The sequence below is a fragment of the Telopea speciosissima genome, chromosome 6 (assembly GCF_018873765.1).
Source record: "Telopea speciosissima isolate NSW1024214 ecotype Mountain lineage chromosome 6, Tspe_v1, whole genome shotgun sequence".
Taxonomy (NCBI): domain Eukaryota; kingdom Viridiplantae; phylum Streptophyta; class Magnoliopsida; order Proteales; family Proteaceae; genus Telopea; species Telopea speciosissima.
The window spans coordinates 36,086,268-36,147,215 of record NC_057921.1 but is presented as its reverse complement, the minus strand read 5'-3'; the positions used below and the strand labels follow the sequence as shown (position 1 = coordinate 36,147,215).

General features: G+C 39.9%; 2 protein-coding genes across 2 annotated transcripts; both read right to left on the bottom strand.

The window, feature by feature from the left end:
• Positions 1–6,039: 6,039 nt before the first annotated feature.
• LOC122665207 (coiled-coil domain-containing protein 130) lies at positions 6,040–21,347 on the bottom strand. Its single transcript, XM_043861296.1, has 7 exons — positions 21,223–21,347; positions 20,237–20,299; positions 20,008–20,087; positions 17,087–17,195; positions 6,928–7,087; positions 6,691–6,854; positions 6,040–6,594 (listed from the first exon to the last, which is right to left on the bottom strand). The coding sequence occupies exons 1-7, from the start codon at positions 21,223–21,225 to the stop codon at positions 6,286–6,288; spliced, it is 888 nt and encodes a 295-aa protein (XP_043717231.1). The 5' UTR covers positions 21,226–21,347; the 3' UTR covers positions 6,040–6,285.
• Positions 21,348–56,869: 35,522 nt separating this feature from the next.
• On the bottom strand, positions 56,870–58,266 carry LOC122665684. Its single transcript, XM_043861835.1, has 2 exons — positions 57,900–58,266; positions 56,870–56,976 (listed from the first exon to the last, which is right to left on the bottom strand). The coding sequence occupies exons 1-2, from the start codon at positions 58,264–58,266 to the stop codon at positions 56,870–56,872; spliced, it is 474 nt and encodes a 157-aa protein (XP_043717770.1).
• Positions 58,267–60,948: the final 2,682 nt, after the last annotated feature.

Below are 60,948 nucleotides of genomic sequence, written 5' to 3'. Positions count from 1 at the left end.
ACATAAATGGGAGTAATAATTAATGGGGGAGGATTGGGGTTCATTCAAATGCCGTGATGGGGGTGTGATGTCCATATCCGCTAACTATCGAGATACATTGTTGAGGACCACAAGAGGGTTCGCTGGAGCATTACACATGATTACTTTGTTTTTTATAGATCAAATGAAATAAAAAGTGAGAATAAAAACAAAGAAAAACCAAATTAAAGAAGCCTTGTCCAAGAGTAGGGAGCCATGCAAAGAGATAACGAGATCAATTAGAGATGGAGCAGATAAATGTTGGGTTCTCAATCCAAGAGGACCCGAAGCCCACACATGCTTAGTCCATTCACAAGACAAAAAGCGGTGCCAGATGGACTCAACATTAGAGCCACGGAGAGCACATTGAGGCTCAATAGCCATCCATTTGGAAAGGGTGCCTCGAATAGGGATCCCTGCATGTAAAACACACCAAAAAATGATTTTAAACCGTAGATGAATTAATAATTTTCAAAAAAATTTCCACCATCTGAAAAATGTACAGTTGGGTGGATTGGAGGGGGTGAGGAATTGGGCAACTTTCTTGGTTGAGAAGCTCCCATTCCTAGAAAGGTTGCACCACCACGAGTCTTCATTGTGTGAAATATTAATTCTAAGAATTGCATGCACAGAAGAGGGTTGAAAACAAGCACTCAACTGTATAAGGGGTGAGGAATTGGGCAGCCTTTACAGTTAAGTTTAAACCGTTGAGTGTAGTTAAACATTTGAAAATGACTATATTATCTTTTTATAATGTATTTTTACCCTTTTAACCTTATGTTATAAAATCCAAACCAAAAGTAAAAAATGACATAACCTATGCGAAAGGACCATAAGACCCTTAAAAATTAGCAAATGACAAGATTGTCTTCGTCTTCAAGCTCTAGCGTGGAACGGTCCATTTTCTCTGCCATTGTCGGCTGCGCACTCTAGTGGCCATTTGGCATTCCGACTTCGGCAAACAGAGAACTCTGTCCGGTGATTCAAATTCTGGCAACTTTTGCTGGAAAAAATTAGTGGAAACACCCCTATTTAACCCGAGCGCACCGCCCCACCACAACCTCCGACCATCTCTGTGCAGCCTAATGGACCCATCGACCACCCACCACTTTACCCCCATCATACTCTCCATTGTGCACCCCAACCCCCACCACTGCGCGCTGCAACCTCCGACCACCCCTGGCTCGAGTATAGAGAGAGAGAGAGAGAGAGAGGAGAAGAACTTCAGTTTCGAACAATTTCGAGTCCTAAAAATCAAACAAAGCAAATAATCTCCCTTTTCTTTTTTTGGATGCAGATTTGTTACAAAAGAATCAGGTTCATCATGGGATTTGTTTTTCAAATAGAGAGGATAGAGTGGTGTGTTCCAAATGAAAGTGTCTCCGGACTCAAATCCTTTCCATTTTCTTGTGCCATGGTAACAACTGGTGATGTATGAATAGATTCATGAATCTGAATTATAAAAACTGTTTGGTTCAAATTGGTGCTGAACGGATTTGGGTTCATGAATCTACATGATTGTACTTTTTTTTATGTAAATGTGCATCATTTTTGGGTCCACGTGTATATGCGGATCCATATTTGATTCAACAAAATGTAAACCTAGTATAAATACCATTTCGTTTTGTGAATTTACTTTGATCCCCAAACTATCGGGCAGAAGAACCACAACCTTCGACTCTCGACTGTTCGTCCATGCGAAGGGAAGAGAACGGTGGAACCTGCAACTACGAACTGTTCGTCTCAAAGGTAAGATCACGACTAACCAGACCTCTCTCTCTCTCTCTCTCTCTTTATCTCTCTATGTCTCTCTCTCTCTCTCTCTGTGTCGCTCTCGTTATCGCTCTCCATCTCTGTATCTCTCTCTCTCTCTCTCTGTCTATCTATTGCTCAGTATCTCTCTCTCTCTCTCGCCTTCTCTATCTTTGATTATGTATGCTTAGGGTTTAACCCTAGCAGGTTCTGAGTTTCGAATGTTAAAATTGCAGGTCAGATCTGGGTTTTCCACAGAGAGATAAAAATTTTACCTACCTGATTCAAAAACATAACCATAAAGTAAAAGAAATATCGTGGGAACTGAGAAGCATCTCTCTTTCTCTCTGAACTGTATAGAATAGATTGATGGAGACTCGGTATCGAGTATATGGAGAATTAGAGAAGTAGCAAGCAAGATTTTCAAGAGTCATTCGCCACAGCCATTAAAATTTTATTTTTTACAGACTTCTGATCGTCTTTGTCGCGAGCAACACTAAAAGTGCCGTTTAACAAGCGACCATTGAAACCTGAATAGCATTTACGATAGTTCGATGCTTTCTTTTTGCTTCTCTATTGTGGATTGGGGGTCCCTTCGTTCATTTTGTGTTTTCTAATTCCGGTTTTGGTTCTTAGGGCTTTGGTCAAAAGTAATTTGAGTTTGTTTTTGGTGGTGGTGAGGTTTTTAATTTTGGAAGAAATGGAGTTTGTTTTTGGTTGATAGCAATTAAGTCTAGTCATGATCAAACGAGTTGGAATTGTAGGGTTATTTTTTACCTCCCCTGAATCAGAGACTAAAATTGGATATGTTCTCGTGGGTTTGTTATTTTATTTGGTTCTCATTTATTTTGTTGTTTTATTCACTAATTCTCATGTTCTTTCTCTCCCCTTTGAAGCTTGGAGTTCAAGTTTCTACAGTTTCGGGTGCAGTTAAGATTTTGTGAAGGCGAAATAAGTGGCACTTAAGTTTCGGTTTTTTTTTTTTTTTTTTTTGTGTGTGGGGTCTTTGTATTGTTAATGTTTGTTTGTCACCTTGATTTGTTTATTTGCCCTACTTTGATGTGTTTATCTGATCTTCCTGTGAATTCAACCAGAAAATAGACCTAGGTTTGAAATATTTGATATTTTTTGAGCCCTTGGTATTTGGGTTAATGTCTTAAACATTATGGATTTGCATTCAGAAATATTAGTAGAAATCAAGGCTCTGTTTGGTTGCAAAGGAAATTAAAGGAAAGGGAAGGGAAGGGAAATTTTCATACTTAAAGAAGGAATTTTTGTAATCATTACACCATGTGACAATATCAATAACTCCAAATCATTCCATATTTGGTTATTAAATTCCACTTTACTTTGCATCCAATTCCCTTGGGATTAAAATGTAAAATAAATATTGCATGTGAAATGTATCTATACTATATATGGTGAGAAATTTAAGTAGTTTATACAATCACATGGGGTAACGATTATAAAAGTTTTTTTTTAAGGTTTGAAAATTTTCTCTTCCCTTCCCTTTAATTCCCCTTGCAACCTAATGGAGCCTAAAGATTTATGATGCACTCCTTTAATTTTTCGTGAAGGTGAAGCCATTAGGGGACCATATGTTTCTTGCTTCTTCTTTTTTTAATTTTTTGGCTATTGTTAATGTTTGTTTGTCAATTTGTCTTAATTTGATATGTTTATCTGATCTTTTTGTGAATTTCTATCATTGTTCAATCTGCAGTTATAATGTAGAGACATGAAAATGAAGTATCAGAAATTGAAGGTTTGAAACGATATTGAATATCATTGACTCAAGAAAGAATCCGGCTCTTGATTAATAAAGAATAAAAGAAAAACAGGCATCCGACCTTGTAGTTTGGGAATTTTATTATTTTCTTCATATGGAATCAGTCTGTTTGCAGATTCTGATTATTAGGTTCATGCTTGATGTGTTAATGGGACAATCTTGGAAAATCTGTATTTCCCATTGCTTTTTGTGAGTTTTCCTAGTTGTCCATTGTGATATCCATTTTCTTGTAAACAGAATAGGATAGTACAATATGTGTATTGTATTCTAGGCTTTCTGACTATCATTTTATGTTGAAGTATCTGACTTTGCTTTAACTCTCTGAGAATGTTTCTGGATAGGTTATGGCCCATGTGGAACCAATTGTTAGTTCAGGAAGGGATCCAATACAGAGTTGTGCAGTTCTTGGGAGTCTATGTCACACTTTTTCTGAATGGGCAGAAGTTAGAGCAGTTGCCACCAAGGCATCTGTACACTTTATTGATAAAGCATCACTTCCTAAGGATGTTGTTCTTTACACTGATGAGGATGAATGGTCCAGTTGGAAGAAAATAGGAGACAATGTGCTTCATATTGAGCTCCGCAGGTGGGCTGATGTCATGGTTATTGCACCCTTGTCAGCAAATAGTTAGAGCAGTTGCCCCGTATTCTATATTCATGTTTTAGTTACTGACCTACTTACACTACTCATGTTGAAGACTTAACAGAGTTGCTTCTTTTTTAGAATGTTGCTGCTTCATTATGCAAACATCATCAAGAAGACTGAATGGGGTCAATGTAGGCTTTCACTTAATGATCTTATTTATTCTCTTTCCAATGATGGCTGTGAGGTGAGTATTTGTGCACTCAGATGCTTTTGAAAACCCAACATTTAATGGTTCCATTCCAGTCACAATCTAGCACCGAGAATATGTTTAATTTTCTTGAGAAACTAGTTTGTAGAAGACTAGATTATGGTATGATTGTTAGATTTGAAGATCTGAAGACAAAAAAAAAAATTTAAAAAGCAGAGGATGTTGATAGTTTTCCTTATTTTTAGTGGACAACTACTTAATATAATTGGAAAACCTTCTCCCCCAAGGTTTGTTTATAGTGCAGACGCTCACTATTATCATGTTTATTGATTAGTCAAAGGTTTGTTTATCAGCAATGATCATTCAATTAAGACTAGGCCTTTGTCTTTTGCAGCTGTAAGGAGTGAAAACTAATATAATCTACAAACTAAGGTTTTGAATACTAACTGAATGTGAGAAAAAACTGGTTATTCTTGTCTACTTGACGGGTCTTTAGCTCAAATTGGTAAAGCATTTGGAACATGAGCATGTTCCAAGGGGATGGTGGTTCGAATCCACCAAGACCCAAACTCCTTTAGTTACAGAAGATTGTGACCATTTCTTATAGTATATATAGGAACTTTTTTAATTATATTTTATTCATGTAATGGATGACAATGACAATTATTGGATAGGAACTCTATTAACTGTCATTTTAATTCAAGTTTAAACATTACTTGCATGCAAATTTTTTTATAATTGTTTCATATTCTAGCCATATAATAGCCCATGTGTTGACATGATCTATCTGAACCAAACAATTTTTCATACAGATTGAAGCTGAATCCAACTGACAGACGCAGGGAAACCACACAGTTTTTCATATAGATTCAAGTTGAATCCAACTGACAGACTCAGGGTAACCAAACAGTTTTTCAAGAAGATTCAGTTAACAGATTCAGAGTAACCAAACAATTAATCTATCAAGACAATAGATCAATTGGTGCATCACCAATGGATTCCTCACCAATATCAATGCAACCACCGCTTTGTTTACGCAACCAAACACGTCCAAAGATTTTCCAGATCCAAGTACCATCTTCTTATTCTTGATCATAACCTTCAAAACACCATTTTTTCTAGGCAGTCTGATAGTTGAAAAGTTCCATCTCTTTTTCCCTCAAACTTATTCTTCTTATCCAAACAATCTGTTCCTCTTTGCTGTTCAATTAACAAGCTGCTAGTCCTGTCAAAAACAGCTTTTTTCCTCTTCTCAACCACTGTACTTATACTACCTTCGATTCCAGGTTCCCTCCGCCTACCACTTGACTCCCGAAATTTCAAACTCAAAATGCTGTGTACCAAGTGCATCACCATCAAAAGGTGACTTCCTAAGCCTTTTTGTGTCAACTATGGGATCATCAGTGTATTCAAAAACATCCACCCTACTTCTCTTGCTTCCAATTTCATCTTTAGCACATCTGTTCATAACACTTTCGGCATCATCTCTACGTTTAATTTGCAAGAAGAAGAAGAAAAAAGAAGGGGCAAATATGTCTTTTACCTTTCAAAACTAACACCTCACTAACACCATCACACATCAGGGGGAAATATGTAAATGTTGAAACTACGAGGGTGTTCTATTATTGTTTCAAACATCGGAGGGTGCATATAATTTGCTCTAAAACTTTTACTCCTAGAATCTTTTAAAAAAACAGCCATAGAATTGTAGATTCTAGATATGCACACATTTAAATTTATACATCATTCAGTCCTGCTAACATACAAAAAGAAGTGTTTCCCTGATCAAGGTCTGGACTTACACTAAGAGCATCTTCCTGAATTCCCTCGGCATTATTCAGCATATTATCCACGATCTGATATGGAACCTTCAAATTGCATCAATCGTTGCTGTAACGGTAATTACAGACCTTCCCTTCTGTTCCTTCATAGAAATCAACTCAAAGACCATGAGGATGGCTTGTACCCACCAGTCAGCAGGTTGGATGCCGCTCCAGCCTTTATTTTTCTCCTTTTAGACTCGAGTTCTAGTCGCTTCTTTAAGGACATTGAACGTAATGAGTTGGAAAAAATTGGGGCGGCATTGATTGCTGCACGCTTTTCTTTCTTATTCTTTTCAAATTTGGAGGAGAACTTAACATGTGCTGCTGCAGCCGCATCTTCTTCAGATGCTGGAAGTAGTCGTATCCCAAGGCCCATCTTCCTAGAGACTCTCTCTTCTTCGGTAACCCTTTTCTTTTGTTGCTGAATGATTTTTAAATTGAAAACAAGTCAGCTAATACAGTAAACATGGTAAAGAAGCTGTAAATAATAAAAGCAAAGATTTGTCCAGTTCCATACTCTTAGTCGAGCACGAAGGGCCTTGTTGAGCGCGTAGTCATCTGAATGCCTGGCATCAGACACCCGTTGGAGGCGCACAAGTACTGGCTCAGCTTCTTTTTTCTTTTTCAAATCCTCTTCTTGATGCTCAAGACGGTAGAATGGATCCGCAAGCTTGCCCCTTTCTAAAACATTGTTTTTCATTTAGGTAAACATATATAACAATGAAGAAGTATGTTTGTCAATTTCAGGGATTACCTTCATCTGCAGGCAGTTCAAATGTTTCTGCATCCTCAATATCAAAATCTTCTGTCTTACGCTGTGCTCCACTAATGATCACATATTCACAATTCTTCGGATCTGTTTGAATGACAATCTCATGTTTGCAGCACGCAGATTTCATGGTAAAGCTCCATATCTGAAGATGACATGCAGGCAAGAAATTTTAGATTAGTTCTATCAGGAGGACAACAGGTCGTAAACAGGATCCCAACCTAATGGGATCAACATATAGTAATAAGCATGCAGATAAATCAGAAAAAGTTGGCGTATTTTAGTAGAAATAAGCTTTGTGTTGGTTTCATACATGTTGGGCCTTTGGTCCAATGGGTTTCATTGTAATGGACCACTTTAATGAGCCTACATTATGGGTAGGAGGTAGGCATAAAGGATTTATTTTCTTAGTTCAGTTTGATTTGTTTTATTTCATTAAGTAATTATTATTCCATTGTTAGTTAAGAATCGGATGGAGTCTTGTATGAACAAAACTCTTATTCCTACATTGGATAGAGTTTTAATCATGTGGGACATTAATCCAATCTAGTTAGTCTAGTTAAGTGTCATAATTCATTATGTTTAATTGTTATTAAAGTGTTTTAGTTAGGTTGGATTAGGTCTCTATGAGTCCAAATTTGTTTTAAGCTGTTTTACTTTATTTTAGGCCAATTTTTAGTAGCAAGAGACTACCTCCAAGGTAAGCTATTGGCTGGCAGAGTTTTAGACCTAGTTTCATTCCTGTTTTGAGTTTTCTATTTAAGTATATATAAAGAGTTATGCCTGGTACAGGAATTTGATGAATAAAGTTTAGATTTTGCCTTTGGTTCTATGGTGATTTACAATACTCCCTGCTGTGGTGATTCAGTAGGCTCCCTGGTGGTGATTCCGGAAACACTTGGTAGTGATTCTAAGGTTGGGCTACTAGTTGTGATTCCAGGTCTGCGCATCAAGTGGTGATTCTTGATCATATCCCTTTTATCTTCTTTTCTTCTTCTTATCTTTTTCTAAGTACTGTTTGTTTATCAGTTAGCTAATCTGTTCAATGGTTTCAATCTTTAATTCCTTCTATTTTCTGAGTTGGTTGATAGCCTTTAATCCTGATTTGATTTTAGTTCTAGAACTCAAGTTTTCTGGTTCAATTTCTAGTTTCCTTCCTGAAGTCAAACTCTCTTAAAATTTCAGCTTTTGATATTGGATTCTAATTCTGGTTTCATATTCTGATCTCTATTATTTTGCTGGTTACTTCATTAATTTTATCTCAGTTTCAGAATCCTATTTACTGCTATACTTTCTGGATTTCGAAATTCAGGTTTTTGGTGGGCTTCCAGTTTCCTAATAGGATACTTATATATCTTAAGATCTAGCTGTTGGAATCAATCGATTCAAGTTCCAGGCTAATTCGAATTGTTTTGTTCAACTTATTCAATTTTCTTCTAATCTGGTTCTTACTCTTTTTCCCTGCAATCCTGTCACAAGCTGATCTCCCACTGGTTCAGGATTAACACTGCATTAAATAGTTGTCAGTGTTTGTAAACTTTGTAGGGACCAAAATCACTTATGTCTAATTTGGTTTGTCGCTGCATAAGACAGTGTCAATGGACCATGTGAAAAGATGTGTTGAACTGAGCAGTTTTTCACCATGGCTGAGGTCATGTTGTGTTGTCCCAGCTGCCCTAATGGGCATACCGCAAAAACTAAATCCCAACAAAACAAAAAATTTTTCTGTTTTTAAGAGAGGGGGGGGGGGGGACTCAATTCCAACGGCTATGCCCTGTGGTAACCAATGTTGAAAAACTCGTCGAAATCTTGCTATTTTTGCTATTTTTGACAAGGCTGAGACAAATCAGGAGGTGGATTATAGAATAGGCACAATTTCTATCAAAATTTCAGAGTTTCACCAAAATTTTGACCTTGTGTCTTATTATTTCGGCGATACGACTTTCGGACCTTTATAAAAGGCATTCTTCACAAATTCTGGTCAAACATGAGTATTGACTATTTTGCCTACGTGATGGAGAAAATCCATTTGTTCCTTGTATTTTTGCCATCTCACCTCTACACTGCAGGAATAAGCTGTTGAGGGTTGCCACATCACTCCAACAACATCGTTTATTGTATATTGGTGAAGATTTGGCCACATTCAACAGTTCCAAGTAATGAACTTCTTCCCAAAAATGATTTTTTTTTGCAAAAAAATACGATAAATACCCAAAATTTGATGATGACTTTATATATGTTTAGGCACCGGAGCTCGATCTTCTGCCGGTAAATATTTTTTTATTTTTTATTTTTCGATATTATGAAAATATTTAAAAATTCTAAAATAGGAAAAAATAAGGAAAAATATTTTGTTTTGGTTTGAAAACTAAAGCAAATTTATGAAAGTATTTGTAGGGTGTTTTGAAGCGCATATGAGGCTTATTATGTTGTACCATATTTGCTTTTGTTGTATTAGGCCAACATTTTTTTTTAGAAAAATAATAAATTGTTTTTAATTAAGACAAAAATATATAGGCTAGGGGAAGAATAATAAGTAGCTTACCATAAAAAAAAATAATAATAATAAGTAGCTATATAGTTGTTTTTGTGGTCTTTGTTGGTGTGCCTCAGTTAATAATGACTTATTTTCTTCATGTAACAATACTATGGTGAGATAATGGTTGCACAGGGAGGAGATGGCAATAGAGGAGACATAGCATGGAGGCATGGAGTGCCAATTGGAGGTGGCGAGAAAAACACAGTGTAATTATTATGGTACGAAGATCATGGGAGGTGGGGCCACAAGATTGAAACAACATTTGACTAGGAATGCTAAAGATGTGTCCACATGCCCTATGGTTCCTGTGGAGATTTTTAAAGCCATAGCTAAACACATGAAGGGAGGGGCTCAGAGGAAGGCAGAAAAGTAGAAGGCGAGGGCAGAACTTGAGGCAGTTCTAGTGACCCAACCAGGTCAAGGGGATGATGATGTCCCTGTGTATTTGCCTAATGATGTGCAGACAGAGGTAGAGATAGAGGCTAGGGATGTTCAGCGAGCACAGGCGAGGAGCATAGAGCCAAATTTCAGGAGTAGATGGTAGTGGTAGTGGATCTGCACAGCCACAGCCATAGCGGAGGAGGCATGCTGAGTCGCCCCTGAGGATATCACAGAGTAAGAGGGCAGCTCCATCTCTAGTACCACCAAGAGAGGAACCTATACATAGTTGTCAAGGTGGCAAGGCGACCCAAGGTGGTGGTCGGATGCTTAAGCGCTTAGGCGACAAGGCGCCCGCCTAGGCAAGTGTTATTTTTTATTTCCCCTCCTTTCTAACATTATTTAGTATGCGACAATATATACCTTATATCATCAAAATCAACATTAAGCCACATCAAGTCATCAAAAATCAACATCAAGCCACATCAAGTTATCAAAAATCAACATAGAATTAGAAGACACCAGAACTGCAGAAGCAAGCTATTGGAAGTTTGAAACAATCAAAACATACATTTGGTTTATACTGTTCCTGGAATTGGTCATTTGTCCTGGTACACCTAGTCTCACATTTGTTTTATATTGTTCTTAGAAAATATGATCTTATCTATAAGTAGTTAAACTGCTCTCCATTTAGAGAAATATTTTTGTTCTCTAAGAAGTTTGACTGGTCAAATGATTTTATTTTTACACGAGACTTTTTGTATTAGGTAGAACACAAAACCAACTTTCCAACAAATCCAAAATTGCTTAAATCTAATTTTTATTAAAGGAGTTATGGTCCGGTCAAACCTAATTTGGTGTGCGTGAATGCTGTTAAAATCGCTCTGAATGAAAATATTTTTTTAGATATCAACACAAATGAATATTTTATCGCTCTTTTGGTTTTTAGCAATGTTTTACCATATTAAGATTTATGGAATTTTTAGATTTTAGAAAAAAAACCCCAGCATTAGAGAGTTGAAAATCCAATTTTCGTCCTTGAACTGGAGTTGACTTTTTATCCTTTTAGAATTTATTTTTTAGCTAATTTTATTGGATTTAAATAGGGGGTATTTTCTTATTTATGAATAATATCTTCAGTAAATGAAATGATATTTGGCATGAATAAGGGCCGAACCGGGTTCGATACCACTAAGGCGACAGTCGGCTAGACCCCAACAAATCCACCGGGACGCCTAGGTGACGCCTTGACAACTATAACCCTATACTACAACAGGATCCCGTTTACAAGAAAAAAGGCCACAAGTAGCATAAACTAAAGCACATTGGAGTTATGCGAAGGGGAGAGTTGGGAAGGTTCTGTCTAAGTAGTTGTTATTCCACAGCATCAGAGCAAACGCCACTACAGGGCTCTAGTATCAGACTATGCTAAATATAATGACTAAGGCTAGTTCAGGGGTCAAGGGGCCCACTACAAGCAAGGTGATCAATGTGTATTTGCCCCAATGGAAACAGGAGCTTCAAAAGTATATAGGTGGCCTAAAGGGGATGTGGGAGAGCAATGGGCTGACGATCATGTGTGATGGTTGGATTGAGCCCACAAGAAAGTCCATCAACTTTATAGTTTATTGTAACGGGAGGACAATATTCCTCAAATTTGTGGATGCTTCCAAGGAGAAAAAAAGGATGCAAAGTAATTTATAGGTTGCTAAAGAATGTGGTCCAAGAGGTGGGAGTGGAGAATGTTGTCCAGGTTGTAAAAAACAACGGAAGCAACTTCAAGAAGGCCAATGAGAAGTTAATGCATAACAGTGGGTATCGACTCTTTTGGACCCCCTTCTGCAGCCCATTGCATTGACCTCCTGCTGAAGGACATGGGGAAGATAAAAGTGGTGCAGAGTGTGGATGAGAGAGCGAGACAGGTGAATACCTTTATATACAACCATGAATTTGCATTGAACCTTTTGAGGGAGAAGTGTAGTGGGTACTTAGTCAGGCCCGATGACACTAGATTCTCCACAAACTACATTGCATTGAAGAGCTTTGAGGCGAAGAAGGTCGGCCTCAGTTCTATGTTTGCATTTGAGTAGTTTGGGCGGAGGGAGTCAAGTTCCTCTGGTGGTATAGCAGCACAGTCTACCATCTGAGGAGTTTTGGCACCACCTGAATAAGGTGATGAAAGTTTTGGACCTAGTGGTCAAGGTCCTAGGTTGGTGGACTTTGCTTTCAAACTCACCATGCCACACTTGTATGTTGCTATGGACAAGATGGAGCATGTGCACAATGCAATGCCATGTAACAACAAGGCCTTCTCAAGATTATCAAGGATTGTTGAGAGCTTCAACTTATGCACCCACTACATAAAGCTAGTGAGTATTTTTTTAATGTATCTAATTCAATTTATATTTTATAATTTATAGATACATGATAATACATTAACAATATTTATACGTCAATTTTCAACATACTATTTAAACCCCAGGTACCAATATAGCCCTAGACTTAGGATGATACCGGATCTTATTTATATAAGCAGTGAAGAAAGTGGTTGCCAAGTTGGAGCCAAGTGATGTCATACAGTTTCTTTCAACTTAGAGGTGAGTTTTCTAGTTCATTACGAATATAATAAGAAGGGAAAATTACATGATTAGTCACTTTTGAGTTTCTCTTTACAAAACTATCCACTGTATCTTTCACTTAACAAAATTGTTTAACACTGAGTTTAAGTTTATAAAATTAACCACTATAGTGTCTCTACCTCCATTACCTATTTTGTTTGACAATTTTACCCTTGACCCTATTCCAATTTTCCTACCTCTCCCTTCTTTGGAACCCCATCTTGTCCCCTGCACCACCCATCACCGGCCTTCTTTCGATCACTTGCACTTGAACCTCCACCCTGCAAACCCACCTCTTATCATCGCCTAAACCTCCATCGAGGCACTGCACCCCTTTGTTTCAACCATGGAATTAACCCCCAATCCCACCACCATTGCCAAAGTGGAGAAAGCAAAATCAGAGACGCCATCACAACAACATCATCATCATCCACCGACCCAACTCTCCAAGCCTACCATCGACCACCACACTCCAAAGGCCGAGAAGAACACACTAGAAGGATGGGGCGGCTCAAATAAATGAAAACGAAAACAAAAATTTGACAGAGGAGGTAAGAAGGAACCCTACCCCAAACCATGCTCTGGTCTTCTTGGAACACCCATCCCCTGATTCCCCTCCTGCGACCATACATTAACCTCCACTGAATCCCGCCCAACCTCCCACCGCCGGCTTCCCCACCTACAACCCGTCCCCATCCCCCTTTCTTTTAGAACTCAATTTTCAACCCTTCCTCTTACCAAAAAAAAAAAAAATTTCAACCCTTCCATTTCTGACGACTATCAGTCCATCTGCCATGAGAGAATCTTTTTCTATTCCTTTCAAGAGGATTGCAGAAAAATGTAGTAGTTTTACTGTGACCCAACGCAGGTGTGAGATGCGCAGGGCAGCAATGTCGAGGGTGATGGGATGTTCAAGTGTGAGATGCGCAGGGCGGGGTGATGTACACGGCAGTGGCAGGTGTTGTTGGGGGTGGGCAGCAGCTAGAAGCCTGGAACAAATGAGGCGCAGGGGCATCCCCAATCTCCGACAATGGCTGTGAGATGCGCAAGGATAGCAGTGGGTGGCGATTGCGCGCTTGGGCTGGGGTGATGCAGGTGCAACGAGACCATGGCAGGGGTGAGGCGATGGGGCTGTGATTGAGGCTGTGGGGTGGGGTGGGGCAGGGCAGGGGCAAAGGAGGTTCCGACGGTGGCTAGTTGCAGGGTGGACAAGGAGGGGAGGTGGGGGTAAAATTGTAAAAAAAAATACTTCGTTGAGGGTGGAATACTGTAGTGGATACTTTTGTAAACCCAAACATAAAAATGTGTAATTTTGTTGAACTAAACATCAAGTGGTTAAATTTGTAGAAGGAAACCCAATATTGTCTAATCGTGTAATTTTCCCTAATAAGAATTACTCTAACTGGTATTGGTTGCAAACATTAACAATTTTCCAAATGGGTATAGATTAAAACTTTACGTGATACATTGGGAAGTTTTGGAACCCCTGCCGCATTGGCTGGTCGAGCAAATACTGATGTTGGTATGTAAATAAGTATTGTATTCTCTTACTTACATATATATTAAGACTTGTGAAATGCAAATAACATGTCTTATTGTTGTAATGCAGTTGAATGGTAGGTGTTGTATGGGGGGCCGGGGTCGATGCACAAGAATTGAGGAAGATGGCAATCAAGGTGCTATCCCAGACATGTTCCACCTCCAATTGTGAGCAAAATTGGAGTACGTTTTCGCTCATCCACTCCAAGAGGCGGATTGGGTTCCCAACGACTGGCAAACTTGGTGAATGTGCACTACAAAATGAGGCTGAAGAAGTAACAAATATGCATGAGTATGGACAATGATAGGGACCCAATCGAGCTTGCCGACATTTTTGGGGTGGAGTTAGAGGAGGATCCCTTGGTGGAGTGGGTGAGGGAGTCGGTGATGGATCAGGCTGGGGGTAGGCCTGACCCCTAGATAGCTCGTGAATGGATGCTGATTTTGAAGACTTTATGGCTTCAAAGGGTCACACACTCACAGACATGCCGATTGTACAAGCCCGCACCTAGCAAGGAATAGTTGTCAAGGCGTAGGCGACGCCTAGGCGTCCAGTCGCCTTGGTCTCCCCTTGATTTCTGGTGTCGCCTTGATTTGCGTAGGCTCCTTAGCACCTATGGTAGGGATGATGAGGACCTTGATTGGTCCCATTCCAGTGTCGTCACCATCACTCCTGGAGATGATGGCAGCAACAATGATGATGGTGGTGATGGGGGTGGTGATATATATGCTTCCCTTCAAGAGGAGGATGACCAAGTAGAGGAGATGATGACAACGACGATGATGATGGTGGTAATAGATATGCTTCCCTTCGAGAACTGGATGACTAGGTAGAGGAGATGATGACAGCGACGATGATGATGGTGGTGATGGATATGCTTCCCTTCGAGAGGAGGATGACCAGGTAGAGGAGGAACAGGAGTTGAACACGGAGCCGATTCAATTCACTGGGGAGACCCAGTTTGATTACACTACACAGGATATGGAGCACAGTGCACGTCCATCCTCCTCACGTGCAGGCTACACGAGAGGGCCTCGTCGCCAATTCCAACCACATAAGTAGGTTGATTGTATGGACATCGATAGCTTGTCTAGAACTATTTGGAGGATTGAGTATAGGGGACACCAGAGGAAGTGTTTGCCGAAGAGAGCAGCTTGTCGGAGTTCAGTGCATATGGTAGCGGCTCTGGTCATTTCATTGGTGTGGGGGAGCATACATCTTCATCCATTTCCAGTGCTTTTGAGTATGACGCTACTCACAGATTGGATCGTCATTTATGGACAACCTCTTCTCCTACCTAGCCCATCAACCGTACATGTTGGCAACACAAGTCATAACGGCTCAATGGCTAGTCCTTCCCTATACAATGACCAATACCCTCGGATAGGTTACCTCCAGTATGTGGATGAGGTCATTTACAAGTCAATTGTGGAGGACTATGAGAGTTTCTTCCAGCACTCTATGATGTGGCTACATTTGTTATACAGTCGGAAGAAAATGCATGTCAGCACCACCGGTACATGAGTGGGCTCGATCCTCCATGTCATTGTTCATGGTATTAGCCATTAGGATGGCTTGAGGGGGTCCACAATGTAGTTTGTACTCATGTATTTGCACAAAGTATTGTATTGTTGGCATAGTTGTCAAGGCGTCGCCTAGGCGCCTTTGTCATGCCTTAAATTCAGGTGTCGCCTTGGTCGCTTTGTTGGTGTCGACTGGTTTCTAACCCCCTCACTCGCCTTGGTTCGCCTAGGCGCCTTGACAACTATGATTGTTGGGACTTGGGTGTTTGTGTCGCATGTATTTTTTAAGTTTGTACTATTTTATGAATAATTAATCAATATTATGTTTCTTTTGGAATATCATTTACTGGTTTTACTTGTCTTCTAGTAATAAAGAAGAATAAAGCAATATTATAGAAGGTATAAAATAGGGTTTGGCGTATACTGCCAACCAAGGGTGCAAATCCAAACCAACACTTTGTGTGACTTTTCTTAAAATATACAGGTTTTACATATGTTTATATAGGCTAAAATAAGGTTTCCCTGAAGTATCGGAGCTTAATATGGCCGTTTGCCTGGCCAAAATGGCCAACCGAAACGTACTGGCAAAAAATGCACTGTTTTCGGCGAAACTTTGCCCATTTTGGTATATTTCGGTCTGACCAAAATGAGAGTGAAATACGAGTTTTTGAACCTTGGGGGCAACAAATAGCATACTGAATGTGATGTCTCAGTCAAAATGCATGCATGTTTTCACACAAAAATGATACAACTGATGTAATTAGGTGTGGCAAAATTTTGACCAACCAATCCCAAATTGCCAACCTGTTCTTAACCAGATTTGGACATGGATAATTTCGTTTGAAATCCAGGTTCAGAAAAGCTAGTCTCCAAAATAAAAAGCAAAGTTGGTTCCAAGTTCAACAGCCAGATACCTTGACCTGGTTTGTCCAAAATTGATCTATTAAGAAATACCAAATTGTAATGGCTCGACTTTCAGTTACATTCAAGGTTTGAAATTTTGGATTTCGACCCCATTTTGATTTCTTACGGAACAGAAATTTTGGTCCATTTTGACATTGCAATTTGGATAGTCATTTCGTTTTGATTTTGGTCAAAACAGAAAATTCGAACCATGGTTGCATCTCAAATAAGTCTTGTGTTATGTGACCACTAGGTTTTGAGTTCAAGTCCTGAAAGTAACATGTTTGTATTAATACTGCTCTTAACATAGTAAATGATAGTAGTTTCCTATGAATTATAGATGCATTAGATATGATCTTGTGGATATTCCACGATGGACCTAGCAATCCAGGTTGGAAGTGGTCAATCAGGTAATGATGCCCTCTTCTGAAATCTCAGTTGACTCTGATTCAGGTCAGACGTAGGTACAGATAAAGAATATTGTCAAACCAGTACGACCGGGACCTTGAATTGTCTGGATTTTTACCACTCATGCATATAATCCTATGAATATGCACTGGCAAGTAGCAACTAGAAAATTAGCTGTAAATTATTGGTACAATTTTGAAAGTCCATAGAACATCTTTATATGATTATATAATACCTTCGTAGAATAATAATTTCCAACTTGCTTTTTCTCCGCGTTGAATCTCACTCCTTTTGCAATCATAGAATTGCAACCACCACACCATATATTGAAAGGCATCTCGAACCTGTAACAGAATTAATCTCATTAGGAAGATTGCATCATGGCAATGGTTCATAAGCACATGAAAGTTCTGTATAGGAGCTAATTTGTTTAATAATTATTCATTACAGTGCACTATCTGTTGATAAAACCACAATTTACTACTCGTTCCTCTTAGCTCCTAGTCATATAACATTTATGTCACAGAAAAAGAAATAGCAACAGAAGTGAACTAACATCCTACATAAGAACCAAATGATGGTAATCAATGACACAATTTACAGAATAAAATGTTCACAAGGCAATTAATATCAATGCATATTGCCTTCAACATGCGTCAATACTCACTATTTGCATATAAAATCTATTTTAGTAACACAATCTTCTAACAAACCTGACGCTTAAACATCAAGCTATATGACTCTAAAATTATTTTATTTTCACTTCCAGTTCTTTGAAGATCTCCTTTGATTTCAAAATAAAAACTCAAAAATTATTCAAGATCCTCTAACCAACTGAACTGCCCTTGCAACAACAGTACGTTTGAATCATCCCATCAATACTCATTCTTCTCCGAATCCTCCAAACCACCCCAAAACCCTCATTTTCCCATCTTCCAAAATTCTTAACAACACCTTCATATAATTGGATCGAGTATTCTCCTGCCCAACTGGAATACTCGAACCAAGCTGTTTTCCCTTTACCCCATTCAAACCACAACATTCCTCCATACTGAACAACATTACCATAACCTAAATTCTGCCCAGACCAAATCAGCCAGCAAAATCCCTCCTTTTTTAGTTCAAACTCTCCACACCTGCCCCTATAGCATTCGATCCAAATCCTAACCCTAATTTCACCAAAAACCCTAATTTGACCTAGCCAATTCATCTGTTCATAACAGATCCTGGTTTACTGGCTCCTAGCATGGTTCGAGAACTCGCGAGATCTCGCCGAGTTTCTCGGTTTTTCAAAAACTCGAGTCGAGATGCCATACGCATTATAAAAATACACTTTCTCGGCGAGATCTTATCGAGATCTCGGTATCGTCTCAACCCAGCCAAATGAGACCAATTTTGAAGTTTTTTTCCTGATTTTTTACGTTATAAAAATGCAATTTCTCGCCGAGATCTCGGTATTGAGTTTGGATATGGGTTTTGACCCATTTTTTCTCCCCATTTCACCCATCTAACCCATTTTATAAACTAAGCTACATGGACAGAACTCGAAAATCTTGCTGAGTTCTGTCCATAGCTCTAAAGAAAGGGAAAACAGCCCATTTTGCTCCATTTTCTTCCTCTTTCCTTCAAATCTTGGGTGGATTGCATGGTTTCAAGTGAGATTCAAGTGCTAAATTGAAGATTCAACTCCAACAGTCCAAGAATCATCACCTATTTCAAGAATTTTCAAAGGTATTTTCTAGTTTTCCCCAAATCTATTTTTTTCAACAAAATTTGTGTAATCCTTGATAGAGTAGGTTGTTTTAGTACGACTCGTCGCCTACCAACCTATGGTCCAAAGTGAAACTCATATTTGGACTTGTTTTTTGGGAAATCTGGGCATGCCATTGTGTTTAAATGGCCTGAAATAGGCTGAATACCAAGTTTCAAACCCAAAATATGTGTAGAACCCACCGAGTTGGGGGTCCGAATCAAAAAATAAAATAAAATGCAGCAACTCGCCGAGATCTCGACTTGTCTCGGTTTTTGGCTGGGCCGAGATGCCACCGAGACCCGAGTTTTAGAACCTTGGCTCCTAGTTGGTCTCCTACCAATCTAGGACTACATTAGTAGCCCTCCACCGCCTTGGGTCGCCTTGCTGCTTTGACAACTATCCTCTATTCTACCGCCAACTACCTGCTGTTTTGGGTTGCTGCTCAACGCCAAGTACTTATCGGGAAGATGTAGTACTTGATTTCAGCAAGGAACATTGTCCTTCAACTACCCAAACAATCCCCAACAACAGGTATAGTGTTCTGAGTTTAATTTCAGGTTTATACCTCCATCATATGCTCTGTTTTTGGTCTACTTTCAGCATATAGCTGATCTTCAATTAAACCCAAACCCTTGGGCTGTTTGCTGTGAAACTTTGGGAGCATAAAGCCCTACCTAGGACCCCTACTCGTCCAGAGTTTGGGGCTCTTCTGATTTCTGGTTTGTGAGTTACTTAAGATTCTCTCTTTTCCCGTTTTCTCTATTTCAGAATTTGGGTTTTCAAAATTACTTTTAATCCAACCTTTGTTTTGCATTGGAACCTTGGGGCTTTTGTTTAAATCATTGAACTTGGGATCAGTCCCGAATTTCAAACAAATCAGTTGGGTGGATTGAATTTAATGAGTTCTACTGTTCCTGAGATCTCCGTCCGTGAAATCACTGTTACCCAAATTACTATCAAACCGCTCACCGGATCATTCCCATCTTTTGAGGGGTTCTTATCCTTCCTATTAACTATTGTTTCCTAGAGTTTGGTGTTATTCTGAGAGGTTTGAGTTTTTAGCCAATTTCCGGGTTCCATTTGAGTGGGTTTTTGTAATGGGATCCTATCTGGGAGGGTTTTAGGGTTCTTCCTACCTACCCCCTCCCCCATGAGGATTAATGTAACGACAGAGGCAGATTGCATCCCAAATTGCTATTACAAACAGGTTAGGCAAAATTCAAAAGCCCCTTTTCTATAAAATCAAACAATTATCCCCCCCCCAATCAAAACTCCCAGTCACCATCCTATTAATTGATGATAATTACTAGGGCACACTAACTGCCCTAGGGACAATACGCATTCAGAAAGTCACCTTTGAATGTACTATTTAAAAAATATAATATGACAATGCAGTCACATACCTTATGATTAAGATGCCCTGGTCTATCTTTCTTGCTCTCTCTCTTAAAGCGTGTTGACCATGAAACTTGTTCAGAGATCCCTGCATAGCAAATGCATATGAGAGCCAAGAGATTGGGGGGAAGAGGGTGGGTGGAATAGAAAAAATTTAAAAAAATGAAACCTAAGATTAAAATTGACCAGTCTGGCAATATCAAAATGGAGAATCAATGTTTAATTTTTCATACATACCTGCTTTGGTGTCCATTCTGGCGGATAGTAAAAATTGTCTGCTCTGGCAGCTGCAAGGGAAGACTGCAAAAAACAAAGCAAACTTAGCTCACAAGTAAAAAAGGCAATAATAAAAGCAAATAAAATTGCAAACACATAAAAACAACATATTGCAAGAAACACCAGTAATTTTCTAACCTAGGAATTACTCATTATGAGCGCTTCTCTGCTCAGGTAAGTTAATTCTCCCATTGATTGAAATCTTAAATGACATTGTAACAGGCTACCAGCTAAAGCCTCAATGAAACAGCTTTCTCCTACTCATTCCACCGCACTCTTGTATCTTTTCATATTATTTCTCTACCTTGGTAGGCTCTCTGTACTTGATTTGTGAGGAAGAAGGATAAAGCTAATCCTGTTTTGGGTTAAATAAAATTAACTAATAATTTTCTGCAGAATTTGCTTCAGAGAACCATCCCACTTGATCCACTATAGGTAGTACTCTTATTCTAATGAGTGGATCCCTTTCATCACCATCTTCTCCCCCCCCCCCCCCACACACACAAAAAAAAAAAAAAAAAAAAAAAACAGAAAAAAATCATTTGTAAGATATTCTAATACCCAAGTAATTATACGTGGTAAGATCATAATCATATGCACAAAAAAAAAATGGAAAAGAATACATAACACCATAATAAGAGGAAGGGGGGAGGAGAGAAAAATAATTGAAGGAAATCATATATTGATGAAACCCTAATTTGTTCTTAAAAAAAAATCTAAGAATCAGAATATCTTCATCGGCTAACAAAGAATGCAATTAGTAGAGCCAAAACATTTCAATAATCTGGACAAGATACAAAAATTAAGAATCTGTCAATTGTGATACAATAATATCCCCCAAAAATCCAAATTTCTACAGGTTGAACGACGAATTGTACTAGAAAAGGTATACGAAAGAAACTAATTCGTGAGTTTGCAACGAAACAAGAGAGAGAAAGAGATCTTACCATTTTCTGATCTTCGAAGAAGAATCTACTTGAGAGGTTACGATCTCAGAATTCTGCAAGCAAAGATGGTTGTTTTGCGTTGTGAAGAAAAGGGTCTAAAGCGTTGGCAGAATCAAAAGTGGTTTTGGAGTTCGATTATGTTCAATTGATTCGACTGAGTTTATATGGGACCGGTTAAACCGATGACCCGCCTCACCGCCATTGGCCCATTAACATAAGGGTATGTTTGATGTGAAGAAAAGAAAAGAAAACAACCAAAAAAAAAAAAAGGTAATTTACACATACCACCCCTGAGGTTTAACGAAAGTATAATTTTATCCCTCAGTTTTGGATAATTCTGCATATCCCCTGAGGTTTACACACGTAACACAGACACCCAGTCCGTCAATTTATGACTAACAACGTTAAAATTAAGAGGAAAATTGACCAAATTACCCTCATCTTCCCCAAATTATTTCCCTTATTTTTTTTCTTGAAGAACCCTAACCTACAACTGAAACCCTCTTCACCCCTTCACTACCTCTTCTCCTTCTTCTTCTAAAACCTAATCGAATTTTAGGGCAGACAACTTGGGCAGCAGTTGAAGTTCTCTGAACAATTGAGCTTGGGGTTAGGGAAAATAGCTTCGGCACCTGCGTCAACGACGACGCCAGTTTGTTCTCTGAAAACAACTAAGAAAAACTAGGGAGAAGTAGAGGAATTTGAAGTACAGAGCAATGGGAGGAACCAGAAACAGAGGAACTTGCCTACGGGGTTGCGAAGAGTTCGTAAGCATTTAGTAAAGAGCTGGTCCGCGACTTCGGCTGTAGCAGTCGTGCCGCCATTGCTGTTCTAGGCCAGCAGTAGACGAGATGATTCACTGTTGCAGCAGGAGGATGGCATCCAGGGGACCATCTTGCAATGCAAGAGATCGTTCAATGCCATTAGAGGTATAGATCTGATCCGATCTCTAATGGATTATAATCTATGATGGTTTTATTTTAATCCTATTTTAGTGATTTGCAAATGATCCAGAACTTCGTTCGTGTCTTCCTTCGCAGACTCAGAGACCTCTATGCTTTCACGGTGTGCAAGCGATCCATCTCATGAGAAGTCTATCAGTTCGTCAAGAAATTCTTCAGTTCTTTCACACAAGAAAGCAGTTAATTCATCTAGGATTTCTTCGGAAGGACTAAAAGATGCTCAAGTTCGCATATAAAGCATTCGTCTTCTGAGTTCTGAGAAGAGAAGCATGGATTAGATCTGTGAATTGGATGTTGAGTCTTTTACTGGTTTTAATTTTTGTAAAAAAAAGGAGAAATTTTATAGATCAGGAGAAAAGAAGAGTTGTGATTTTGATAATCTCAAATCAGCTTGAGGATGAAAGGAGATTAGATCTTCCGAAAGTGTTCCATAAAATAACCCAGTTAGTCTGCCCTGAAATTTGATTAGGTTTTAGAAGAAGAAGGAGAAGAGTTAGTGAAGGGGTGAAGAGGGTTTTAGTTACAGGTTAGGGTTCTTCAAGAATAAAAATTAGGCAAACAATTTGGGGAAGATGAGGGCAATTTGGTCAATTTCTCTCTTAATTTTAACGTTATTAGTCATAAACTGACGGAATGGGTGTATGCATTAACGTTTGTAAACCTCAGAGGAAACGCAGAATTATCCAAAACTGGGGGGTAAAATTATACTTTCGTTAAACCTCAGGGGTGGTATGTGTAAATTATCCAAAAAAAAATTGAATTTGAGGAGAAAGATACACACTTAATATCAATCATTACATCATTATAATTTTTGTCACGTTATGCTTTTTTCTTTTTCTTTTCTTGACATTCAAACATAGAGTAAGTGTTCTAGAATCAAACAAAATCATTTGAACCGTCCCAGACTTTAGCAAATCGTTTACTATGGACGAACCACAACACTATGAGTTGCTACGTAATATATCCTTTTTCACAAGGCAAAAGTTTTCCTTCAGCCACTTTTTAGGATTCATCGGATCATGTTCAGATTATACCAAGTTTCAGATTCACACACTCACATAGAAAGAGTAATGAAAAACAGAGACAAAACGATGTAACTTGGTTCGGCCATTGATGCCTACGTCCACGGAGATAAAACCCCAGATTTTAAGTTGCTACTGGGGGTGTGTTTATTATCCTTAAATAGGATTTGCAAGAGAGATCTAGATCAACAAGGTTACAACGATCCTGCTTCTTGCTTATCTCTAATTGATCTCCTACAAGGAATCCACAACTAGCCATATTTATCTTATCGTCACAGCTCGGAATCCTTATCGGGTTGTTACAGCCTGGTGCCTTGATCTGTACAACACTCCCCCTCCAAGTTGGAGCGAAAATATCCTCAGAGGTCAACTTGGACAACATACATTGCAATATACCCTTAGGAACAGCCTTAGTAAACATATCTGCAATTTGATCCGTACTTTGAATGTACGGGGTCTCTATGGTTTTGTCTTGAACCTTCTCATGCACAAAGTGGCACTCCACTTCTATATGTTTGGTCCTCTCATGAAAAACTGGATTGGAGGCAATGTGAGTTGCAGCTTGATTATCACAAAATAGTTTCATAGGAGTAGAGTCATATCCCAGTTCTTGTAACACATGGCGAATCCACACTAATTCACTTGTAGCAGCAGCCATTGCTCTATATTCCGCCTCGACACTTGAATGAGCAACAACATTTTGAATCTTACTTTTCCATGTGACGAGATTTCCTCCCACAAAGGTACAGAAACCAGTAGTAGATCTTCTATCTACAAGGTTTCCTGCCCAATCTGCATCAGCATACCCCACAATATCTGTATTATCATTTTTCTTCATCAAGATACCTCTTCCAGGGCAAGATTTGAGATAGCACAATATATGATTGACCAGGTTCATATGTTCCTCAGTGGGAGCATGCATGAATTGACTGGCGTAGCTGACAGCATATGTGATATCCGGTCTGGTAATGGTTAAGTATATTAACCGACCCACAAGTCTTTAAAATCTGCCAGCATCAGGTAACAAGGTAGATTCATCAATAAATTTACTATTGTACTCCATAGGAGTATTCATAGGTTTAGCACCCAACTTCCCTGTCTGATCCAAGACATATTTCCTTTGTGAAAGGAACAATCCCTTTTGAGAATTGGCAATTTCTATTCTGAGAAAATATTTCAACTTTCCCAGATCTTTGATGTCAAACTTCTGCTTTAGGTATTGCTTGAGAGTAACAATTTCATGATGGTTGTCTCCTGTGATGACAATGTCATCCATGTAAACCAAAATAATCACAACTCCTTCAGCACCTCTTTTAACAAACATCGAGGAATCAGATTCACATTTTTTGAATCCAAAACTTAAGAGAGCAATACTTAACTTGCCGTACCATGCCCTTGGAGACTGCTTTAAGCCGTATATGGCTTTGTTGAGTTTACATGCAATGCCCTCCTTATTTTCAAGTGGATGTCCAGGAGGAAGGGTCATATGCACATCTTCTTCAAGGTCTCCTTGCAAAAACGCATTTTTCACGTCCATTTGGAACAAAGGCCATTCACAGTTAAGCCATTGATATAAGAATCCTGACAGTGCTCATTTTAACTACAGGAGCAAAGGTCTCCTTGTAATCTATACCATAGGTCTGGGTGTAACCTTTGGCGACAAGTCTCGCCTTATATCTTTCAATAGAGCCATCACTATTGAATTTAATTTTGTATATCCACCGGCACCCAACAAGTCGTATGCCTTTAGGTAGAGTAACAATGTCCCAAGTATGGTTTTTAGCTAGGGCTTTCAACTCATCATCCATAGCTCTCACCTATATAGGACATTCTTTTGCTTCCGCAAAGCTGGTAGGTTCCTTGTGAGTGTCAATAGACGTTAGAAAAGCTTGAAAAGTATCTGATAAGTTCTCATAACTTACATGGGCTTGAATAGGGAAGGTCACAGTATGATAAATTTGATAATCTTTGAGTCTGGTCGAAGGCTGGATGGTGCGAATTGATCTTCGCACAGGTAATGGAGCATTTTCTTCTACAAGGGTAGTTTCTGGAATATCAAGATCATCTTGAGTATTAGTCATGGTATTATCAACATGAGTATTGCCCAGAGGTATATCAGTCACTATCGGTAATGGAAAAACCACATCAAGATCCGTATAATCAATCATTTCACTAGTCTCCCCCTGAATCTGATTCCTGCCAGGAAAATACATACGAGTTTCATCAAATTGAACATCACGAGAAATATATGTTTTCCTGGTTACTGGGTCATAACATTTATAGCCTTTCTTAATGGAAGAATAGCCCACAAAAATACACTTGCGAGCCCTAGGATCAAGTTTCTCCCCAGTTTGAGAGTGCACAAAATAGATGCTACCAAAAACACGAAGGTGAGAGATGTTAAATGACTGACCATGGAGCACCTCCATGGGAGACTTAGAATGTAACACCTTAGTAGGCAGCCGATTTATCAGATAGCAGCTGGTGAGAACTGCATCAGACCAATAATTTTTGGGCATGTTCCCGTGAAAAAGTAAAGATCGAGATACCTCCAAGAGGTGACGATTTTTGCATTCAGCCACTCCATTTGTTGGGGAGTGATGACGCAAGAGGTCTGATGGACAATTCCAAGAGTCTTAAGGTTGGCTTCAAAGGCAATATTGGTATATTCAGTCCCATTGTCAGTCCGTAACACTTTAATACGTGTAGCAAATTGAGTCTGAACCATCTGACAAAAATCATGAAAAACTTGAAAGACCTCATGCTTAGAAGTTAATAAATATAGCCAAGTAGCCCTAGACTTGTCATCTATAAAAGTAATAAAGTACTTATATCCATCCCTGGAGTCAACAGGGGCATGACCCCACACATCAGAGTGCACTAATTCAAAAATCTCAGTAGAAATATGAGTACTACTAGAAAATGTAAGTCTGTGCAATTTTGAGTAATGACAAGTTTCACAAGAGCTAGAATTATGAGATAAAGAGGGATCAATATGACGAAGCACTTAATCAGATGGATGTCCCATACGCCAATGCCATAAGATTGCCTTCTCAGTGTTATGTGGTTGAGCAACGAATGCTTCTTTTGATAAATTCAACAAATAAAGTCCTTGATGAAGCCGCCCTTCACCAATCGTCCTCCCTATGACTCTGTCTTAAAAGATTACCTTGTTGGGCAAAAAATTGACATCACACTTTAAGTCTTTAGTAAGCGTACTAACAGACAATAAATTTGAGGTAAGTGAGGGAACAAATAAAACATCAATTATAGCAGAAAACAAGGTAAGTTTTCCAACTCCTTCAACCGGTACTTGAGCACCATTTGCAACAGTAATGGGAGGCCGAGTATTATCAGTTTTGACATCAGACAAATAATACTTAGAACAACACATATGATCAGTGGCACCCGAATCAATAATAAAAGAACTTTGAGATAATGTAGATAGGGCAAACGTATTACCAGATGACTGAACCACATTGCTAGAATCAGATACTGACTGAGATGCACCACTGCTTTGTATAAGCTGCTGAAGTTGGTGAGTAATTTTTCCCAACGACTCTCGGAAATCAATTACACTTGCCTGAGCAGCAACTTTGGTAGACTTAGTCCCTTTATCTTTATTGAGATGTAGGTGAGGAAACAAAACCCAACACCTGTCCTTGGTGTGGCCATCCTTGTTGCAGTGATCACAATGATGAGGAATACGACCTCTCCCCCTACCTCTTGTGGACTGATTTCTCCCACCATTATCAGTTTGATGCTTTATATTGGTGTTGGCAGCATGAGCAGAGTTTTCAATAGTTCCTCCCCCACTTTTAGGTTTAGAATGCATCTTTCTGCGTCTAGTTTCTTCTCTCTGTATTGTGGCACAAATAGTAGTGAACTTTGGAAGGGTGGAGTTCATTAAAATTTACTGTTTAAGTTCTTCATAATCAGGTCCAATGCTAGCAAGTAATTGAAAACTTCTATCCTGCTCTTCACGTTGCGCATAGATGTCAATCGATTGAGTAGGAGGTCTGTACTAACGGTATTCATCCCATTTTTTCTTTAAATTTCCAAGGTGTTCAGTAAAGCTTTGATTAGGGGACTACTTAATGTGAGAGAGCTCTTGCTGTAATTCAAAAATACAGGCAACATTATCGGCATGTCCATACATGTCTTTTAAGGAATCCCATAGGGCTTTAGAATTCTCAGAATAAGCAAATATCTCATATATTTGGGATTCCATTGAATTGAATAACCATGACATTACCATATTATTAGTAGCAAGCCATTCATCATACTTAGCATCAGTATTATCAGGAGCTGGAACTTTACCAGTGACATAGCCCAACTTCGATCTACCTCCAAGAGCTACGGTAATCGCCCGAGCCCTAGGTAGATAATTCAATCCATTTAGCATAATGGATGTGAGGCGATTGTGTACCTCAGTTCCACTATGTTTATTTATAACACCAATATTGTTTGAATCACCCATGATAAAACAAGAATAATCAATATGCTACCAGGATAAGACAACTTATCTGAGATCAGAGCAGCAGAACAAACACAGTCAAAGTGGAGTCCAAAAAAGGCACCGAAAGCACAGCAACAAGAATGCACCGAATGCACAGCAGCAAGAATGCACGCCAGATCCAAGTTCAAACAGAACTCAGAAGAAGATAAAACCAGAATGCAACTGAAGAAGATAAGATCGATCAGCCAACAATCACCGCCAGATCCAAGTTCAAACTGAACTCAGAAGAAGACAAAATCAGAAGCACGTGTCGATCAAAAACTTTGGTCATTCCCAAGCTTGATTATGCTCTGATACCATGTTCAGATTATACCAAGTTTTAGATTCACACACTCACAGAGAACGAGTAATGAAAAACAGAGACAAAACGATGTAACCTGGTTCGGCCATTGATGCCTACGTCCACGAAGATAAAACCCCAGATTTTATGTTGCTACTTGGGGTGTGTTTATTATCCTTAAATAGGATTTACAAGAGAGATCTAGATTAACAAGGTTACAACGATCCTGCTTCTTGCTTATCTCTAATTGATCTCCTACAAGGAATCCACAACTAGCCATATTTATCTTATCGTCATAGCTCGGAATCCTTATCGGGTTATTACAGCCTGACGCCTTGATCTGTTCAATAGATCATAATCATTAAATCGGTGCCATTGAATAAGAATCTATAAGTAAAATCATGTAGTATACTTTCATATAAATATATCATGCAATATGTAAATACAAAACTAATATAGATATGATTTTTAAAATTTTTTTTTATGAACTGAAATTTTAATTAATTAAAACAAGAATTGTACAAAGACAATTTATTCTTAGGGAGAATGTTCTCTGTGCCACAGCGCAGGCTTCGCCCAGGCACATGGGGTTGCCACTCAGGGGGCAGGGTGGTAATTGCACCCACTCCCATGTGCCTAGCCGTAGCCTGCGCTGCGGCACAGAGAACAGCGCCCCTTATTCTTATTACACCTTCATCTAAACATACATTACAATCCAATTACAAATTCATCTAAACATACAATACAACATGAACTTGAGATTGAGCTTGTCGTCGAAGAGAGAGTTTGATGTTGGAGAATAAATCAAAGTTGTATCCAGAGAGGGAGATTATTGTCGGACGAAATGAACATTGCCAGAGCAGTTCTTCTTCTTCTCTCTATCTCTCTTCACACATACTGTATGTTGATCTTCTTCTTCTTCATCTAATACAAATACTATTTTTTTCTTATTATACCTTCATCTAAGCATACATTACAATCCAATTATATATTCATCAAAACATACAGTACAATATCAATTTGAGCGGGATTGTACAAAAATTCATTGGAACCCTAGAAACTAGAGAATGAACTTGTTGCCAAAGAGAGAGTTTGTTGTTAGTGAAGATATCAAAATTGTAGCTAGAGAGGGAGATTGTTGCCGAAACAGTTCTTCTTCTTCTATCTCTCTTACATATTGTGTTTGCACAAAATAATAACCGCAAGCGTACGGATCAATCGTAGCTAGGGGTCGAACTCAAGGAGATATACGTCACCCTATTTTACTCACTTTAAAGTAATGCAAAGTGAACCAAATTAAAGTGTTAAATTAAACTAATTAAACTAATTAAACTAACAAAAATTAATGCGTCCTAACTCACAAGCATCTAACGAATTAAATTGGCGTCCTAACACATATCCATCTAACCTATCAAACTAACGCGGATTGGAAGGGATAAATTGCAGCCACACACCACAACTACATAAAAAAAAACCAAAAGAAGAAGAAGGAGAATGAGATAGAAGAAGAGAGGATGAGATAGAAGAGAGGGAGAATAAGATTAAGAGTTTAGAAAGTAAAAACCTAGATGTGCTTGACACGGACTGAAATTGCTTGCATGAATGTAATTGAAGAGCTTGAATACTAGAACAAACCTTGCATGGCTTCCTCTTCTAAATCTCCAAGTCTTGTCATCAACTTAGGAACTTAGACTAGAAAGCTTGAAACTAAACTAGAATTATTACAACCATATTGAAGACATAAAATTAAAGCATGAATAAAAAGCATTACAACCATGGAATTGAAATCATGAAATCAAACTAGAACTTAGAAAGCCAAAAACTAGAAGAAGAAAAGAAGAAATTTCACTAATTAATTGAACTAAAAACTGAATTAAAACTAAACTAAAACTAACTTAAAAATTGAATTAGAACTAACTTGTTACAACCCAAAGGGCAAGGGGTATTTATAGGGGGAAGGAGAGAAGAAGGGAGAAAAGGGAAGAGGGAGAGAGGCCTCCACGATTTTGGGGGCTCTCTCCTTCTAAAAATCGTGGAGGGGAGAGAGAGAGAGGGAGAAGAGAATCCAAAAATAGGGAATATTCCCTATTCTTTCCTCCTTTATAATGCTTGACTCCCCAAAAAAAAGAGAAAAAATAGAAAGAGGGAGAGAAGAGAATCCTAGCTACATACAACCTTCTATTTTTACAAAAGTAACTTTCTAGTTCTAACTTATGCTTCCTTTTCTTTGTAGATATCTTCTCCAAGTAATGAGATCAAGGCATCTTTGACTTTTCAACCTTCCATGGATGAAAGAATATTTTAAAAAAGAAATCTATCCCGGTAAAATTTCAAAAGTGCCCCTGAAAAGTTGGAGGAGAGAAAGAATAAGGGTGATGACTAGGATTCCACTCAATCAATTAATCAAATACCCATTAAGTCCTTTAGAAAAATCGTGGAGGGTGTGTGTGCACCCTCTAAAAATCATGGACAGCTATGGGCCTTCAAAAATCGTGAAACCTTGTGGTAGTGTGGGTCCTCCCATATGGGTAGCAGTCATTCTCTCTCTTCAAGAATGAAAAATTGCCAAAACAATCCTGTACTTGCAGTAGATCTCCACCATTGCTTAGAAGTACCTTCTTTAATGTCAAAAATGTCCTTGGGCAGTGGCAAAATGACTATGGGTTTGCACTACAGCTCCTTTCTAACCCATTATCCTTTCCTGGCCTGAAAAGAATAATCGATTGTATGGTGGCCTAAACGAATGCGTACTTGCGTTCCGTCACATCCATCTTGCTCCAAATTTAGTTCTCTTTACAGCCATGGAAAGAAAAATGATAACTTTACGTGTAACTTGGGACATGCAGCTCCTAATAGTCCAGAATAGCCCAGAATAGCCCAAAATAACCCAAAACCTGAAAAGCACAAGAAAGCACTAAAGTAACTCTTTCCAATGTGGTAAAATGCATGCTTTATACCCTAAGATTTCACACATAAATGTACTCATCAGATTCCCCCACACTTGAACGTTACTTGTCCTCAAGTAAAGCAAAAGAAAAACTAACCTAGAATGCAGAAATCCTAACTCACTTTCGTAGGAATCACAGTTGCACTTAGCATGTGCAATAAGCCTTTGAACCCCTAGGTTACCCCTAGTGGACGAGTTTTGTCTCGTGTGTGTTTGCAGTGAATATACACCCAAAATTTAATTGTAAATGAATGCTGCAAATTTTAATCATGGCATAAGTAGGACAGTACACATATTCCCAACAAGTGCTCAACTAAAGATCAAGGAGCCAAAGGTTCCCCCACACTTGAATTTTATCACCCCACATCAATTCAAGTAACAAGCATGCATCAAGATTAAAGGATCTCCTCATATCTTTTGAACACTACTCACCTTCAAGTAAACCACTCATAATATCAATGGAACCAAAGACTTAGGCTTTGAGTATTTTTTACCACACTTTCTTTTCAGGCATTAAGGCAAAAACTTTTCTTTCACAATAGTAAACTCTATTTCTGCTCCACTACTGTTCTCTGAATGACATGATGGAGCATACACCAGACACCCAAATACTTGGTAGCTTCGTTTTTTGCATATATCTATAAGACATTGAGACATTGATGCAAGAGTTTTTTTTTTGAGTTTCCTTCCAAGGAATTTTGATCAAGTCACCCTGCTTCAAGAGGCACAGTGCCTTGTCTAGTCCCAAGGAATTCCACTTTCTTTTCTGTTTCTTTCTTCTTCTTTTTTTCACCTTTTTTTTTTTTTTTTTTTTTCTTTCATTCACTTTCATGCCTTGCCTTACCACAAAGAAATTGGTCTCAACTACTTGCCAAAAGATCAAAGGGTCCATAAAACACATAGAGGAATCTAGCCATAAAATGAAATAACGCTTATATTTTCCAACTCAATCCCTCTCATCGGATGCATACCAACTACCGTCTTTGAAAAAGGATTTTTTTATTATTTCTCATGCTAGGGCACCTAATTCCCTCTCTCTCTCGCTTCACAATCAAAGAAATGTATGCATAACACCAAACTACCACCACAATCAAAATTTACCAAATAAGCAAGCTCATACCCCCCCACACTTAATTCGTGCAATGTCCTCAATGCATACAGAAAATAAAGAAGAAGGGCAAGGGAGGAGAAATAAAAAAGTGGATCATGAAGAGTCATGAGCTCTACAATAAGTACTTGGGACATCAAAAGAAATCTCAATCCATGGTCGGCAAATGTAGAAAGAGCTTCAGAACCAGAAAACACTCGAACATGAATTTTCAATAGAAAGATCTGTTCTTATGGGACAGTGGAAAATGAAGGCATTAAAACTCATGCCATAAATCCTCCCCTTCTCTCCCGTTTGCAATGTAGAACACATGTCATGTTTAGAAAAACCAACCAAAAATGGATCGTAGTAAGCATCAAAAGGATCATAAATATCAGTAATCTCATCAAGATAATCATAAAAAATGAGAGGTTTACTCAAATCAATCCTAGCAATAAAACTATCCGCTCTTTGCAGAACTTGGTTTGCCAAATAAGGATTACGATAATTTGCTTCAAAAGCATCATGACTAACATTGTCCTCCTCAATAAAATCATCAAACCTAGGAGGTTTGGACCAATCAACATACAGGACAAAACAATCCTCAATATGACAATCATCTGGGTTTTCCAAAGAGAGAGAGGGTGATCGAATTTCCTGGGTTTCTATGCTATCATGAAAATTTAATTCTAAATCAGGAAAAACACTAGGCTCACTAAAATCAGAAATTTCAGGAAAAAGTTGGACTTCCCTAGATAGCTCATTAAACTTCGCTTCACTAACATCTTCAAGAAACTCAGTCTCAACAAATAAATCATCTTAAAAATCATTTTGTTGGGGGTGACTCTCATTAACTTCAAACTGGGGTGGTGGACTTTTAACATCATTAAACTGGGGATGGGGTGGCTCATTCTGAACTGGAATCTTATAACATGGATTAGGTTCAAGCTGACTAGGTAATTTACCCGTTTTCTCCTCTTGCACTATGGTGATCAGTTGAGAGAGTTGCTTCTCCATGTTATTGTGGCTTATCGTGAGAAGGGCTATGTGTTTCTCCAACTCACTTATTCTGGACTTCTCACCCATTTTTTGAAACTTAGGGGGTTGTTGATATGGTGTAAGGAGAGGTGGCTCATTGAGAGTCAATGGAGGGTTGGGCATTGGAGGACCAAACTGACTATGATATTGGAAATTGGGTGGTCCAGCTTGATTATTCCATTGATCCCACGAGAAATTGGGATGATCACTCCACCCCTGATTGTAAGTGCCAAAAGAATTATACTTAAAATAGAGGACTCATATTCTCATCACCAAAGCCACCCCCATAAAGATTAGGGCATCCTTCCACAACATGGATAGTCTGGGGATGTGACCAATCAAAATTTTCCGAAAGCCCATAGTTGGGTTGGGGAGCAAAATTGTACTGGGGTGGTGCAAAATTGTTCTTTATCTCACTACTTTTGGCTTCCCTAGCCTGTTTAAACCTTTCCCCTAAAGTCATAGTTGCCTTAGCATAGTTCCATCTTTCCCCCAAAGTCATAGGTGGAAGTGTATCTCCCATTATTCTAAACTAACCACCTATCCCAAATTGAGGTCTCCCTTAGAAAAATTAAAAAAAAATAAAAGACTAGAAAAAATTCACTAAAAACATAAGGGAATAAATAGACAATTGGTGCATTGCCCTCAAAAATTGAAACAATGGTTCCAAAGCTGTAAGGTTGCCATATAGGTTGACAGCAAGGGAACCCGTATAGTCTTCAAGAGCCACCTACGGATGGCTCCAATTTGATTCTAATGTAGAGTGGAGGACTACTATACGTTTCTATTTCTAAGGCACTCACTATGTCGCTTTCCTGTTATCAAAGTTGGTCACCTCCAAAGATAAGTCATATGCCATTCCACCCAATCAAGTCAAGATGCAGCGTCATAGGTAACTTAATCCTATGAGGGACACCAAAAGAGATTGGGTTTGACCATAAGAAGGACTTTAGATTAGGCGCACAGTCTTTGAAACATAAGAGAAAAAGGATGAGGTTTTCAAAAACTAAAAAATTTTTTTTTTTTTAGAAGAAAAGATAAAATAAAATAAAGCACTTCGAATTACTTAAAAATAAAAAAAATAAAGTGGACAATAATCTCCCCGGCAACGGCGCCAAAAACTTATTTGCACAAAATAATAATCGCAAACGTACGGATCAATCGTAGCTACGGGTCGAACTCAAGGAGATATACGCCACCCTATTTTACTCACTTTAAAGTAATGCAAAGTGAACCAAATTAAAGTGTTAAATTAAACTAGTTAAACTAACAAAAATTAACGCATCCTAACTCACAAGCATCTAACGAATTAAATTGGCATGAATTAAATTGGCGTCCTAACACATATCCATCTAACCTATCAAACTAACTCGGATTGAAAGGGATAAATTACAGTCACACACCACAACCACATAAAAAAAACCAAAAGAAGAAGAAGGAGAATGAGATAGAAGAAGAGAGAATGAGATAGAAGAGAGGGAGAATGAGATTAAGAGTTTAGAAAGTAAAAATCTGGATGTGCTTGACACGGACTGAAATTGCTTGCATGAATGTAATTGAAGAACTTGAATACTTGAACAAACCTTGCATGGCTTCCGCTTCTAAATCTCCAAGTCTTGTCATCAACTTAGGAACTTAGACTAGAAAGCTTGAAACTAAATTAGAATTATTACAACCATATTGAAGACATAAAATTAAAACATGAATCAAAAGCATTACAACTATGGAATTGAAAGCATGAAATCAAACTAGAACTTAGAAAGCCAAAAACTAGAAGAAGAAAAGAAGAAATTTCACTAATTAATTGAACTAAAAACTAAATTAAAACTAAACTAAAATTAAACTAACTTAAAAACTGAACTAGAACTAACTTGTTACAACCCAAAGGGCAAGGGTATTTATAGGGGGAAGGAGAGAAGAAGGGAGAAAAGGGAAGAGGGAGAGAGGCCTCCACGATTTTGGGGGCTCTCTCCTTCTAAAAATTGTGGAGGGGAGAGAGAGAGGGAGAAGAGAATCCAAAAATAGAGAATATTCCCTATTCCTTCCTCCTTTACAATGCTTGACTCCCAAGAAAAAAGAGAAAAAATAGAAAGAGGGAGAGAAGAGAATCCTAGCTACATAAACCTTCTATTTTTACAAAAGTAACTTTCTAGTTCTAACTTGTGCTTCCTTTTCTTTGTAGATATCTTCTCCAAGCAATGAAATCAAGGCATCTTTGACTTTTCAACCTTCCATGGATGAAAGAATATTTTTCAAAAGAAATCTATCCTAGTAAAATTCTAAAAATGCCCCTGAAAAGTTGGAGGATAGAGAGAATAAGGGTGATGACTAGGATTCCACTCAATCAATTAATCAAATACCCATTAAGTCCTCTAGAAAAATCATGGAGGGTGTGTGTGCACCTTCTAAAAATCGTGGACAGCTATGGGCCTTAAAAAATCGTGGAACCCTGTGGTAGTGTGGGTCCCCCCCATGTGGGTAGCAGTCCTTCTCTCTCTTCAAGAATGAAAAATTACCGAAACAATCCTGTACTTGCAGTAGATCTCCACCATTGCTTAGAAGTACCTTCTTTAACGTCAAAAATGTCCTTGAGCAATGACAAAATGACTATGGGCTTGCACTACAGCTCCTTTATGACCCATTATCCTTTCCTGGCCTGAAAAGAATAATCGATTGCATGGTGGCCTAAACGAATGCGTACTTGCATTCTGTCACATCCATCTTGCTCCAAATTTAGTCATCTTTACAGTCATAGAAAGAAAAATGACAACTTTACGTGTAACTTGGGACATGCAGCTCCCAATAGTCCAGAATAGCCCAAAATAGCCTAAAACCTGAAAAGCACAAGAAAGCACCAAAGTAACTTTGTCCAATGTGGTAAAATGCATATTTTATGCCCTAAGATTTCACACATAAATGTGTTCATCATATTGCACATATTGTATGTTGATCTTCTTCTTCTTCTTCTTCTTCTCTCTTTCTATATAGGGTATAATTACATTGTATCTCATAAAAATACATGTGCTATATTTCAACGGCATATATTTAATGATACTAATTTGACGAATCCAAATAAATTAGCCGAAGGAATTCACCCTTTAACATGGGATAAGGAAAATTCGGTCCTTTTCACAATGAGGTGAGACTCTTTTTCATTTAATTTAATTTTACTTATTTGCCACTACAGATTTTAGTTGCCTTAATGCCTTCACTTCACCACCATTGTTTTATCAAGCAAAGTCCATAGGATTTGGCTCCTGTCCTGCCGTGGTGGGAGCTAGAGCGTCCAGCACCCATCTAGGATTCTACCACCTGGACAGGAGACCATCTAATGGCCAAAATCTGGGTTTTGTTATTTTAACCCATTTTACTTCCTTCGTCCTCTCTCACCTATGACGAAACCGACCCATTTCATATTTGAAATTTGAAACCAAAAAATGAAACCCAGATTTCATTTTCCCCTTTCTTCTTCCCCCCTTTCTTTTCTCTCTCCATTATCTTCTTGACCTCACGACGAACCTTAGCAGCGGCGAACATCGAACTAGGTGAAGCGCTGCCATTTTAATGGCATATGATGACGAACATCGAACCCTAGTAGCGGCAAATCGAAACAGAGCTCTATTCTGGCAACACCTCATCTCGTTGAGCGACAAACCCTATTCCAGAGCGACAAAGGGGAGCTCCACTGGTTGAGCGAACGGCGGCAAGCGGCGAACGACGGCGAGTGGCGGCGAAAGGTTCTTCACAGAGGTATTCATTTTCTTCTATGATTATGTATTTTATTTGGCATGAAAGGAAGGAATCTAGGCTTCAACCTGTGAAAGGTTCTTCACATTTCTGTGCTAAATTAATATTTAACCTTGTATTGTGAAATAGTTTTTATCCCCCAAAAACCATCCTGGTTGGAGAGAAATTTTATTTGTTCTTGTTCATGCAAATCAGGAAAGATAGTGATCCGTTACTTTATTATCTTACACTCTCTCTGGTAGGCAATCTAGGATTCAACCTGTGAAACTTATTTGAGAGTTATTACTTATTAGGCTTACCAGAATGCTAGGATAAGCTCATACTATTGTAGACTCTGGAATTCTTTCCTCCCTGGTCGGTTTATATACATATCTAGTGTATTTACTATGATATACCTTCAAATATGACATGAAATCTTTCACTTGCTAATTTTTCTTGATGGGTTCTTTGATCTATTATATGCATATAGTTATAGAGTTTTAGATCGAAAACCTGAATCTTATTCAAGTTAGAAATCTTAGAAGAGAGAAGCTCATTGGGAATGCCAGATTTTGAGGCCTTGCTTTTCTCTTGAGGTTTGGGAAATAAGACCCAGTATTTCCTAAAACATTGTTTCTATCATTCATGGCAACCAGTGGATTTTCCAACCTACACTAGTTTTCTACCCAGTTTGAGAGAAAAATTTAAACAGATTTTGCTGAAATTCCAAAATTTTCGTCAAATTAATAAAATACAAAAACATAAATTAGAAAAGAAACTAGGTACTTGGTGGTCCCCAGAAACTCTACCTATTTTTCTCTTCCTGGTCCTCATTTCCTCTCTAGCCTTCTGATTTATTCTATAAGGTTTTCCATTTGAAGAGAAATTTATGACCAAATTTTATATTAAAAAAAAAAATAATGAGATTCTGAAGCTTCAGCAAAATTTGCAACCTTGATGATACATTCTTTTTTTGGAACTGAGGGTACATGACCATGACTCCCAGCCCATACAAGGAAGAAAATTCATGTTCCCTTGAATAGGTCTTACCAAATGCCACTATACATGGTTAAATATTTTGCTGTCATTGGCTTTGTGAATTGGGTCATAGCATATTATTGTATGACTACATATGTTCACCCTTATGGAAATAGAAGGTCAAAGAGGAGTAGAAATGATGCACTGAGCTGCCAAATTGGATTCTATACTCTAATTATTTAAAACTACAAAAGAAACATTTATAGAACACCATTTTCTTCAATTAAGTAACATTCTATCAACAGTTGAACAATAGCTGAAAATCTTTTCTAGCAATTTGAATAAGGGACTATACTACATATAGCACTGCGGGATTTAAATTCCTTCATTTAAATTCTGCTATACATATGAATCTTGATGCACATTCCACTTGAGGCCACATTTTTTGATAGATATTTCCTCACTAACCAAACTTTTGGACTTTGCTCAACTATCTAGGGCCTTCAACGAACACCAAATTGTTCCTTCTCATTGCAATCATTGGTCTTCAAAGAAAATCTCAATCAACTTTCCTAATGTTGGCAGTTTGTACAAAGGAATTGGATAGCATCATTTTGCCACCAAATGATGCTACCTCTAAGTTCCTCCAAATGCAGTCATTTTGATTCCATCCTTTCTACGATTTCCATTTACCTAGCTCAACATCCTCAACTCAAACAGTCGTTCACTGGACCTTTTATTCGTAAACAGTTCTGTTCCATGGATGCCTTCTAATTCTCAAAACTCAAAAGATGGTTGAATGGGTAAAATGAAGACCACTGTACAATGATGTATGATTGCCAATTTATAGTGAACCAACTTGCGATTGAATGAGAGGAGCCTTCTTTGCTTCTTTTATTTTTTTGGAATGCCCACATGCAACTTTGCCCCTCTCAAAGACATGAACACTGACATTTTTTTCTGGTTTTGTAACTTGATTTCTATTTCTGTTGTTCATGTTCTAGATGGGTGGAGATAGTGATCAAGATCCTATGGCTGTATGCGAGGATTGTACAAGTCGTTGTTTCATATTAATGGTAAGTACACCCAAGAATAATGGACGAAAATATTACAAGTGCTCCATCCATGGATTTTTCATATGGGTGGAACATCTGGTCATGTGTACATTGTAGGATTAAGCATTTGTTAATCTCCTAAAAGACACCTTGTGAGGGAATATGCAATTTTAATTCTTTATTGCACACCAGCCAGCGCGCATCGCTCCCTCACCCGAGTCGGGAACTGGACAGGGCATTTTGGGTCACTCCCAACAATCTCCCCCCCAAATGCACGCCCAATAACAGAGCATCCATGACACTAATGCACACCTAATAACAGAGCACCCATGGCACCGGGGAGACTCGAACTCGCGACCATCTGCTCTGATACCAATTGTAGGATTAAGCACTTGTCAATCCCCCAAAAGACGTCTTGTGAGGGAAGGTGCAACTTTAATTCCTTATTGCACACCAGCCAGCGCGCATCGCTCCCTTACCCGAGTCGGGATCTGGGTAGGGCATTTTTGATCACTCCCAACATACATGTGGTAAAGGACAATGCAAGATAAGATACTCAAAGAAGTGACCATTTTGGTGCTGCCCAACATCAACGGGGGTAAGATCATGAAACCAATAGTGAATATTATTTGTGGTTCATTTGGATGACAACCAAGGATGTGGAATGTTCAAGTGGATTGAACATAACTTGTTGGCAGAGGATGGGGGCCCTATCTTTTCAACAGAAGATACGGGAAGTTCGTCTCATAATGAGAGGACTACAGACTTGGCTACAGAAGCAAAGCAAAGAAAATCCACTGAATTTGTTGAAGGATACGTGCGTGGACAACTTAAAGCACTGACGGATGTCCTTGATCTTCTAAAAGGAGTGGACATAAACAAATAGTTAACCAATACTGACGGATGTCCTTGGTTTGGTGGGAAAATTAACAATGTGGCAAAATCTCATATCTATATTTCATTTTCTCTTATAGCATGTATAAGTGACTTTGTATTTGAACATTGGTGTGTAAGTGTATTTAAACTTGACATTTTTGGACCATGTTTTGTTCTTTGAAATTGTTTAAGCAAGAAAATTTTAGACTAACACCCTTAGCAAAAAGGAACAAAAAAATCTGAGGAAATTGTGTAACAGCCCTCGATTTCTGTAACTCTGCCTCAACACTCTTTGGATTCGAACCCCCTGCTCTTTCCATTAATTAGAAGAGAGGAGGTAGGGTGGTGGGTTTCTTTTTCATTAATTTCTTTGGTGGTATGATACTATGATGAGATTGAGATTGAGATTGAGTTTGGGTTGGTGGTGGTGGTAGTGGTTTAATACAGGGTAACCTTTCTGGGAGTAGAGGCGTGCATACAACCATTTTGCAAAAAGGATTAGAAAAGAGTTCACAGCGATGCAGAGTATGAGGTGTTAGACAAATAATTTCTGATCTCTTACAACTTCTTCGCTATATATTTTGGCCCAATTGCTATCTTGGCAACCGAATTCATGAATAAAATCCTTCTTTAAAAAAAATAAAGAAGGATTATAAGAACCCTGTTGCTAGTCTGAAGAGGTAGAAGAAGCAATGTTGGAATTCAGAAGATTCTAATAGGAAAGGGAGTAAGTAGAGAACACTGATTTCAAGAGAAAAGATTAATAAGAATACAATTTTATTTCCTAAACTCAAATACCCAAAAATTTTGGAGACATGGATGACCCAAAAAGAAATACTTTAAACCCAACGCACCCACATCACCAATCCCACAAAATGGAGCCAAATATGAATACAATTTAATGTTGCTTGACAATACCCATATATTCTCAATTCCTCACCATCTTTGCCTCCCTTTTAACAGTCAATTTCAGACCTTGCGAGGAGCCAAATATCATCAATTGGATCTTAAAATGGAGTGACCTATTGCACCAAATTAAGGATGGATGACCAATTTTTCGCCTATGTTCTTTTATTAGTTGGTATATGTGGAGAGGATTCTCTTAATAATATATCCTCTCTCTCTTTTAAAAAGAGCTACTCCCGCCTGACAAGTATCTGAATCATTTAACTCTCATGTCTTGTGAGAAGTCTATTTTTAGTAATAGTTAATTTCGCTGCTATTAAGACATAATTTCATTTATAGCTAATCCACCCAAAACACTAGAATAGCATCCTACAGTTCAATACATAAGAGTGATTGTCACAACCTTTCCATGATAGTTTTGGTCAATCAAAATGTTTGTTGTTTTAATATCACGATAGATATAGACAGGAACAGTATGCTCATGAATATATTCAAGACCTCTTGCCGAATCAAGGGCGATTTGAACCCTAGTAGACCATGGAAGTGGATCCTTCCCTGAAAGCAGAGGAAAGTAATCACAACTAATAATTGAATGAACTATAAGCAGTTAAAGGTGTTCAATTGTTTGTCAAAAAAGAATTTTATGGCACAGTTGTGTACTATTGTTCTCACCTAAACCACGCAAATGTTAGCTTAAATTGTCATTCTCAATAACCTCATATACTAGAAATAAAGAACCTTCAATACAGTATCCTATCAAGTGCACCTGCATTAGATTTTAATGAAATAGTCACAGATAATCAGTAAAAACCAAATTATAAATAACAACTCCTTAAGACTCATATAGGCAAAACATGTAACTCAAAGCTATCATTCAATCACAAAAGTAATAACTGGATAGCAACACGATCAAAACATTTATTGACGAATAAGTCTAAAGGTCAGAAAATATATATTTAGGAGTTCAAATTAATGTACAAATCAAATTTTCACCCTCAAAAGTCTGGGATGTAAGCAAACCAGGCTTGAACAAGGTAGAGGTGGCCCCAGCCCAGCCTACAAGTTTTTAATCAAGGGTCGGGCTTGGGCTAGGTTGAATTTTGTAGTCCTTGTTGGTATGGGGCATTGAACTGAGTGGAGACCAGCCCAGTGGGTGTACCCAATGCATGAGGCTCCCACCACTGCGGGGCCTGGGGAGAGGGTCATAATGTATGCAGCCTAACCCATGCTTTCGCAGAGAGGCTATTTCTAGACTCGAACCCATGACCACTTGGTCACATTGGAACAACCTTACTAAATGCTTTTAAGTTATGATTTATAAATTCCTATCTTTCTATTTACCATCTAATGCATTCCAGAGTCAACAAAAAAGAGGGGTGGGGGGAAGTAAACCTATTCAGCAACATACCCAATTTAGATAATATATAAACTTCAGATTCCCCTTGCCAACTTCATATTCCACTAATTCCCTTCCTGCATTTCATGAGACATTACACTCAATTTAGATAATATATAAACTTATATTGTCAACATATGAATTCACGTTCTAAAGAAAACTTACAACAAATCTACAAAACTTTCTGTTCCATTTCCTTCTTCGCTTGGAGTATGATGGACCACTGATCTTGAGAGGAGTACATTGAATGTTGTGAATAACCAATATGTCCCTGCACTAGAAAATGTAATAATGTAATTAAGATGGAAAGGATAGAAACATGTATAAAGAGATGTTATTTTTTTTCATAAATTATACCATGAATGGTGTCATAAAAGAAGATGTGGTCTCCAAACCATTCCAAGATGGAGCCAGTCCCACTGGATAGGAAGTTGCATTTGGTTGACTTTGATGAGCACCTTGGGAATGGGAATTAGGAGTGTTCGGCTTTGTTCTTTGTAATCTTCTGCATTTCAACCCTAGACTTCATTCTTTTTCCACAATGGCTTTTCTCTTTCTTCTTCAGCCCTTTGTTCTCTAATTGCACAATGTGACTCTCACCACTTTCATCTAGATCCTCCTCATTGCATTGAAGATTTTGAAGTTGTTTACTCAACTCATAGGCATTTTTGTGAGCTGTTGTGTGAAGAAATCTGTCGGAGAGATATTCTCCAAGGACACAACTATGAGACTAGTTTTGAACTAGTAAAATTGGAAAAAACCGAAGTCGACACTGTGAAGTAATGAAATTTCTTTATTGATTATTGGATCCCTCTACATAAGCGATTGGGCTCCTTATTTATAATGGTTGGGGGATCTAAGACAATCCTTCCTCTTTGGTTGTTTCCTTTTCTGGGAGCATGGATTTAGAAAACTCCCACTCAAACCACCATCTTCCTTAGATCTCGGGATCTGGTGATTCTTGGAGCACGTGGGACCTCTACTTGGTGGTTACATAACTGCCTTAGTGGGCCTACCCTCGTAATCGTCGTAAGCGTGGTTCTTCTTAGGCATGCTTCTGAATTCATCTTACTAGCGGTCTAAGATTGGCCACATGTAGGGCTAAGATTGGTGTACAAAATGTGGTGTATCATTTGCCCCCTACTCCCTTTATCCTTGGTAAGGTAGAGGGAGTATAATTAATCTCGGTATCCTGTGCGGGTTTGTGTAGAGCTCGGGTCATATGTTGGTGACGTTGGTAACTTATGAATCAGCTTTCTTTGACATCATTTTTTTTTGAGGACATTTTTATCCTCCACAGGCTTTTTATAATCGTGCTGCCACCAGCCGTTGTTTGCGTGTGGGAGTGAAATTGTAAGTACCGTGGTCCTCGGGACGAGGGTTCCTCAGCCCTTATGGTATATGGCAACATAGGCTTTTGGAAGATGTATGTGTGTGTGTGTATGGATATGGATAATATTGTCAATGTATAATATTGATAAATAGGGGATTGGGATCATGCATTAAAATATGCTAATATAATGTGAAGTCGCCACCTAGGGTTAGGGCCTAGGACCCATTAACTGTAGCCCTACCTGTTGTGAGCGAAATCGAGTTGCATGACTCCATATGGTCCGACCAAAGGTTCGGGTAAGGGGTCAGGTTATGAGTGTGGAAAGGTGTTAGGCACCCACCTCGCCCGGTCGAAGCCGATCTCTCTATATTAGATGCTACATAAGGATGAATGTTCTCTCTCTTTTATTACGGGAATGGGGGATATTATGAACTACATTCAGATACTATGAATTGAACTAAAGCATAATAAACTACATTACATATATGAAAGATACGGACTAAAGCGATGAAATATGAAAGGACTACATTGAATCAACAAAAATACAGTAATTATACCTGTATGGTTGTATTCCCCTGGCTCAGGGGAGATAGACGAATGGACTGACGTCGATTCTTTCTCGGCAGAGTAACGGCTCTTTCAAGTAATTTGGAGGGGAGTAAACAGACAGAATAATGTCTATAATAAAGGAGTTTTGATGGTTATCCATGCATAGACGGGATAACAACGCCAAGGAGCAAAAGCGCTCTATACTCAGAGGGACAATCGAAGGATTTGTCTGCCATAAGAAAACTTCAAGCACTCACACTCTCATGAGAGAAGGAGGAGAAATGTGGATGAAAAGAGAGGAAAAGAGGCTAGAAATCACTTAGGGAGGGTCTCTCCACCCAAAGTTCCTTGAAAAACGTGGGAGGGGACCCTCCTATTTATAGGGAGGGACCCCCTCTCTCTCCTTGCCAGATAAGTCCTCCAAGGCGCCATGGAGATGTCCACGTCGCCGTGGGGGACTTTTCCACGGCGCCGTGGTTGACGTCAGCAGGCTGATGTCACACCCCCTCATGGCACCGTAGAAATCCGGTACACATCCCCACGGTGCCGTGGGAAGGAGTCCACGGTGTCGTGGGGGCGCAGTGCCATTTTTCCTTGTTTTTGGGCCTAAAATGGGTGATTTTGTGATCAGCATAGTTCTTGGTCTTATGGGTCAGGTATCTTGGGTCTAGAAGGAGGGAGTGTGCGTCGTCCATCGTCCATGTCCCGTTGTAATCATCGTCAATTAAGGGGGTGACAAAAATCAGTGTCTACAGTTTGCCCCTCTTTGGCCGAGGCCTGTGCCAACAGCCGAAGGGTAAAGATAAAAGACCGACTAATTTTGTCACCAAGAGCATGTACTACTGACGTTTTGCTCAAAGTCGACAGAGTTGCTAAAAACAGGCGGTTAATCACGATGAAATCTTTCGATAATCCTCAAAAGAAAAACTCGGAAGAACCAAATCTTTATCTTGTGAGCATTGCTCAAACAATTTTTGAGGGTGATAAGGCACCGCTCGACCAAAGATCTAGATAAGGCACCAATCGGCCCACAAGATCGAATATGAGGAACTCCACTGGGATAGAATTTTGAGGGTGATAAGGCACCACTCAACCGAAGATCTAGATAAGGCACCACTCGGCCCGAAGATCAAATTTGAGGGTGATGAGGCACCACTCAACTGAAAGTCAAACTTGGATGGTTATAAGGTGCTACTAGACCGAAACCATCAAGTTTGGAGGGTGATAAGGCACTACTCGACCGAAGATCTAGATAGGGCACCACTCGACCTGAAGATCAAATTTGAGGGTGACAAGGCACCACTCAACCAAAAGTCAAACTTGGATGGTTATAAGGTGCCACTCGACCGAAACCATCAAGTTTGGAGGGTGATAAGGCACCACTCGACCGAAAGTCAAACTTGGATGGTTATAAGGTGCCACTCGACCGAAACCATCAAGTTTGGAGGGTGATAAGGCACCACTCGACCAAAGATCTCAGTATTGAAGGATTTCACTGGGGATTTTTTTTTAATTTTTTTTTTATGTTCTTTCTTCTTTTTCTTTCTTTTCTTTTCTTCTTTCTTTTTTTTTTTTCTTCTCTATTTTCTTTTTTCTTCTTTTTTTTATTTATATATATATATATATATATATATATATTTTATTATTATATATGTATATATATATATATATATATATTTTTTTTTTTTTGGTCCACGGCGCCGTGTGGGGGTCCGCACGGCCCCGCGTGCATGGCTCCATGCCAGACTTCACGGCTCCGTGGGCAAACCTCCATGGCACCGTGGGCCGCTGTCCCACGGGACCGTGGAGAATTCCACGGCGGCGTGGGCGCGATGGAGAGTTTATAAATAGAGGGCTCCCTCCCTCATTTCTTCACTCTCATTTCTACTGCGAAGCTCTGCTGTTTTTTATTTTTGACTTCACTCCCTTTTTATTCACTTACATCATGTCTTTTCGCCGACGAGGACGCCAGTCTCACCGGGAGCCACTACTCGGTACTACCGTTCGCGATGCACGAGCTGCATGGTACCCTTCAGGGGTTACCTTAGCCGACACTGCCCGCCATGGTTGCCGCTCCATATGGGGCTAGGTCAGTACTCTTACTCTTTCCCTTTCAATTTATGCATTTTATTTATATTAGCTTCATACCTCACCACATAGATTCGAGGTAACGTCCCTAGATTCTGCCCCAAGCACCTAATGGCATGCAAATCTAGGTAACGCCTCTAGATACCATCCTAGGCACCTAGTGTCATACAAATCAAAGCGAGGCCATCAGACACTTCCCTAAGTGTCTTTTGGCATGCAAATCTAGGCAACGCCTCTAGATACCATCCTAGGCACCTAGTGGCACGTAAATCAAAGCGAGGCCATCAGACACTACCTTAAGTGTCTTTTGGCATGCAAATCTAGGTAATGCCTCTAGATACCATCTTAGGCACCTAGTGGCACGTAAATCAAAGCAAGGCCATCAGGCACTATCCTAAGTGTCTTTTGGCATGCAAATCTAGGTAATGCCTCTAGATATCCTCCTAGGCACCTAGTGGCACGCAAATCAAAGCGAAGCCATCAGACACTACCCTAAGTGTCTTTTGGCACCCAAATCTAGGCAACGCCTCTAGATACCATCCTAGGTACCTAGTGGTACGTAAATCAAAGCGAGGCCATCAGACACTACCCTAAGTGTCTTTTGACACGTAAATCTAGGTAACACCTCTAGATACCATCTTAGGCACCTAGTGGCATGCAAATAAAAGCGAGGGCCATCAGACACTATCTTAAGTGTCTTTTGGCACACAAATCTAGGCAATGCCTCTAGATACCATCGTAGGTACCTAGTGGCACGTAAATCAAAGTAAAGCCATCAGATACTATCCTAAGTGTCTTTTAGCATGCAAATCTAGGTAACGCCTCTAGATACCATCTTAAGCACCTAGTGGCACATAAATCAAAGTGAGGCCATCAGACACTACCCTAAGTGTCTTTTGGCACATAAATCTAGGCAATGTCTCTAGATACCATCCTAAGCACCTAGTGGCACGCAAATTAAAGCGAGGCCATCAGACACTACCCTAAGTATCTTTTGGCACGCAAATCTAGGTAACACCTCTAGATACCATCTTAGGCACCTAGTGGCACATAAATCAAAGTGAGGCCATCAGACACTATCCTAAGTGTCTTTTGGCACGTAAATCTAGGCAACACCTTTAGATACCATCCTAAGCACCTAGTGGCATGCAAATTAAAGCAAGGCCATCAGATACTACCTAAGTGTCTTTTGGCACGCAAATCTAAGTAATGCCTCTAGATACCATCTTAGGCACCTAGTGGCACGTAAATTAAAGCGAAGCCATCAGACACTATCCTAAGTGTCTTTTGGTATGCAAATCTAGGTAACGCCTCTAGATACCCTCCTAGGTACCTAATGACACGTAAATCAAAGCAAGGCAATTAGACACTACCCTAAATGTCTTTTGGCACGTAAATCTAGGTAACACCTCTAGATACCATTCTAGGCACTTAGTGGCATATAAATCAAAGTGAGGCCATCAGACACTACCCTAAGTGTCTTTTAGCACACAAATCTAGATAACTCCTCTAGATACCCTCCTAGGCACCTAGGGGCCCGCAAATTAAAGCGAGACCATCAGACACTACCCTAAGTATCTTTTGGCATGCAAATCTAGGTAATGCCTCTAGATACCATCTTAGGCACCTAGTGGCACGCAAATCAAAGTGAGGCCATCAGACATTACCCTAAGTATCTTTTGGCATGCAAATCTAGGTAACGCCCCTAGATATCCTCCTAGGCACCTAGTGGCAAGCAAATCAAAGCGATGTCATCAGATACTATCCTAAGTATCTTTTGGCACACAAATCTAGGCAACACCTCTAGATACCATCCTAGGTACCGAGTGGTATGTAAATCAAAGCGAGGCCATCAGATACTACCTTAAGTGTCTTTTGGCATGCAAATCTAGGTAACACCTCTAGATACCCTCCTAGGCACCTAGGGGCCCATAAATTTAAGAGAGGCCATTAGACACTACCCTAAGTGTCTTTTGGCATGCAAATCTAGGTAACGCCTCTAGATACCATCCTAGGCACCTAGTAGCACGTAAATTAAAGCGAGGCAATCAAACACTACCCTAAGTGTCTTTTAACACGCAAATTTAGGTAACGCCTCTAGATACCATCCTAGGCACCTAGTGGCACACAAATCTAGGTAATGCCCCCTATTTTATAGTCTCTCTCTCTCTCTCTCTCTTTTTACTATTTATTTAATTATTGTCCCAACTATTTTGGCTAACCATTTGCCTTATTTTTCTTTGCAGGCAACCCCCTTCCTTCTCCCAAGAAGTATTGTGGGCCGGAGGCTATTTTAGAGTGGTACTGCACACTCTGCCCAGCGGTACAATCATGGGTGGTTCGGACTAGGTTGGGACACATCGCCTCATCCCTAGCCCGCGAGTTGGACAGCCTGACTGCGAGGGCTTTGATAGAGTGGTGGTGGCCGAGCACCCATACATTTCACCTTCCCTTTGGTGAGGCGACGGTCACCCCCTGGATTTTTATATGATCACGGGATTACCCTTTGGTGGGGTACCCGTGACACTGACTCTGGAGGAGAGGATTATAGCCTCGACGGAGCCATCAGAGCTCTTGGAGTATTACAGGCAGCAGCTGGGGATTGTCGTTACAGGGAGAGAGATCCCCACGTCGGTCCTATGGGTAAGTTTTCCCAACTTTGCCTTTCTCTCTCTTTTTTTGCTATTTCTATCTCATTTTTATTTATTTGAGCTTATTTACGACTATCTATTACAGACGTGGAGCTATGAGATTCTTCGGTTCCGGGTCCCCACCTTCAGACCTGGGGATGATCCTGGGACCACCTTTCCTCAGACTACGCGATGGCGTAAGTCCCATTTACTCAAAGTGGTCGCAATAAGGACCTTGTGGCCTCCTGAACGAGCTACAGCCTACTGAGGTAAATCTAAACTAATTGTTGATCTTATTTTCTCTTTTCTTCTTTTTTTTTTTTGCATTGATCTTGACTTTTACTTGACAGGCTTCTCTTCGCCCTTACTTGGGGGAGATGATTTTAGAGCTGAACCTATTTGATAGGGCTTCAGGTCTCTCCACCCGTAGGGTCCTCTTCGAGGGCCCATGGGGGTTTACCTTTTACTTGGGAGAGCGAGTGTCCCTGCAGTGGTCAGAGGCTCGCTTGGTGCCCTGCCCTCCTCCTGCTCGGGTCCATCAGCTAGCCTTGATGGATCGGGATGAGATCGAGCACGGGAGGGTTGGTGAGCCCGCAACTGGGCTGGTGCTAGCCGAGACGGACTATACCGACTTCCTTCTCTGAGAGACAGTTTGCGTTCCCCTCACTCGCGAGGGGCCTCAGGTGAGATTTTCTCCATTTTTCCCTCTTCTCCTCAGATTGTTAAGCTAGCCTTTATCCTGATTTATTTCTTTTCTTGACAGTTTCTAGGTTGCCCCATAATTCTAGGGGTCTATGGTGGTGGGAGCTCTTCTCGCGCCTCCTGAGTAGGGGAGGTGGAGTCAGATGTTGGGCCTTCTGGAGAGGTTCCAGCCCTGCGGATTGCTGGTCCAGATGACCACATTCCAGGGTATCGTTCGTGGTTTATTCGCCACCACGAGTCTGGGATGGTTGAGGTCATCTTACCACCTCCTCGGGCTGCAGACACGGATCTAGGCTTCCCTCTTCCTTATGATGGGGTAAGCACATCCAACTTTCCTCACTTTATCCGTTATTTTTCAAATTCTTGACATCTTGGATGATTATCATGTTTAGGTGGATGTGAGCCAATACGTCGACATGAGGCGCATGATGGCGAGTATGGACGAGACGATCATCTCGCGTGTGGACGCGGGCCATAGGATGGTAATGCTTCGTCTCTCTCCCCCCTCCCTTCTCTTTTTCATTATTATTTTTTATTCATGCTTATCTTTTGATTTTCCTCTCTCTCTCTCTCTTTCTTTCTTTCTTTCTTCTTCTTCTTTTTTTTTTTTTTTTTTTATTTTTTATTTTTATTTTTTATTTTTTTTTTAAGGGTTGAGCTTGACCATTGCAGGAGAGAGATTGAGAGACTGAGGCTTGCAAATGAGCAGCTGCAGCTCAACCTTATGCGGGCTGAGGTCGAGAGGGATGCCCTGATGGCGTTCCAGAGCGGAGAGGGGGAAGGCTTGGATGTTGACGATTACTCCCCTGAGTCGTGACCGCTCCTCTTCTTTTTTGTTTTTGGAAGTATTGTTACAACTATGTACATTTACTCTCCTTTTTTTTTTTTTTTGTCTATACACTTTGGTATGGATACTGGTGCAATTTTTATGTACACTTTTCTTCTCTTTTTTTTTTTGTACACATAAACGAATTGTTTATGAATTCATTGGATATTTTCTTCTTTGGAATGCACACAAGACTCCATCCCTTTCTTTAGAAGCACAAGTTCCATTGATAAATGATTTCATTACATGAGAAAGGACAGAGAATTTGAGAAAGAACAGACAATCAAGTAAAGATAGGAACATCAAATTGATATCACTTAGTTATAACACTTTTCGGATAATAGAATCACCAGTTCTTGTGAAATTCTCCATCTTAGGTTGTTCCTGCCTTGGAGATACTAAGGGACATAAAAACTAGTGTGAGTTAAACCCATGAAGCATTTTAAACAATTCATATTCATGAATAAGCTTGTCAATTTTGAGTTGTTTAACTTGTGATGTTCCTTCATAAGTAACCACAAGAGTATCAAATATCTCCTTAACCGTGTTACACATACTAGTTCTATTGAATTCCTTTTCGCTAAGAGCACATTGTAGGAATGCAATAGCTTTGTAGTTTTGTTGTATGTGTGTTTTATCTGATGGTGTCCATTCGGATTTCTCCTTAGGTATAATTTTTCCTCTAATTTCTTTCGTGATTTAGAAGGGACCTTCTTCAATCACAGTCCATATATCAATATCATGAGCATACACACAATTTTTGAACTTACACTTCCAGTAAGCAAATCCTTCACCATCAAAGTATGGTAGCCTAGAAGTGTTGAGCCCCTCAATTTGGTGTATAGATGATGATGATGCCATGGATCATTTTTAGCACAATATAAAGATAAATATAGTCTTAGTTTTGAGCTCCCGCTCTGATACCAATTGTTGGGTAACCTAGAGGGGGGTGAGTGGATTTTGACTCTTTTTCGATTGGTTGCACACTTATATTAAATATAGCAATGTAAAAAGCAAAAGTAAATGAGGCACAAGATTTATAGTGGTTCGGCTAACTTAGCCTACATCCACTCCTCTCAACCTTGAGAGAATTCTACTAGTATTTTCCTTTCAATATAATAGGTGAGAAAATGACACCTTTACAACTCTTTTTAATAGGATAAGAGGATCCTTATAATCTTAGTTCCAGGACAAGAGTATCCTTTCAATCTTAGTTCCAGGACAAGAGTATCCTTCTAATCTCTTAAGGATGAGAGGGTCCTTGTACTAATCTAAGTACGGTCTAGATTAATACAACAATGCTTTATCAAATTAAAAGCATAAATAAGTAAATACAATAGAGGTTTGATATAAATACCTATCAAAGAGTAGTGACACTTTTACCCTTTGAGTGATGGTGCTCAATGATATGAATGAGAATGATGCACCTTGAGTTTCCTAGATGATTCTCTTTGATGGCGAGTTAGAGAGAGTGGAGAGTTAAGAGCTTGGTAAGATCTCTTTTAAGAAGCTTGAATTGAATCACTTAGCTCAATGACAAATTTTTACTTTTGTACTTTCACAAATGTACTACGCACTTTTTCTATCAAAAGTTGTGTTTTGTTTCTTGTTTGGATGTGTTTTATAAAGCCAAAAGTTGGAGCTTGTTTGTTCTCCAACGGATATAAAATAGTCATATTTTTAGACTGTCGGTCGACCTATAAAGGTTGTCGGTCGACCATAAAAAACTAGCCATTAAGGCCAAGTTTGGGGCTGTCGGTCGATTGTCGATCAACCTATAATTCTGTCGGTTACAACCGACAGACTACTGAAAACAGGTGTGTATTTTTTTTTATATTCTGTAGGTCGATCGATAGATAGTTGTCCTGTTTTTTATTGTTTGTCAAGGGGATTTTTGGTCCAGCTTGCTTGGGATTTCATAGGTTTTTGTCCAACACTTTAATGGCCATGTTTCTTGAGTCTAGGGCATGGGAATGAGTTCCTCCTAGGGTCTCTTACATGTGAATGCAATGTGTGTGCAATGTAATATGCACATGTAAAGAAATTTGTTCTAATGCACTTGAATCTTCTTGGAGAGTCTTTGTCTTGTTAATTATTGGCTTCCTTTAAAAGATGTTCTTTAATCTTCAAACCTCTTCTTTTCCTTAACTCTTCTGTTGTGAGCTCCATTGATCAAGTCTTTTCTGGGTGCTTGATGCTTCCAACGTCTGACTATGAAGCTTGCTTAAAGATTGGAGTATTAGTATTAATCTTAATGTTTGTTATCATCAAAATCAGTTTATGGAGGAATGTGTTTTCCAACAATAAAGTGTTCTGCCTTCCCTTTCTTTTCTTCCTCGATCGCTTTTCAGTTTCTTTGCTAAAGACATTTCTTGAAGCTTCTGCAGTCGCTTTGCTCAGTGCTTTCTTTTTCTTTGACTATACCTTTCTCATCCCAAGTTAGTTCTTTTCTCTTTTTCCTTCCTTGAACTGCATTTTTTATTCATCTTGGGGAAATGGGGAAGTCCAAGAAAAGTTCAACCTCGAAATCTAATCCAGAGGTAGAGTCCCTGTTGGTTGAGGGGGAGAAGTTATACCATGGAATTGCTCCAGAAGGATCTCGTGGGGCTCCATCTCGGTCTTCTTTAGCGGAGACTACTAGTTCTAGGATTCCCATACTGATTCCTTGGAGTTCTTCTGGTTCATTAGCCAGTACTTCTAGTCTTTCCTCCAAGAAATCATTAGGGAGAAGGGGATATCGAGTTCGCCAACAACAATAGGATCCTACCATTAGAAAAGGGGTGGATGAGATTCCTTCCATACTGACCGAGTATAACCTATTGAAAATCTGAAACATCTATGCCATCTCGGAGTCTGTAATTCTCAGGGTCCCATCCCCTGAGGATAGATTAAATCAACCACAGCGCTATGAGGTGGGTCTTATTCTAGATGCTTTCGAGGCAGGGCTTCAGTATCCCCTTCCTTCCTTCGTTGGTTGGCTCCTTAGACATTATAAGGTTGCCCCCAGCCAACTACTCCCCAACTACTGGAGATGTGTGGGGGCCTTTATTATTAGGTGTACCCAACTGGGCAGACGTCCCTCTCCTGCTCTATTCATCAGATGCTTCACCTTAAATCAAAATAGTGGTCATCCAAAGTGGTATTACCTCCGTCAGAGGGATGTTCCCATTGTGGGTCCCCTCCCATCAGCCATTCATGGTTGGAAGCAGAGGTTTCTCTGGGCGGCTTGTAAAGGACCCAAGTGCCCCGCTGTTTGGGGTTATCCCAACACCACGGTTGGGAATAAGATTCCGCCCTTGGATTCCAAAGATCAGTTGACCCTAGAGAAGATGATGGCTAATAGGACTCGTGTTAAAGTCGGGGCCATTGATGTTCTGGATATGAATGAATTGGAGAGGGGTGAGCACCTCGGGAATTCTTTATTTCGTCTTCCCCATAATGTTCCATGCAGGTCTAACTTTTTTCTCTCCCTGTTTATTTATTTTTTGCTGTAGTGAAATTTTCTCTGGATTCTCTGGCTGCATTTATGGAGAGCAAAAATCTTTAAGTGGCTGGGGATAAAGTTCTCCCTCCTCCAGACAAGAGTAGGAAGAGAAAAGCACTTCCTACCAAACAGGAGAAGTATCATTCGAAGAAGGGTCCTTCCAAGCTTCCTCCTGCACCTTCCCAAAGTGTCAAATTTGTAGATTCTTTAGATAAGGGGAAGACTTCCTCTTTGGGTCTGATCCCGCAGCAGGAGGATGAATCCTCTTTAGTTCTCAAGGATCCACCACCCTCGGATAAAATGAAGAGGAACAAGGGGAAAGAAAAAGTAAGCACGGACTTATTCATCCCCAAGTGGTCTATCAGTAATGATCAGAGGGTAATCGGTAGTGTCACTGCAGCCAAGAATTTGGCTCTGAACTACGTTCCTCCAGTTGACCTGGATTGGTTGTCTGAGATGGATGACGAGATGTTAGAGAAGTCAACTCTTGCACGGGCCTATAAGGTGACGCTCCATTCTTGGCTTGTACTTTAATTATTCCTCATTTTTTGTTGCTTGATTTTCTTTTTTGCTCCAGGCCCTTGCCTTTACTTTTGGGCTGGTGGAGCGTAAGAGAAAAATTACCTCGATGTACGTGAAGTCAGAGAAAGAAATGCTGGACTTGAAGAAGGCCACCCAGGATAGTGATGAGTGGATTTACCTATTGAAGGTTGAGGTCGGGACCTTAAGGCAGGAAAAGAGACTGCCGAGATAGCGTTGGCGGATGCTGACGAAAAGCGAAAGCAAGTGGAGAAGGAGGCAAAGACTTCTTCTACTTCTTATATAAAGGTCAAAGGAAAGCTGGTCAAGAAGGAGCAACTGATCCAAAGTTAGAAAGCTGAGATGGCTACTCTGAAGGCCCAAATCGAGGAAGCGGGGGCCAAGGTTGTTGATGAATATCTCAATTCTGAGGCCTGTAGGATCCGTCCTATGTTTACAACGTCTTTGGCCTTGTTAAAAACAACCTATTCTATCTAGCGGCAAGTAAAAGAGAGGCAACCTGACTTTAACTTCGAGGGTATATCTGAGGTGCAGAATATGCTTATGCGGTTGAAGTTTGGCGCCTACAAGCTTGCATCCTCGGTTGGCCATTTGGACATTCCTCGTCCGCCTTCTTCTTCAGTAATTCCTTTAACGGTTGGGACCACGGTTGGAGGAGTTCAAGGCTCTTCAGTTGGCACAGGGGAGACTAGTGTTGTCGTGCCTGGGTAGACGGGGGTTGAGGCCTCGACCAAGATAATCTCAGAGCAGGCTACTGACCAGAGTGTTGAGCAAAGAAATGAGGATCCCTTGCTGATGATCCAGCTATCGCCCAAGCTGTCCCAGATGCTGAGAACGTTCCTGTAGTTTGACTTTCCCGCCTCTTGTTATATGTCGTTGTTTTATTCTCTCCCCTTGTTCTCTTTTTTTTTTATTTCTTTTTCTTTCTTTTTTTGATGGAAGTGTAAGCTTGTGCCACTGAGATTTGTAATGAAGGATGACCGTGATTCACTTATTTTCTGCGTTCTCAAGTATCCGACCATAACTTTTTTCTTTTTGTTAAGGTAATCTTTCCTTGTGCGATATTGCGCCAGCTGATGCTTCGGAGCGAGAGAAGGACCTCCAATCCAGGATAACAACATTTGCCAAGGCCAATGCTGAGGAAACACTGTTCTCATTTGGAGAGTGAGCTCGATTACCTTAAATCTCTCAAGCATTGGGAGGAAGATCTACTAACTAGGCTAGAGTTTGCCCGAGATATTGTTGACAACGTCACTGATTATCTTTGGGCTGAGAAATACGCCTCAGCTAACCTTACCATTGAGCATATGGTTTAGTCGCCAGTCTTCAAATGTTTCTGCGAAGATAAAGCCTTAGAGGGTGCTCAACGTTTATACAATAGGATAAATGAAGTTGCCCCCCACTTCAAATGGGGGAAAATTAGGTTAGGTTTTGACCCTCGTGTTCCTGTGAGGGAGGTTGTATTAGATCCAATTTCACTCTCGATTCCTTTCTTCCCTCCTCCTCAGAATGTTCCTAGGCCTTTGCCTTCTAATCCTCCTCGTCCTGAGCTCAAATACTTATAAAAGTTCATATTGTACCTTGGATGGCAACTGCTGCTCCCTTACTTTGAAATAAATTATGATTTTCCTTGGTGATATTTCAATACTGATTCCAGTTGGTTTTTCTTACCACACTATTTGGTTTAATAACTTTCTTTGCATTAGTAATGTTTACCTTTCTGCATGACATGTATATTCATTATGGCGCAAATCTCCTCCCTAGGGATTTCTTGTGAATTCCCCACGCAAACATTTATTACTCCCATCTTGACTGACGTTTTGGTTAACTCGCCATTAATGGAACTGGTGCGGAAGTTGAATAGCTGCCTCCGTAATTGTACCCTTACCCATTTTTGGAATAGCACTAGACCAACGAGGTTTGGACACGTGGCCTTAGACATTACTTCCCTTTAATTTGGGTAGTTGGGTCTTGATATTCTCTTTTGAATGTGAACCATCGCTGGGCCCTTTAAATAGTGCTTATGCCCTTTGTTCCTTGTGCTCTTGTTCCTCTTGGATCCATGGGTTCCTTATGCTTATTACCCTTCTTCTTTCTTATGGAAACTCTAAGCTTTTTCTGGTGCTCTGGGTGCCGGCGTCTTCATAGATACAGAGGCTGTAAGTTTCTGAAGGTGTACTTACTTCAAGATGCTTCTTTCGGCTTCAATCTTCAATCGACATTGGCCCTCACTGCTTCGATCCTCAATCGACAAGGAGTGTCCTTTGGGTTTCCTGGCTTTGGGGCCTTCTCTATATGTAGAGTGCCCTCGCCAATGCTTGGAGTGGGAATGTTACATCAGAGAAATCTAGAGTCTTGAGGGGGCTATTTCCTACCGACCCTAACCTCTTAAGGATTCGAGGTGTGATGATTGGGCATCGACAGTGCGCTAGAGGACCTAAACTAGTATCACGCTCATGCTCTTCAAGCTCCTCGTTTCTTGCAGATGTAGGGGAGTGGTAATAGGGCTATTTTGGTGCTTTGAAGGAGCTTTTAAATGCCCTGATGGTGAATCCCATTTGGTCAAAACAGTCCACTCTTGACATCTTGGGGTTACTTAGAACAGGTGGAACTGCCTCATAAATGTCAGGGTTGATCTCCATCTATCTGATGTTGTTGTTATGGCTACACCTATTTCATGCCCCTCGGTCCCTGGTACCTGCATCACTTATTGTCCTGCTCAGGAGGATCAAGACAAGGAAGATCGGGCTTACAGTTTAGGCGCATCCGTAGTTTGCCTCGTTTCCTCCTTCCTGAAGTTGAATCTGGACCTGAGCATATTCGATCATAAATGGAATCTAGACCTGAGCATAATCGATCATAAATTGCTCCTTGTAACTGTATCAACTTTGAAAGTTTTAATTTTCCCATGTACTTGTATTAGAACTTTGTCATATCAATAAAAGATCTTCATCATCTGAGCATCTTTCATTTGTATTCCTTTTGATGGGCTTTTGCTTTTTATGCTCCTCGTCATTTTCTTTTAACTTGCCTTTGTGCTTAGATGTTCCTCATACCGATTGGGGAGACGCCCCTATGGTGCAACTACCATTACGGTTGGATAACCATCATCTTAATTGGGGAAACGCCCCTATGGTGCAACTCACCATTATGGTCGGATGACCATCATCTTGATTTGGGGAAACGCCCTTATGGTGCAACTCACCATTATGGTTTATGGTCGGATGACCATGATCTTGATTTGGAGAAACGCCCCTATGGTGCAACTCTCCATTATGGTCGGATGACCATCATCTTGATTTTGGGGAAATGCCCCTATGGTGCAACTCACCAGTATAGTCGGATGACCATCATCTTGATTTTGGGGAAACGCCCCTATGGTGCAACTCACCATTATGGTAATTGCTGGCACATCATTAGTAATAGAGATAACCATGTAGGAAAAGAATAATTGCAATAGATCATTGTTATTGATTATTTGGCCAACTGAGGATACCTTTATTGGCCGTAGCCTAACATTTCCAAAAAGCTTTGCTTTAATCAAATGAAAATTGAAATTAGACAACCTGACCTTATTGGTAGAATTTTCGTAAATTTTTTGCATTCCAGGACCGTGGTATGGGTACCCCCTCTAGAGTCTCCAAATGAAAGGCCCCTGGTGGCATTCTGTATGGTCCTTCCCAGTTGGGTTCTAATTTTCCCATGGACCTCGGATCTGAAGCTTCTAACTTACGTAAGACCAATTCTCCTTGATGAAATCTTTTGGCTTTCAGCTTTGAATTATAGTGGGGTGCCGTTCGCTGCTGATGAGCCACATTTTTTACCCGAGCTGTTTCTCTAATCTCTTCCAGTAGATCCAGGTTTACCCTTAATTCTTCATCATTAACTTCCGGATTGTAGAATTGTACCATCATGGACGTTTCTCTTACTTCCACAGGAATCACTACCTCTGTTCCATATGCCAACATGAAGGGCGTTTCACCAGTTGCTAGCCTTGTCGTTGTTCGATATGCCCATAAAGTGCTAGGCAATTCTTCTACCCACAATCCCTTAGCTGTTTCCAGCTTCTTCTTAATTCCATCTAGTAGAATTTTATTCATCGCCTCTACTAGCCCATTGGATTGGGGGTGAGCAACTGAGGTTTTCCTTAACTGGATTTCATACTGATCACTAAACTCTTTGAATTTTTGCTCAAACTGGCTTCCATTGTCAGTGATGAGAGTTCTTGGTATTCCAAATCTGTAGATGACTGAGTGAAGGAAGAATTTTCATACCTTTATCGCAGAAAGTGCTGCCCTCATTCTTACTTTCTTCACTTCCTCCCTGTCGGTAGGCAATGTGCCCTCTTGGAGATAGTTTACTATGGGATCCATCCAACAGGGTTCTATCTCGATTGGTAGTACCTCATCTGTTTATTCTATGCTTGGAGCACCAAGCACATCTATGTATACAGTTCTGCCCAAGTCTTGAAAATCTGAGGTAGCCAGCCTTGAAAGGGCATCTGCCGAAGCATTTTGTGCTCGAGGGACCTAGAATATCTCGAAGTGGCTGAACTTGGTAATCAAGTCATGCACTTTACTCAGGTACTGTGCCATGCGTCGTTCCTTTGCCTCATATTCCGCCTTGACCAGATTGACTATCAGTCGTGAGTCACTATGGACGGCAATACTCCTTACCATTAGGCTCTATGCCAGTTTCAATTCGGCAATCAGGGTTTCATACTCCGCCCCATTGTTGGTTGTCTGAAATTCAAACCTAAGCACATATTGTACTAAGAACCCCCAGGGCTTGTTAGTAGTAGTCCCGCACTGCAACCATGTGCACTGGATGAACCGTCCATAAATAGCGTCCATTCCTCTGCCAATTCCTCAGGCTCCTTGCTGGGGGAACTTCATCTTCGGGTATTGTGCATTCTACAAGGAAATCTGCTAGGGCTTGAGCTTTAATGGTAGTTCGGGGCTTATACTGGATGTCAAATTCTCCCAACTCCACTGACCATGCTACTAACCTTCCCGAATGGTAAGGTTTGGCTAATATCTTCTTCAAAGGTTAGTTGGTGACTACTTCAACGGTGTAAGCTTGGAAGTATGGTCTCAACTTCCGGGCCGCTGTCACTAACGCATAAGCGTATTTCTCCACATTGCTATACCTGGTTTCTATGTCTAAAAGCACTTTGCTGATGTAGTAGATCGGTTTCTAAGCTCGTCCATCTCCTCGAACCAACACAGCGCTTACCGCTACCGTGGTAACGGCCAAGTATAAATGTAATGTGTCCTCAGGTTCAGGTTTGGTCAGAAGGGGTGGCTGCGCCAAGTACCTTTTTAATTCCATGAACGCAACTTGGCATTCCTCCATCCATTCGAAGGTGAGCTTAGTTCCCTTAGCTTCCCTCTTCCGTGCTCGATTCTTCAAAGTTTTGAAAAAAGGTAAGCAACGATCACCCGAGGTTGAGATAAATCATCCCAGTGCCGCTATCCTCCCAGTGAGTTCTTATAGTTCCTTAACTCTTCCAGGTGGGCACATCTCTAGTATGGCTTTGATCTTTATGGGATTTGCTTCTATTCCTCTTTTTGAGACCATAAAACCAAGGAATTTTCCTAAGGTGACACCAAAAGCACACTTGGCTGGGTTCAACTTCATCTTGCTCTTCTTAAGACTTGAAATGCCTCATCCAGATCTCCAATATGGTCCTCCGCCTTTAGGCTCTTCACCAATATGTCATCCACATATACTTCCATATTTCGCCCTATTTGGTGCTTGAAAATGTAATTCACCAATCATTGGTAAGAAGCCTCGGTGTTCTTTAACCCGAAGGGCATGCAGGTATAGTAATATGTATCTCTCCCTGCGATGAAGGATGTCTTCAAGATATCAGGTTCATACATTCTGATCTAATTACATCTTGAATAGGCGTCCATAAAACTCAACATCTTATGGCCCGTCGTGACATCTATTAATAAATCAATGCGAGGCAAAGGGTAATAGTCCTTAGGGCAAACTCTATTCAAATCGGTAAAATCAATACACATTCACTACTTTCCATTGGGCTTTGGAACCATTACAATATTAGATAGCTAGTCTAGGTAGGTGGCCTCCTCAATGAAACCGGCCTCCAACAGCTTAGTCACCTCCTCTGTCACCTTTTCCTGCCTCTCGGGAGCGAAGGTTCTCTTCTTCTGGAACACAGGCTTGGCGGTACGGTATACGCTGAGCCTATGTTCAGCCAACGTGCGGTCTACACTCGGCATATTAGTCGCTGACCAGGCAAACACATCTGCATTTGCCCTTAAGAAATTTATGAGGGCAGTTCTTCTATCACCATTCAACTCTGCACCTATCTACATAGTACGTTTCGCATCTCCTTCGATGATTTCTATGGGGACCAGGTCCTCCGCGGGTTCACTTCTCTCTTGCTTGATGACATCTCGGTTGTCGTCGAGATTGATTAAAAGCATTTAAGGCTCCTTTCCTTTGGCTCTTAAGTATCCCTCGTAGCATCTCTGGACAGTTATTTGACTGTGAATTCACCTAGAGGGGGGGTGAATAGGTGAAGGTATGTAATTATAAACACTTATGCGGAAATAAAATAAATTATCAATGTAATGACAAGCAATAAATCAAAAGTGACACAAGAGATTTATAGTGGTTCGGCCAACACTTACCTACGTCCACTCCTCTCACCTTAGAGAGAATTTCACTATAACAAATCTTGAGGATGAGCAAGAGGACTCAATAACAATTAATCTTGATTTAATGAGCAAAATGACTCAACTTACTCTTGA

What these genes read in the sequence shown, in the direction of transcription:
- LOC122665684 (XM_043861835.1), bottom strand. Translation starts at nt 58,266, where the DNA reads ATGAATAAAATTCTACTAGATGGAATTAAGAAGAAGCTGGAAACAGCT. An exon ending in TCAAGGAGAATTGGTCTTAC is followed by an intron (nt 56,977 to 57,899) that starts GTAAGTTAGAAG and finishes GAATATGCTCAG; the next exon opens with GTCCAGATTCAACTTCAGGA.
- LOC122665207 (XM_043861296.1), bottom strand. An exon ending in CAGGGCATCTTAATCATAAG is followed by an intron (nt 17,196 to 20,007) that starts GTATGTGACTGC and finishes ATTCTGTTACAG; the next exon opens with GTTCGAGATGCCTTTCAATA. An exon ending in CCCTTCGTGCTCGACTAAGA is followed by an intron (nt 6,595 to 6,690) that starts GTATGGAACTGG and finishes AAAATCATTCAG; the next exon opens with CAACAAAAGAAAAGGGTTAC.